Raw genomic sequence first — 70,168 nt, 5'->3', positions numbered from 1 at the left:
CCACAGGGAGAGCGCTGCTCAGCTGACCTGCCAGCGCCAGATGCTGGACTCACGGCGGGCAAGCGCAGTGGCAGCGGTGTGAGCTGAGCCTCTCCCGCCTCCGCGGTAGCGCCACCAGGGCGGCGGCAGCAGGCGCAGCGGGAGCGGCGCGGTGCCCTGCCTGGGCTGAGCTCCTCCCCGGCCGCATGGCGCTTTGTGCAGTGGGATCGGGCTGAAACCAGCAGTCCAACGTTCCCCGAGGGGTCCCGGATTGCAAGAGGGCACAGGCCAGGCTGAGGGACCTCACCAGTGCACGAATCTGTGCACTGGGCCTCTAGTGTGTAAATAATTTTACATTTCTACAATATCATCTGTCTCTCTAAAGTGTAAGCACCAGGAGCACAATTATTGTCTGAGATAAAGAGGGAGGGAGGGAGGGAGGGAGGGAGGGAGGGAGGAAGGGAGGAACAGGTGAGCCCAGGTGTGAGGATGTTCGGACGGTAGGTCTGGCTCAGAGAGATGGCACAAGGCACTATGGCCACGGGGGGGGGGGGGGGTGGTGGTGGTGTTAATTTTGGGAACAAAGTATATAGAACTTCCAATACCAGAAAAGGGAAGTGTGAAAACCAGAAGCAGAATTCAGGTTGGACCCTAAAACCTCTTCCTCTCCCTGGAGGCAATGCTTCTAGAAAGGCCAGTGAGGGCCTGGGCCTGGGGTCCTCTGAGCTGCCCTCCGACCACACTCCTAGGCCGCGGGCGGGCGGGCGTGGACTCGGATCCGGGGCCAGAGCTAGCGTCACCCGCCCTGGAATGCTGCGGCTCCATGAACTCCCTCCGGATTCGCGCAGTTCCCGTCAGAACATGAAACCAGAGGAAAAACCCAAGGCCCACACTGATCCGCTCAGAACTTAGCAACAGCACAACAAGCCATCGCCAGCCCACTTCTGCAGCCGGTGGTTTCCGCCGGGGAGCTGGGAGCTGGGAGCTGGGAGCTGGGAGCGGGGAGCTGGGAGCTGGGAGCTGGGAGCTGGGAGCTGCTGCCTGGCGGGCCTTCAGGGCCTAAAGCCACCCCACTGGCCGTCAGAAAGAGATGGATGTGGAACCACACGGGTTCCCAAGAATGGCTCGAGTCCCACCCCTCCCCTGTGCTCCCTGCGGGGAGCCCGAGAAAGAACCACTGATGGGCATCCCCAAGCTCGGCCCCCTCGAGCCTCCTGGCCCACTCAGCGGGAGCTGGCGGGCACGGGGGACTTCAGAGTTGTAGAAATATTCCAATGATCCCGGCATTTCTCGGTGAGTCACGGCCTCTGGGCTTCTCCGCCATCACATCTGGACGGCAGGAGCCTGGCCTGCTGCTGCCCCAGCTCCTCCGTCCCGCCTCCCTCCTCCCAGGCCAGCCTCACACTCGCTGGGCCAGCGGGATCCTAGCAAGATGTGGAAGAGTTCAGAAACTCACACTGCAAACCCTGGCCCCCTCCTGTTGAACCCCAGCTGCCTCGTTTGCTCCTGAACTCTCACTTCTTCTCGAAATAAGACAGGTGTCCCGCTGTGTGAGCACAGCCACGGTAGGTAGTGGTGACAGTCCTGGCACACAGTAGGTGTTCAGGAGGCAGTGGCTCTCCTGATGTGGTTGCCTCCCCGTCTGCTCCCTATGAGGCAGGCTGTCTGAGGTCTGAGGACAGGAAGGCCAGGTGGGGCTTGAGGCCACTTGTCCAGGAAAGAGGCCAGGACGGTGAGTCTTGTTGGGAGCAGAGAGAGGACAGCCACTGGTCCCCCAGTGGTGTCCCTTTCTGGGGGTACAGGGGGGAGGGCCATCACCAGGCTGGGCCCCTCCAAGGGGTGCTGAGGACAAGAACCCCGGCCAACAGGGGCTGTGAGGAAAGTCGCCCTGATTTCCCTGATGCAGTCAGTTGGGGAAATTGAGGCAGGGGTTTCTCCAGGGATGGGGGGCTCTGGGCTCACCACGGTGCCCCCCTCTCTCTCTGCAGCAGCCCGGTAGGACCTGGCCTGGAAGACTGGTTTCCCAGCTGCAGGGGCAGGAGGTTAGGGCAGATGTGCGGGGGCTGGCAGGGTCTGGGGACGCGGCAACCCCCAGTATGGTCTGCTGACCGCGGACTCTGACTTAGTGACTGTCAGAGCAGCTCACTGAGGACCCACCCTGTTCTCCAAGTGGGGGTCCCTCGGGAACCCCAAGTGCCCAGGATGGAGTCCCCGCACCACCATCGTGTGGCCCAGCAGGTCGTCTCTTTCCTGGGTCTCAGCGCGTCATCACCTGTGAGCTGTGCGGAGCGAGTGGCCCAGGTGGCAGGTTCCTGGTACCCCCCCCGCCCACGGTGAATCCCGGGCGCTCCTGCCACCCCCTCCCCCCTGGGGTCATTCTTAAGCAGTTCTCCAAGTGGGGTCCCCACACCACCAGCCGCAGCATCACTGGGGAGCCAGTTAGAGATGAACATTCCCATCCCCACACACCCCAGGCCTAGAACCAGGGGCTCCGGGGTGGGGCCCGGTGGTCCCTGCTTAACAAGCCTTCTGGGGGTGCCCACTCACTCACGTCTGGGCGTCATTCTCTTAGGGCATCAACCTGCCTGTTTCACTTTCCTGCGCTACACCCTTCCGTGGCTCCCCATGGCCTCTGGGTAAAGTCCAAGGGCTCTACTGTGTTCGTAGCCCGCCCCAGGTGGCCCCGAGTGTCCGGAGGGGCCCAGCCTGTTTCCCCGGTGGGATGACTCGGGCCTGGGGCCTGTGTGCCTGGCCCCCAGCAGCTGGCGGACTGGGAAGAGGGCAGGAGAAACGATGCCACGCGTTGACTACGTGAGTGGCTCCCAGTGGCAGCCTGGGGTTCACACCCTGGCCCTCGCTCTGCTACTGTAAACTGGGCAAGTCGCTTTCCTGTTTAGAGCCTCAGTGTCCTCATCTGTCAAATGGGTCCAATAACACTGTCTGCTGAGTTACCGCGAGGGTTAAACACAGTCACCCGTGCAAACGCTCAGCCTGCCGCCTGGCAATCGCCTTCAAGCAAGCGTCTCCGTTCCTGACCCCAAACTCTTGGGGCTGGAGGTTTCAGGATTCTGAAAGGTTTTCAAAAGGAATGACACCGTTTATCACACGACAGTTCCCACAGGGGGTCTTCCAGAAGCAAGCACACTGATGCTTCTCATCGAAGGGTATACCTATGCCAAGTCCGTACAGACAATAGACTGTTCACAGATAGTTTCCCATTAGTCCAGGCCATGCGAAGGCTCTTGGACTTTTCCAGAAGGTAATGGGGAGCCATCGAAGGCTCTAGACAGGAAAGTCACACGGTCAGGTTGATGCCCGAAGAAAGTGGTGCCCACCTGTGAGCGGGCGTCAGCGTCCCCAGGAGGCTGGGGAAACACAGACCACCAGGCTCCTCACAGGCGGCTTGGCCTCAGGCAGGGCGTGGTCACGCCCCCATTTTACAGAACAGTTTACAGAACACGGGGGCTCAGGGCGATGAAAGCACCTGCCCAGGACCTCACAGCCAAGTGCTGGGGCTGGGACTTGCCAAGTGAGTCTTGGGATCCAATTTATAAAACACCTTTTGGTCCTCAGAAATGAACTGCGCTCCTGCTGGGCCAGAGAGAGGCCGGGACAGAAAGAGAGAACATCAGCTTCGGATCCAAGCCCGTCCACCACTTTTTGGTTATTTCACTCTGGCCAAGTGGCCTTGCCTCCCCGAGCCTCAGTTTCCCCATCTGCAAATTGGGATTAGCAGCCTTTCATTGGCAGCGGTGGAGGAGGGAGCGCTGAGACAAGGGTGCTGGGTCCTGGGGAGGTGCAGCCTGCCTGGTTCCGGCTCAGCAAGCGCCAGAATTCCCCAGGCCCCACCCCCGGCCCACACACCGACCTGCCTGGGCCTGGGCCTGGGCCTGGGCCTGGGCACAGGAGGGGCCCTCCAGCCTGTGTTGCCCAAACACGGCGGAGGCCTGTGGGTGCCTCTCCATGGTGACAGCACCCTGAGCGGGACGGGGTGAGGGAGTGCCGGTGCCAGGCACCCACAGGTGCTGTCCCTGGGACACAACAGGAAGCAGGCCGCTCACCCGGGCTGGCACGGCCAATGCCACCCACAGGGCGAGCTGGCCTCCGCACACCAGCCTTCCCAGGGCCCAGCACATGGGTGCCCACTGAGCCCAGGCCTGGGTGCTCCCCAGCTTACGCCTTCCACGCCAACCCAGGCGCTGTCTGTCTGTCTCTCTACCTCTTTCTCTCAAAATGTTTCTTTCAAAGTAACATTCGCTGAGCAGCACAGCAGACTGAGCCCACAGGGTCCAAAGCCAGAGGCCTGGGTTCGAATCCCGCTCGGCCAATGGCCGGCTGTGTGAGCGCGGGCAGGTTACTCGGTTCTCTGCGCCTTCGTTTCCTGTCTGCAGAGAAGGGGACCCCTCTGCTCTTCTAGGGGCTCAGATCAAATCCTCAGGGACATCCTTGACTCTGCTCTTCCCCTCACCCCATCATCCGACTCCAGGAAACCCAGTCGGCTCCCCCTTCAAATACATCAGGCCCAGTGGTTCCCAGCGTGGGGCCACGGCCCACAGGGGGGCAATTCGAGAGTGAGTTAACAGTGAATATTGCGCATTTCTTATGGCTCTAGGGGCCTCATTTACAGAATATAAACATATATTGTGACATATTTATGCGTTTTCTACTATATGTTTTAAAACTTTATTTGCTATTTTTTCACATCAATTCATGTTGTTATTATTATTTTTAACAATTTCTTAGCGATTTCTTCCTCGGTACTTCAACTGTCCTTTCATTCTTTTATTTTTCTCTTTCATGGATGCCACGTTCTTTGGAAGCTTGTTTAGACCAAGTGAATGGCCCTTTAGGCTCCCTCCATGCGAATAGCAGCTCACTCTTTGAACAATAAGAATTCCATGTCACAGGGGGGCATCCAGGTTTTAGAGATACTTAGGTGGGGCGTGGCCAAGGAAAGGTTGGGAGACCCTGCTCTAAATCCTCCCTCTGGCTCTACCCCATTGCTCATTGCCATCCTCTCCTTCCTTCCTTCCATCCTTCCTTCCTTCCTCCCCCCTCCCTCCCTCCCCCTTTTCCTCTCCCCTTCTTCTCCTTCCTCTGCTTAACGCTTTGAGAGTATATTGTAGATATTATGACTCTTTGCCCCTAAATATTCAGTACCCACCCCACATAATCATAATCTGCATTTGACGTGACATGATTACCTTATGTACAGTTCATAGGATCATCTTACATACCGTATCGCTACAGTACAGCTTACTTGTGGAATATCTGCATTCTGTAAGACGTTGCCAATTGTTCCGATATCACCCTTGAGACCATTTCTCTTCCCACCTGGAATCCAGCCTAGTATTGGGCCTGGGTCCAGTTGTCCTGTGTTTATTCTCTCCTTCAATCTGGACAGTACGTTCCTCAGCCCTCTGTCTCCCACGACCCCGACCTTTCTGTGGAACACGGGCCCATCGTTTTGTAGGCCAATCCTCATCCTCCGGCGGGTCTGCCAGGCCGGTTGCTCACGATCAGAGCCAGGTCCTGGATTCTTGGCTGGGATGGCCCCGTGTGAGTCCTCAGCGCATCACAGCAGGAGACACGTGACCTCAGACGGTCCCGAAGTGATCTCTCGGCTGAGCTGGTGTCAGCCAGATCTCTCTGCTGTGAAGGGGGACCGGTGGGTAGCCGGGAGGCTGACACTGTGAGACTGTGTGTAAATCCTGCCCACCCCCAGCAAGCCTTCCCACTGGTGATTCTTACCCAAATCAATGTGCAGGCTGTGGAGCCAAAGGGTTCTCTAACTCCATCATCCCTGGAGGGTGACTCCCCGCATCCACTGGTGACAAATGAATCAGTGTTCACTATGACGGTTGTCAACGGGTTTTATAAATTCCTCGCTTCCCCGTCATCTTCCTGGCATTCTTCTGTAAGGAAGCGCTTTCTCTCCCTCATCATTTCTTCTCTTCCTTTCTCCCTCCTTTCTTTCTTTTTTAAAGAAACTATATTTATATTGATTTCAGAGAGGAAGGGAAAAGAGAAACATCAATGATGAGAGAGAATGAGAGAATCATTGATCAGCTGCCCCCCCGCATGCCACACACTGGGGATCAAGCCTGCAATCCCAGCGTGTGCCCTGACCGGAACTATGACCTGGTTCATAGTTTGACACTCAACCACTGAGCCACGCCAGCTGGGCCTTTTCTTTTAAAAAATATGTTTTTTAAATCGATTTCAGAGAGAGAGAGAGAGAAAGAAAGAGAGAGAGAAAGAGAGAGAGAAAGAGAGAGAGAAGCAATGATGTGAGAGTGTGAGAGAGACACATCTATCTGTTGCCTCCTGTACATGCCCTGACCAGGGATTGAACCTGTGACCTTTCAGCTTATGGGACGATGCTCCAACCCACTGAGCCGCCCGGCCAGGGCTAGTGATATCCATTTTTATGACAACCTTCTGTTGATGGGAAGTGATCGGGTTTTCCATTCAGGATGCGGACGCAACATTTCCTTTTAAGACTCACTGAGTTCCGTGAGCCAGTGGAAAAGACAAGTGTTCTGCGGATTTAGCAAAACTCGTCAAAGCACCACGGTGTGAGGTGTGAGGTGTGGGCCCTCCCCTCCAGGCTTCCTTGATGCCCCAGCTTTTCAATAAAATGATGTAAACACTGCATCCTGTCTCCCTCCCTCTGCCCTCCTCCCGCCAACAGCAAGGACCTGCGAGGTGCTGTGCCTGGCACTGCAGCTCCCGGGTGAGTATTCGCGAAGCCTTCCTCCTGGAATTCACGTCGAGTGGGTCTAGTCAGGGAGGCAGACCAGTAACCAGGTAATTACTACCTGTGGTAATTGCTCTGACGGTGGAGCTCGGCTTAGCATGTAATTGGAGCAGAGGGGAGTGGGGCGGCCTCCCACAGCAGCGGGGGTGCCGGTGGGCGGGGCTCGTACTGTTTCCAAGGCCAGAGCTGCATCTTGAAGACCCTGTCGGAACTGCTGGGGTGAAGAAGAAGATGGGGAAGGTGTTCCCAAGAGTGTCCAGTCTCGTCGCTGTGGCATCTTTGCCGTGAACAGCTCTGATGCAAGCATTTTTGCTGCAAACATTTTTGCCATGTAACTGACAGTAATGCAATTGTGCCAAAAATAAAGATAAAGTTACATAAAATAAAAGAGGGCCATTAAAAAGGCCATAACAAAATCAAAAAGATTTTACTGCAAAATGCAAACGATATGAATACATTTGAAAATGTGTGTGGATTTATGGTAACACTGTGCAAAGAACTGGTTTCATTTTGTGGATTATACCTGAGCACTTGTCTTCTACGGGAAATGTGCGTTCAACTCTGTGCCCTCAAAGAGACTCTTGGCCTCTATTTCTCCTCCCAATTGGGTTTCAAAACCAGAAACCAGCTGTCGGGCAAATCATCGTGACCTGGAAGAAACACTGACGACTTCAAGGCCATCCCTCCCACCCCACCTCCTCCTCACTGTGCACACCATCCTGAGGGCGGAGATTTTTTAATTATTTTTGTTTTGTTAATTCTCACCCAAGGATATTTTTGCATTGATTTTTTAAAATTTTTTTAGAGAGAGTGGGAAAGAGAGAGAAAAACAGAGAGAAACATCCATGTGAGAGAAACACATCGATTGGTTGCCTCCTGCACGCGCCCCGACTAGGGCCCAGGCCAAGAAGGAGCCTGAAACCAAAGTACGTGCCCTTGACCTGGAATCGAACCTGGGACCTTTGGTCTGCAGGCCGACGCTCTATCCACTGAGCCAAACCACCTAGGGCAAGATTTTATAGATAATATAAAAATGGGGGTAGCGGTGAGAACTTGGTCCATGGAGAAATGAAACCAAACTTACACCAGCTTGAATACATCCTGTCTGCCATTGACGGATTCCCATCAATGGAGAAATGAAACCAACCAACCAGCCAACAGCCAACCAGTTACTGTATCTTCTTTTTGGAAAATATTGTCTTATGGCCAATTAGTTACGCGGCAAAAATGTGTGCGGCAAAACTCCCTACAGCGAAGACGCTACAGCGAAAGCACCTAGGACCGTTCCCGGCAGAGGGCACACGAAGCAAAGTCGGGGTCCCCCGGCTGGTCCCCTCGCCCCGCCCTGCATGCTCTGGCACGATGGTGCTGGGAGCCTCAGCTTCTCCATCTGCACTATGGGCAGAACCCCGCCCGCTCCAGGGACCTGGGGAAGCTCGGCCCTGGCCACAGCGAGTCCTTCCTGCCGTGTACAGGGCCGGGTCCACGCATGGGGCTCGCACCCAGTTTCTCAGACGCCCAGAGCGCCTGGCTGAGTCAGAGCCTCGACCCGCTTCACTGCCCCTCCTCCCCCTCCAGCCCCCACCTGCTCCTGCCCCTTCCAGAAGATACTCTAGGTCACGCCTTGGGGTGCTTGTACTTCTGTGTCTGGCTGATCCATCTTGCTGCATTTGAAGATTCCCTGTGTGAGTACAGACCACATTCCACTGTGTGCATGGGCCGCATTCTCTGCGTCCAGCCATCTGTCTGGGAGCGTTTAGGTTGTTTCCGCATTTGGCTCCTTGTGAATAGCATGAGCATCAAACTAAAAGGTTCCCGCACAGCAAAGGGACCAATGAACAGAGTGAAAAGACAGCCTAGAGGAGGGGGAAATGTTGGCAAACCATGTATCTGCTAAGAGCTGTATCTCCAAAATATACAAAGAGCTCCCACAACTCATTGGCAAGAAAATGAATAACCCGATTTAAAAACGGGCTGAAGATTTGCCACGTCAGAGACATTTCTCTGGAGAAGACACACAGACGGCCATCAGGTATATGAAAAGATGCCCAACATCACCAATGACCAGGGAAATGCACATCTAACCTTACACCCATGAGGATGGCGGTTACAAAACAAACAGACGATGAGTGTCATGAGGGGAAAGCTGGACCCCTGGGGCACCGTTGGTGGGGATGCGACATGAGGCAGCCACGGCGGAAAACAGTGTGGAGGCTCCTCAAGAAATAAAAAGTGCAACTCCCATATGATCCAGCAGTTCCACTTCTGGGGGTTATCCAAGAGAATTGCAACCAAGCTTTCTTTCCAAGTGGCCAGTTTTCTCCTTCTCCAGGTGTCCATTGGCCAGCAGTCACCGGCATTCCCCCAGTCCCACTGCGGCTGGGCCAGACACATCGTTGGGTGCTCGGGAAGTGTCTGCTGATGGGATTCACGGGCCTGGAAACTCAGGGGCACCTTGACTTCTAAGTCTGGTTTCTCACCTGCCCGGGAAAGGTTTCATGGAGGAGCCCTCACATGGGCGCTACAAGGGGCCTCTGCCGCCACCTACTGGGCATATGGGGAAAGGGCTCTTACAGTCACCCAAGGAATCCCTCCTGTTGTCTGGACATCCATATATAAAAAAGCCTAATATGCAAATTGTCCCCTCGGGCGTTTGACCAGGAGATCAGGGGTTCGATTGCTTGCTATGACGTGCACTGACCACCAGGGGGTAGCGCAGAATGAAGGAAGGCCCTGGCTGGCAGCTGGAAGGCCCCAATTGGCCCTGATCGCCGGCCAGGCCTAGGGACCCTACCCGTGCACAAATTTCGTGCACCAGGCCTCTAGTTGATAAATAAATGCCAACAACAACAGCAATAACAACAGCCAGGAGTTGTTACATGATTACTCTACGTCAGACGGGGAGAGTGGGAGGGCAGAATAGAGAGCCAAGGAAGGGCTTTTGGGAACTCCTGGTGCTGTCCCAGGAAGGCTCGCTCACAGTGACTTTCAGGCACCGTGCTGTCCCGTGGCCTTGCTCCGAGCCCTCCTCAGGACATCCTCCAAGCTACCTGGGTGTGCACGCCCTCCGCCAACATCACAGCGGGGAAACCGAGGCGCACAGGGGTAGAAAACCTAGACCGCGGCCTTCAGGGTGTTGTGGAGCTGACGAGACTCCAGCCCTTGAGCCTGGTGCTCAGGGGCCCAGGCGATCGACCTGGACAAGGGAAGGCAGATCTGCACACCGGTCTCTATAGTCCATGTTCTGGAGGCCTGAGGTCAGGTGGGCGGAGTGGGAGGGACAGATTTCTGGGTGTGTGCTCCGGAATGATGGCCTTGCCGTGGTCAAGGGCCCTCTCTGCCACGTCAGGCTGTGTCTCCAATGGGAAGCACATCGCTGGTGTCAGAAAGTCAGCGCCCTCTTCCTGGCTCTGCCACTGTCTAGCTCTGTGATCTTGGGCAACTTCCTCCAGTTCCCCGGGTCTCAGTTTATCCTTCTGTGAAATGGGACCATTCACAGTCCCTACCTCTTTAGACGCCCCTGGGAATCCGGTGAGAACACACACATAAAAGCCCTGAGTGCCTGGGGACGTGAGGTCGGTGGCACCACAGACCCCGGCGGACTCATACCGGCCGTGCCTCAAGGCGTCTTCACGGCTGCGAAGCAGGTACAGGTGTGGTGGCTCCGCGGAGTCTGGGAAACAGTCACTGGGCCAGGAGTGCCTGAGTCACAGCCGGTGCTGGGAAACCGCCCCCTGCCACCTCCAGCAAGGCCGCGTGCCTCTGTGCTGGCTCCGGGGCCTCCCCGACCCCCCCCCACCCCCCGCCCCACCCGGGGCCCCCCGCCAGGCAGGTTAAGGAAAGGAGCCCACCGCAGCCGGGCAGGCTCAGTCCTGTCACATGTACCTGAGGAATGAAGGAGCTGGGAGATGTGGGACGGGGGCGTGGAAGGGGAGGCGACCTGCCCAGGGTCACACGGCCGTGTTGGGGTCGGACCTGATGCGCCCCCTGCCGTGTCCAGCAGAGAACGCTGGGCCGCCTGCTCCACCGGGGCTGGTTCTGCCCCAGCTCAGGCCTGGGATCAAAGGCTGAGCAGCAGGAAACCCTTCCCATCCCGACTTCCCTGAACTAGGACACGCTTTGACGTCAGCACGTCCACATTCCTGCCCTCGAGCCCCAGGGCGGGGGCACCGACTTCCTCCCTCCAACGCTGGCATCGCAAACAGGAAGCTGGTCATGCGGGTGGGTCCGGGCCAGGCCTGGGACAGGGGGTGGGAGTCCAATCCCGGCGTCAGTTCCCCGCCGGCGCCTGCCTGGCTCTGGCCCCCGCGGAGGGCCGGGGGTCCTGTTTCCTGGCCCCCCGGGGCCACACTGTCCCGAAGGCACCAGCGCAGGGCCCTCAGGCACGGCACCCCTTTGGGTCGTCGCCGACTGCGCACGCGGCCACGAGGGTCGGCTCACTGGTTAAGAGCAATGGCCGGCATGACTGAGCACTCGCTCCAGCTCTACCCGGGTCTCTCATTCGATTCATTTTTTTTTTTTTAAATATATTTTATTGATTTTTTACAGAGAGGAAGGGAGAGAGAGATAGAGAGTCAGAAAAATCGATGGGAGAGAAACATCGATCAGCTGCCTCCTACACATTCCCCACTGGGAATATGCCCGCAACCCAGGTACATGCCCTTGACCGGAATCGAACCTGGGACCCTTCAGTCCGCAGGCCAACGCTCTATCCACTGAGCCAAACCGGTTTCAGCCTCATTCGATTCTTAGGCGCAATCGTCTTACCTTCCTGTGACAGATGAGGCAGCCGAGGCAGGTTAAATCCTCGTGGGCAGGGACCTGGGCCCCGAGGGTCTGGCCCAGAGCTGGTCCTTGGAGGCCCTCCCCACGCCGCCCCCGGGGCAAGGCCTGGTCCCCACCTCAGCCCCTGCTCCTGCTAACCTGGCCATGTCTCTCCCCGCTCAGGCCTCCCAAAGACAAAAATCCACGCGCTTTATCTCCTGCCGCCCCACTCCCCAGCCAACCGTCCCGTTCTGAGAGCACCGGGCCATTTCTGATTCCAGAAACCAACCTCGTTTTCTCATTCTGACCACCTCCCATACAGAGGACTCCAAGGTCCGCAGAGCCCAGGGGGGCAGTCGGAGCTCACCCGGGGTCTGGCTGCCCGAAGCCCCTGTGCCTGAGGCTCCCCAATGTGATGGCAGCTTCCTGGGCCCAGCCTGGGAGAGGCAGGGCCTGGGCACCTGCATGGCCAGCCATCGCCCCGGTGAGACTGAGCACCTCTGCTCCCCAAGCCTCTGCTGCCCCCAGGCCTGTGTTTGGGGGCCCAGTTGTCATAGAAGCGATCGGACTTCCACCCTTTGGGCTTGTCCAGCGGGTGGGCCCTGCCTTCCCCGGGCTCATGTCAGCCAGGGGCCATCTCTCCGTGGAGCAGCCGGGATCCTCGCTCCTCTCCCGCGGGGCCCCGAAGTGGGCGCTCCTTGCTCCCCTCCTCCCCGTCCTCACCTTCCCGAGGGCAGGTGCTCCCCACACCGGAGGAAGGGCTGGTGCAGATGCGTTGTCATACTGGATGGTGCTTGAGAATGTCTTCATTTATTTATTTATATATTTATTTAACATTTTCATTGATTTTAGAGAGAGGGGAGGGAGAGGGAAACACTGATATGAGAAACATCGATAGGCTACCTCCCCCACACACCCTGACCAGGGATCGAACCCACAACCTGGGTATGTGCTCTGACCAGGAATTGAACCTGTCACCTCCTGGTGTATGGGGGTGACGTTCCAACCACTGAACCACACGGGCCAGGGCGAGGATGCCCTGGGGCTGTGAGACACCGATGGCCAGGTTCACCCTCGGATCTCGGATTTGGAGGGTTGGGTGGAACCTCAGGGCATGCATCTCTTTCTTTTTTTCATTTTTCTTTTTCTTTGTGCGTGTGTGTGTGTGTGTGTGTGTGTGTGTGTGTGTGAAGCCATTTTCTATCCCTATAATTCCTTCAACTAAAAGCACAAATTCTCCAAATTCTTAAACGGGGACCTTTACGTTAGTAATACTGTATACCTTTAGCAATAACTGACCATGAGCTGTATTGAGGATATATTTCTGGGCCTTTTCTAGACTTTTCAGCATGGCTTCTTTCTCCAGATCTTCTTTCTCCAGCCATACCCATCAGCCATGCCACTGATGGTACAACGCAGTCATTTCTGGGTCAGTCAGGGTGAACCTCCACATAGGACTCTTCCGTTTAGTGTCAAGGTCTCGCCAGGTGTGGACACTGAAGGCTCTCAGAGGCCTATACCCTCACCAGCAACCCCTGAGTATCACTAAGATCGACAGTGTGGGAAGATGCCTGGTCCCGGGGCGCCTGCCTGTGGTTGGGGGGGCATGAATTTCTAACGAGTGCTCTGGCCGTGCTGCTGCTGCCCTGAGGAACACACTTTGAGAACCCCTGGTGGGGCAGAGGCCGGATGTGGGGCAGAGGGGGACACCAGGTCGGGGGGGCGAGGGGGTCACCAGCTCTACCAGGTACAGCTTCTCGTCCATCAAACAGGTGGACAACAAGACCCGCCTCCCAGGGTCGTGGTGAGGGTTGAAGGGCACGTGAGAATAAGGGGCCGGTAATTGTTTTTCTTTCCCGCTCTGAAGTCTCTCTCCGGGTTGTTTTCTTCCACGCACGTTTCTGAGTAAATACATGTAGTTTCTCCCCGAGGTTCCCGGGCTCCGGTTCCCACGGAGGAGGGAGGGTTTTGCCATCACGGGGAGCTCTGTGGGGGAGGCACGGCTGGTTCAACAACCCCATTTAACAGATGGGGACACTGAGGCGGAGTGTCCTCCGGTCACACAGCTGGGAAACCGCACGGGAGAGGGCCAACCCGGGGTTCAGTCCCTAGGGGCCTACAGAGCTTGTCAGGGAGCTCACCGGGCTCACCCCTGAATGGGGAGGCCCCAGGCGCCGGTGGGAACCTCAGACCTGAGTCCTCTGGGTGATTTCTCAGGTCACAGCGCCCTCTGGTGGTCAGCGTACAAGGCGGGGAAGGAACGGAGCCTGGCTCCAGGCCTGATGGCTCCCCTGGGCCAGGGGCTTGTCCATTCCCGGAGCCATCCATCCATTTCACACACATTCCCGCAGCGGAGTGCCCACCGGGGACTAAGACACACACGATGGCTGCTCTGGCCGCACGTGCTGTCTCCCGGAAGGAGGAAAGATGCACAGACAGCCGTATCAGGAATGTGTGTGTGTCAGGGGGGAATTCAGGGTGCATGAGAGTGTGCGCCTGAGGGACCGGCCTGTGGCCGCATCAGCAAGGGTTCCTGAGCTGAGAGCCTCCTTAGGCGTTAACGAGGGCCGGCGGGTGCCGGGAGCCGGTCCATCCTTGCTGTTTCAAGCAACCTGGCATATATGGCATACTGTTCTTAATATGTTTGCTCACCTTCTTGGCACTATGTGTTTTAACCAAGGTCACCTCTCTGAGAAAGGTTGTTTCCCCAGGTAGGGATTTTCCCCTGAAGTTAGGGAGGGAATAAAATCCCTTAACTAAGTGCCAGGAGGGTAATTAATCACTTTAACTACGAACAATCATGCTTAAGCTACATAATCTTTACTCCCTGGAATGGAGATAAGAAACGCCCTAACCTTTGGAATAGAGATTGATAGGATTGGAATCAACTGGTATAAATACAGATGTAACAAGACAACAGGTCACAGAACCTAGACACAGAACCTAGACACAGAACCTAGAGACAGAAGAACTTCGCTGGAGAGAACACGGCAAAAGATCCTGGACAGAAACTGGCCACAGAACCTAGAGACAGAACCTGGCTACAGAACCTGGATAGAACATGGCAAGAGAACCTGACTAGAGCCTGGTGACTGAACCTGGCTGGAGAACCTGGACAGAACCTAGAGACAGAACCTAGCAAGAGAACATGGACACAGAACCTGGCTGGAGATCCTAACCAGAACTTTGCTGGAGATCCTGACCAGAACCTGGCTAGAGATCCTGGCTAGGCTGCTGATCAACTGAACGCTGTCTCCATGTCATTCCTTCTTCGCCGACTCCGTCCACACCTTTGGGGACCCCTGGACCTGCTGGGGTTGGACCCCAGCATCTGGCGCCCGAACAGGGACCACTAGGTAAGCGCCCCGCACTCGGGACGGATAGGACTCCACCGTAGGAAGAGGGTGGATAGTCTTCGCTGACTCCGTCCACACCTTTGGGAACCCCTGGAACAGGATTCCCCTAGGTAAGCCCCCCCCTTGAGAACCCCCACACTCATGGGGGGGTGGTTCCGGGCAGAGGACACAGCAGGTGCCGAGGCCCTGAGTGGGGAGTTAGCCTGCTGCGTGTGCAGGCCGGAGCTGAGCCGCATGGGAGGGGTGGGGGCAGAGTGGTGGGAGAAAGGCTGGGGGGCTGGGGGGCTGGGGTGGGGGCAGGAGAGATTTTGCAGGGTCTTCTGAGTGGGGGTGAGGAGGCTTCCGATCTCCTTGATGCATAAAGATGGTGTCACAGCTGAGAGTGTGGGCTCTGGCCTCAGGCTGCCTGGGTTTGAACCCTGTCTCTGCCTTTTTCCAGCTGGGCGACCTCGGGCAAGTTGCTTAAGCGCTCTGTGCCTCAGTATTTGGGATGGTAACAGGTAGTCGCGTCTGTCCGAAGGACTCCCGTGAGGGAGGAATCAGTGAGCCTGCACAGTGCTGCTCTGGAACGGTGCGGGCTCTCGGGGTGCCCTGGGGGTGCCGGCAGATATTATTCTTGTCGTCTTGTTACTGGAGGGGAGCAGAGACAGGGTCAGAACCCCACCGGCAGGAGGGCGGCCTCTCAGCGGGTGGCCTGATGGGGCATGGAAGCAGGGAGGTCAGAGGGGGGGGCTGCAGCCTCCGGAAGGCAGGGGACGGCTACATGGACCAGGGCGCTGGACCAGGACACATTCTGGATAAAATTAAGGAGACAAAGTCAATGGGGCTTGGTTAATGGACTGGATATGAGGGTGAGGGATAGAGAGGCCCCAACATGACCCCACCAGCCAAGACCCAGGGCTTCCCAACTGGATAGAGCACGAGATAGGGCCCAGGGGGCTGTTCCTGGATTGATTGATGGATTAATTGACAGAGGGGGAGGGTGCTTCAATAACCGCCCACACAGGTGACCCAGACTCCCTTCCTCTCCTGGGCCACCCTCTGGGCTCTGTGCCCTGCAGCCTCGTCTCCTGGTCGGCTCCTCCCGGCCACGCCCAGGAGGGCACACTGCCCCTGGACCACGTGCGGGAGAGGGTGCAGAGGTGGGCAGGGCGGCCTGGCTCTGAGCGGTTGGGGCAGGGCGGCTGGGCAGGACCCCGGGGTGCAGTTCCTGGGCCCACCAGCACCTGGCTCAGGGTCCTTTCCTCGGAGCTCCCGCTCAGCCTAAAGCCTCCACGTGCATTCTCCCTGCTTCTCTTCTTTATTTTTAATTTTTAATATGTCTATGGATTTCAGAGAGGAAGGGAGAGGGCGAGAGAGACAGGAACATCAGTGATAAGAGAGAATCATTGATCAGCTGCCTCCTGCACGCCCCCCACTGGGGATTGAGCCTGCAACCCAGGCCTGTGCCCGGTGACCTCCTGGCTCATAGGTCGACGCTCAACCACTGAGCCACACCAGCCGGGCCCCGTTTAAGTCACTTTAATCAGGAACCCGTGCCCACTACTCTTTGAAGTCTCTTGTCGAGCTTCCAGGACCTCCTGGTCTCCTAGCGCCTGTTTCTTGCCGCCTGGCCGGCTCAGCAGCAGCCTCCCAGGAGACTTCTCCGTCCTGGTGACACACAGGCTCCGCCGCGGGCCCGGCCGCCTGCCTCTGTCTGGCCTCGGGCCCCAGGGATCGGAGCTCCGTGCTCTCCTTTCACACCATCCCGTGGCTCTAGACCAGCGGTTGGCAAACTGCGGCTTGGCAAACCGCGGCTCGCGAGCCACATGCGGCTCTTTGGCCCCTTGCGTGTGGCTCTTCCACAAAATACCACGTGTGGGCGCGCACATACAGTGCGATTGAAACTTCGTGGCCCATGCGCAGAAGTTGGTATTTTGTGGCAGAGCCACACTCAAGGGGCCAAAGAGCCGCATGTGGCTCTCAAGCCGCGGTTTGCCGAGCACTGCTCTAGCCCTCCCTCTGCTGTGACCGCCCTGCCTGTGCCTATGTCAAGGCTGTGTTCCTGGCTCCCGCCGCCAGGCAGCCCCCCCTCTGAGTGTCTCCCAGACGCCTCCACAGGACGCGTCCCAAACAGAAGGCGCAGGCTGTCCCTGAAAACTGCCCCTCGTCGCAAGTCTGCGGCCCGCTCCCCAGCGGCTCCAGCTGGAGGGTGAGGGCCATCCTCCATTCCTCCCCCCCCCCCCCCCCCCCCGTCCGACCCACCAGCACATTCTGTTGCCCCAGCCTGGAACACACCCCCGCTCTGTGCACCGGGCCTATGGCCCACACCCCGATGGCAGACACCCCCCCCACCCCCCCGCCCCGGACCATTGTGGTGCCCAGCGCATCTCTCCGCTCAGGCTCTCCCCTCCCCCGGGGGCATCGTCCACAGCAGTGGTTCTCAACCTGGGCTGCACATAGAATCACCTGGGGATCTTTTGAAAATCCTGATTTCTGGGCCTCCTCCTCCAGAAGTTCTGTTTCTTTGTTATGGGGTGAGGCCACAACATGAGTCACAGAGAAACAGAATTTCCGGAGGAGGAGGCCCGGAAATCAGGATTTTAAAAAGATCCCCAGGTGATTCTATGTGCAGCCCAGGTTGAGAACCTCTGGTCCACAGCCTTCTTCAGAGAGTGACTGAGCACATACCACGCGCAGGTGCTGGCTTTAGAACGTGACAAAGTGCACCCCTGCCTGCCTCCACTCACCGTCTGTTAGGGCGAGGGGCGGGGGGGGGGGGGGTGAGAGCAAACGGACAACGCGTGGTCAGTGCCATGGAGAAGCGAGCGGCTGCTGAGACAGGCCACGGCTGTGCGACATGGTCATGAGGAGTGTTTCCAAGCGACTGACGTTCAAGACCCACCTTTGAGGTGGGCAGGGCCTGACTCGCCCGAGCAAGGAGGTTGGGCCGGACGAGAGAACTCTGAATGACTGGGGCAGAGGAACGGTCTAATCTGGTTCCGGTTTGAAGAAAATCCTCCGGCTGCTGGATTGGGTGGGGTGGGGTCAAGGGGAGGTGGACAGCACGGATTGGCCAAGCCACGCGCAGCTCTCAGCCAAGAGGATGAGCTCAGCCTCCTGCCCCACAGGAGCCGGGTGGGGTGTGCTGGGAGGGGTGGGGGGAGAGGGTGAGGAGGGGTGGGGTGTGTGTGGGGTGGGGTGTGTGGGGACGGGTGGGGCGGGGAGGGTGGCTCCCCTGAGGGAAGTCAAGGTGCTGCAGGAAAAGGAAGGCTGGAAAGAAGGAAAACGAGCTCCCCCCCCCCCACCCCGCCCCCCCGTCAGGGGCCACAGTGGAATGTATCAGAGGGAAAGCCTGGGCGAAGAAGAGCATGAGAAAGTGAAGGACCTTCCAGGCCTGGGATGTGTGGGGGCTCAGTGAGTGATTATTTATTTATTTACTTTTTTATTGTTTTTAAAATACTAGAGGCCCGGTGCACAAAATTCATGTTGGGGATGGGGGTTCCCTCAGTCGAACCTGTACCCTCTCGCAATCCGGGGCCCCTCGGGGAATGTCTGACTGCCAGTTTAGGCCCAATCCCTGCAGGAACGGGCCTAAACCGACAGTCGGACATCCCTCTCGCAATCCGGGACTGCTGGCTCCTAACTGCTCGCCTGCCTGCCTGATTGCCCCTAACCACCTCTGCCTTGGCCCCCTGCTGTGGCGGCTTCATCAGGAAGTATGTCCAGAATGACGTTTGAAAGGTTGTTCAGCTGTCTGGACATTATGCTTTTATTAATATAGATATGTTTATTGATTTAAGAGAGGAAAGGGGGGGGGAGAGAGAGAGAGAGAGAGAGAGAGAGATATCAATGATGAGAGAGAATCATTGATCAGCTGCCTTCTGCACACTCCCTACTGGGGATCGAGCCCGCAGCCTGGGCATGTGCCTGACGCCGACGTCAGTGAGCGTTTATTGAATGAAGAGCTGTCTCAGGCCTAGTACGAAGGCTGTGAGCGTCAGAGCGAGAGGGCTCTCTTCCCTTCTGCGGACCCAGGAGGCGTGCGGAAGAGGCAGGAACTACCTGTCACGGTTCCTCTTGGATGTCAGGCTCACAACGCCACGGTCCCTGTCGTCCAGTCCAAGAAAAGCCCCCTGGGATCAAGACCGTGGTCCAGGGAACCAGGTGTCAGGGTCGCCCGATTCCTTCCCATGTATTTCTCAGTCACCAGGAAGAGGGCGGCCTCCTGTCTCCCCCGCCCCCTGACCCCCCCACTCCTGGGCTCTGAGCTCTTTTCCAAATCCCACCACGTCCTCCCCCAGCGCAGCCTGCAGGTCTCGGGGCTCCTCCCACTGCAGCAGGTGGGAGGCAAGGAAGGCCAAGAGTCCACCCATGGGCCCGGCCTGAAGCCAGTTCCTGCAGAAATGGTGCTCTCTTAGCTGCCTCCCTCCACCCTCCTCCCTGACCCTGCAGTTGCTGGGTTACCTGCAGGCTACCTGTGGGCATCTGCAAAGGGGGAGGGGGTGGGCACTGTCCTATCTCTATGCACGTGAGTTCTCCTGGGGCCTCATGTATGCGGAATTGCACAGATGTGTCTCCTGTGACAGGCTCTGCCACTTAGCACGGTCTCCAGGGCTCTGTCCATTGCATTTCCCCTGCCTGTTTTATGCCAGTGTGCCGACACAGGGCCCCATGTGTGGGTTAAACCAAGCCGGTCAGCCCGGCCAGTGTGCTCAGTGGCTGAGCGTCGACCCATCAACCAAGAGTCAGGGCGCATGCCCGTGTTGGGGGCTCGATCCCTATTAGGAGGTGTGCAGGAGGCAGCCAATCGGTGATGTTTCGCTCTCACCCATGTTTCTATCTCTCTATCCCTCTCCCTTCCTCTCTCTCTAAAAATCAATAAAAACATATTTTTAAAAAGCTGAGCTGGTCAGATGGGGGCCAAGTTGGGGCCCAGGTACCATCCTCCTGGCATTCCCGGGTCCTGGTCCCGGTCCTCCCCCCGCAGCCCAGCCCCACTGTCGCCCAAGACGGCCCCCTCCAGCTCACCCAGACCACCAGGCCATTTGCGGAGCTGCCTTCCCAGGTCACCTGGGGGCATCGAGGATCTGCTGGGGGCGGTCAGCACCTGGACCTTGCCTGTCTGTCCAGCTGCTTCTTTCTGCTCAGGCCTTTGCGGCCTCTCATGGCAACCGGTAGAGGGCGATAGCGCTCCACCTTCTAGAAAGAAACAGCCAGTCCCTCCCAAGGTGGAGCCCAGAAAGCCCCCTTCTCTGGCCCTCAGGTCTGCCCTGCTCACTGCTCATGGGCTCACTGCTCATCGCATGGCTGTGCTGCCCCCAGGCCCGTGTCCAGGCCGCCCTGCTGCCCAGGCCCCTTGCCCACGTGTGTGCAGCCTGCGCCAGCTGTGGCGTGGGGGGACCCCTTGGAGGAAGAGGCTGGTTAGAGCTGAAGGAACCGTCTCTGGGCACCTTTGCCCCCACCCTGGGCCGCTCCCTCGTGCAGGGCGTGCTCCGTGGGACCCGCTGCTGCCCACCCTCCAGGCCCAGCTCCTGTGGGACCCCTTCAGGGAAGCCTCCCCCGACCGGGTGCAGATCCAGAGAGGCCGGAAGGAGGGGTGGCCCTGGGGTGGGTCTAGACAGCCCCGGACCCCTGTAGGGGGGGAGGCAGAGGTGAAGGGGAGCGGGGATGGCTCAGAACAGTGGAGGGGCTCATTGTCACAGGTGGGAGGTGACCCCAGGGAAGGCAGGGGCAGGTCTGCTGGCACCGGAGAAGGGGATGGAGGGGGGAGTGGGGGCGGGGGGAGGCCAGTGCCACTCACTATCCTGGTGGCAATGAGTCTTCTCCTAGCGCCGGCCTCCAGGCCTCCATCCCACTGTGGTGGGCGGACCTCCCTGGGGAGCGAGGTGGTCCTGGGCTACGGGGTGGCCGGGCAGTGGGGTGGACTGGGCTGTGGGATGGCCGGGCTGCGGGATGGCCGGGCTGCGGGGTGGCCGGGCTGCAGGGTAGCCGGGCTGCGGGGTGGCCGGGCTGCAGGGTAGCCGGGCTGCGGGGTGGCCGGGCTGCAGGGTAGCCGGGCTGCGGGGTGGCCGGGCTGCGGGGATGGCCGGGCTACGGGGTGGCCGGGCTGCGGGGTAGCCGGGCTGTGGGATGGACTGGGCTGTGGGATGGACTGGGCTGCGGGATGGCCGGGCTGCGGGATGGCCGGGCTGCGGGGTGGCCGGGCTGCGGGATGGCCGGGCTGCGGGATGGCCGGGCTGCGGGGTGGCCGTGCTGTGGGATGGACTGGGCTGTGGGATGGACTGGGCTGCGGGATGGCCGGGCTGCGGGGTGGCCGGGCTGCGGGGTGGCCGGGCTGCGGGATGGACTGGGCAGTGGGATGGCCGGGCTGCGGGGTGGCCTTTCTGTGGGCAGTTCTCAGCTGCGCTGCGAAGGCCGGGCCCTTCCCACGCCCTCCTGGAATGCGGGGCTGCTCCTGGGAGTTGAGCAGACGTGCGGCTTTCCCTCTGGAGCCCGAGGTCAGCCGGCCTCCCGGGCCCGGCCGGCATTCCTGACGGGGCGCCAACACAAGCAGGGGCGAGGGGCCGGCGAGCTCAGAGGCCCCGATCCCGCCATCGCATCGCTCCTGCCCTCATTCCTCTCGGGAAGAGGGTGTCTGATGCCAGAAGTTCCCCGCTAGTGGGCGTGGGAGGGCTCCAAGGCGGGGCCCAGAACCCCAGGCTCAGCTGCAGGGAGACGCTGAGCTGGGCACCTGCAGATGCTGCTGCAGAGAGTTTTCTTCTTTGCAAACCAGCGCGTGCGGCCTCGGCATCAGCTGCAGACGCGCTCTCAGGGGGTCGGGAGGGTTAGGCCCGGGGTTTTTGGTTATGGCTTGTTTTTAATTTAATTTATTGGGTTTAAAATTTTTTTTATTGATTTCAGAGAGGAAGGGAGAGGGAGGGGGAGATAGAAACATCAATGAGGAGAGAGAATCATTGATCGGCTGTCTCCTGCACGCCCCCTACTGGGGATGGAGCCCACAACCTGGGCATGTGCCCTGCCCGGGAATCAAACCATGACCTCCTGCTTCAGAGGTTGATGCTGGACCACTGAGCCACGCCGGCCAGGCAATTTATCTTTATTGTTGAAAGTATAACAGATGCCCCCGTTCCTCCTCCCCGCATTGATCCTCTCCACCCCAATCCCGCCCCCCCACTCCCCACACAAGGGTTTTAAAGGTGAGAGTGGCCCCCTGACCAAAAGGATGGGTAGCTAGGGAAACAAGAGCATCAACTGACATCATTCATTTTCTGGTGGGTGGGGGCCACTGGACTTCCGAGGGTCGGCTGGCTCAGTGGTCAGCAAGTGGGGTCATGAGATGAGAACAGTGGGTAGTTCCTACTGACGCACGCTCAACAGGCAGTCACAGGATGTGGCCAACAGCTGGAGTCATAACACGGTCAGCAAAGCGGGGGGTGGGGGTGCGGGGCAGGCCCGCAAGGCAGGGGCCGATGCCTCAGTTTCTCTCGGAGTCTGCAAGATAAACTAGTGAAGGGACTTCTGTAGTGAAAAGGAAAACGCGGAGAATGCAGTTGGTCCGGTGGAGAGCTGAGTGGGAACTGCCAACGGCCCGGCCACGCGAGCAGGGCCAGAGCCCCAACTGCAGAAGAGTCCAGATACTCGCTCACAAATTATGCCACTAGATGCTCACGGCTAACGGTGACGGGGCTGACTCGCCGAGGCAGTACAGGGCCCGACGGAGGCCCGGGGGGCTGTGGGGGTCAGAGGGGCAGCCCTGAGCCCAGCCAGGATGGGGGCGGATGCAGCAGGTTCTCCAATCCCGGCAAAGACAGTGACCATCACCACTGAGCACCTCCTGGTGCCTGCCAGTCCCTGACACTGTACACCCCGACATAGTCCACGAGGGGGCTGACACCCTCCACCTCAGAGATGCAGAACCCGGGGCTCAGAGAGGGTCAGTCCCTTGCCCAAGCCCTCACAGCAGCAGCTGGACTCCATCACGTTGAAAACACCTGCTCAGAGCTGAGCTGAGGTGCAAGGGCCCAGCCTCCAAAGGACCTACAGGCCCCCCCTAGAGGCAGGGAAGTGAGGTGCAGGGGCGGGGCGTCTCCCTGTTGCATAACTCCAGGGGGCCGGCCACACAAAGTCTAGGCCCCTTGGTGAGGCCAAATGTGCCTCTTGCTGGGGACAGGGTGTGGACATGCGGCCTCAGCAGGCTGGGGGGACCCTTCAGGGAGCCAAAGCCTTCCCCAGGCAGGCGGAGAGGCAGGACGGGCGAGGGTAGGGCTCTGGATTCCGAGAGGAAGGGTTAGCCCTGGCAGTCCTGGCCAGGAGGGGAGGGGCCGGGGAAGGGGACCAGCCTGCCCCAGGCACTCTGTTGATGCAGCTGCCCCCAGGCTTCTGGAAGCTTCCCCGGGTGCATTTAACAGCCAAGGTTGGGGCTCTGTTCCCACAGTGGATGCCTGGAATATTCATGTTTTCCGTATCCCTGTGTGGGAGCCAAAACCAGCTCCCGAGAGCCAGGAGAGACGAGCCTGAGGGAGAGGCAGGTTCCCCTCCCTGGAATGGAGTCACGGCCCTGGTGTAAGCCAAGGACACGACTTGACGACTTTCCTCTGTTGTCCCTTTAGGTGCTGAGCCTGGCTCCCTCCCCTCCCCATTGTTCTCCTCTCTCTCTCCTGCTCTTCCTTCTGACAATTCACCTGCAGACCAGCCATGATGCTGAGGAAAGAGGCAGACCTGGTGCAGATCCTGGCTCTGCCGCTCGCGAGCTGTGCGATTCAGGACAGGTCTGTCCTCTCTGAGCCTCTCTTCCCGTCTCTGTAAAACGTGACAGTGATACCCACCCGACGGGCTGCGGGGTCAGTGAGCCCCAGGTGCCTATGTTCCAGCCCATTTGCCCTGGAAAACCACCGAGTCTAGGTCCTGGGAAATAATCACAAAGAGAGCAGAAATGCTTTTGTCTTTGAGAGGCCATGGAGAGTGGATAAGGTTACTGGATGTCTCGGAGTCTTGGTTCCCTGTCCCATAAAATTAAAGTAACAGTGCGACCTACCTCAAAGAGCTAGGGGAACTCACTGAATTTATGAGGATTCAATGATATGAGGGATGCCTTAGCACATAGTAAGTGCTCATTACATGGTATGTTGTTGTTATAGACTAGAGGCTCAGTGCACAAAATTCGTGCAAGGCGGGGGCGGGGAGGAGGGGGGTATCCTTCAGCCCAGCCTGCACCCTCTTGCAATCCGGGACCGCTGGCTCCTAACCACTTGCCTGCCTGTCTGCCTGATGCCCCTAACTGCTTGCCTGCCTGCCTAATCTCCCCTAACCCTTCTGCCTGCCTGCCTGATCACCCTTAACCACCTCTGCCTTGGCCCCCTGCCACCACAGCTTCATCAGGAAGGATGTCCAGAATGATGTCCGGAAGGTCGTTTGGCTATCCAGTCTAATTAGCATATTACGCTTTAATTATTATAGATGATACACTAGAGGCCCGGTGCATGGATTTGTGCACCAGCGGGGTCCCTCGGCCTGCCTTGTGGGGATTGGGCCAAAACCAGATCTCTGACATCCCCTGAGGGGTCACGGATTGCTAGAGGGCGGTTCTCGGGTGATGCACCCTGGAATTGGGCTCCCTCCTCTCTGGTTCCAGGTGCATCACCTGAGAACTGCAGCTGCCAAGTCACTGCAGCTCAGAAACTCCTGCGTTAAGTGTCTGCTCCTGGTGGCCAGTGCATGTCATAGCTACCGGCCAGTGGGCAGGTCTCTTAGACTTTTATATATATAGATTTTTATTTCAGAGAGGAAGGGAGAGGGAGAGAGAGATCGAAACACACCACACACAATGATGAGAGAGAATCATTGACGAGCTGCCTCCTGCATGGCCCCACTAGGGATCGAGCCTGCAATCCGGGCGTGTGCCCTGACTGGTAATCAAACCATGACCTCCTGGTTCACAGGTTGACGCTCAACCACTGAGCCACGCTGGTTGGGCTGTTTTGTTTTTGTGTGTTTTTAAATCAAGTGTGGGCATGTGACAGAGACTGGTTCAGGGACTAGGTTGTTGATCCAAGGGGTCAAAGGAAAGACAGCCCAGGGACTTTTCCTCAAACTGTTTAAAGGGGTCACTAAGCTGTCATAAGTGAGGAGCCACTGGAGGCTATCTTGGTTCCCACAGAGGGAGAACCTGCCCGAGAGCAATGTCAACCCAGAAGAGAGCAGAACTGAGAGACAGGAATACACGCCTGATGACATCACACAAACACCTGGATCCAGCCATTCCTGAAGCCAGAACTGACATGTTCAGCTGTGTGAATTGTTTCGTAAGTTAGGTTTTCCTTGTGTTGGGTTTCAATCTCTTATAATCAAAAAAGCCTAGATTAATAATTCCCCCTCCCCAACACCTTTATGATAATACTAGTTATTAGTTTGAAGTCTTGATGATTAGGTAGCACCTATGAAAATGTCCCCCGGCCCAGAAGAAGTGGCTATCACAGGAAGGACACCTTGGAGTGGAGAATGGAGCCTGAGGCCTGGGAAGACTGCCTCTAACCGAGACGCAGGGGGAGGGTGCAAAATGCCTCTGGAAGAGTTTGCCTTTTCCGGAGCAGGCACCCCTGTGCTCCAGTCCGACTTCTGCCTTGGAGGGGCCCTGCTTTCCGCGCCTGCAAAACGAGGAGACAAGCTCATGGTGAAGCTTCGTTCAGAGAATGTGTGAAAGTCAGGGCTGCTTCTGCTTGATCGATGCCGGTTCATTTCTCTTCCCCCACGGCTCCCGGAAGAGCGTCACCCAGCCAGGCTGTTCCGCAGCCGGAGGAACAGCGGGGCAGCCCCTTCACCCTCGGCCTCTCCCAGGAACCTGACCCTGAAGCCTGGCCTGCAGGAGGAAACCAAATGGGTGGCGTTGGCCTGGCCTCCGCCAGAAACTCGCAGGCCCTTATCTCCCCCGTGACTAAATTTGGGCCTCAAACTCCATCAGCCTGGGAATTCCTGACGAATTCCAGCAAGGGCCAGAGAGTCTCCTGGCTTTTTGCAGAGCAGGGAGAACGTTTTTCAAGTAACAGTTTAATTTAAAAGTAATCACTGGTCGTTACAGAAAATTTGGAAAACTCGGGAACAGATCACCAGCAACACCTTCGCCCAGCCCCGGGGCCCAGAGAGGTTTTGCTGCTTTTCTGCTGGTCATTCCAGGGTATGGTCAGGTTAGTGGACTGTTGGTTGTTTTCTCTTTTTCTTTTTTAAAAATATTTTTTTATTGATTTCAGAGAGGGAGAGAGAGTGGGAGAGAGAGAAACATCAATGATGAGAATCACTGGTTGACTGCCTCCTGCACGCCCCACACGGGGGATCAAGCCTGCAACCATGACCTCTTGGTTCATAGGTCAATGCTCAACCATTGAGCAACACTGGCTGGGCTCTTTTCATTTCTTTTTACATCCATGAGATGGGAGTGTTTGTAGCTTCATGTCTTGGTTTTCCCAGCATATTTTCACAAGAGGATGTTCCTGTTATGAACGCTTTGCTTAGCGCAGACATGTGCCTAGCAAACGACCAGCAGGATCTCAGGGATGCTCACACCCATCCCTAAGTCAGAGTCTTACTCTCCTTGCATTGCAGATGAGGAAACTGAGGCACAAAGCGCTTAAGTGCCTGGCGCGTGAGGTGCTGAGACCCAGCTATGAACCGGGTCTGTGCCTGTGCAATGGTTCACCCACCCTCCCTGAGGGAGCTGCCGCTGCTGCCTGCCCAGCACTCCTCCTTTGCTCCCGTTTCTCCCAGGGACTGAGACATCCACCGCTCAGTGCCCTGGGGGCAGCTGTTGGATGGAGGTGGGCGTTATCCTGTCTGACCAATCGGAGCCCCCCATCTCCCTGGCCTCCGTGATTGGGTCAGGATACTGCCCGTGATCCAGGTTTCCAGGTTGGTGTGAGTGGGGATTGCTGACAGGCTGGCTGTGTGCGAGAACCCACCCGGGAACCCCGCTCAACAGGGGGCAGCGGAGAGAGGGGGAGGCCAGGTCCTGCTGCAGCATTTCCGATTCTGGGTCCAGTTGTCCTAAAGGGTTCTTGGGTTCTGCTACCGGACTTCCCATTACCTGGGCTTTTTAATCCCCTGAAGCCATTGCGAGTTGGGTTCCTGTCACTTGTGACCGAGAGTTCTGGTCGTTGGGCATTAGGGTTGCTATAGTTTCTTTTTTGTCATTATAAACTAGAGGCCCAGTGCATGAAATACATGCACTCAGGGAGGTCCCTCAGCCCAGCCTGTGCCCTATTGCAGTCCAGGAGCCCTTGGGGGATCAGGCACTGCCGTGGAGGCTTGTGGTTGATTGGTGCTCCCATTGTGGGAGCGCACGGACCACCAGGGGCAGCGCCTGCATTGAGTGTCTGCCCCCTGGTGGTCAGTGTGCATCATAGTGACCGGTCGTTCTGCCGTTCGGTCGATTTGCATATTCGCCTTTTATTATATAGGATAATGCTGCCATGAACACCTTTACATTTAGAGCTTAATCTCTGATTGGAATGATTTCCTTGCAATATTCTGCAGGAGGTACTTGGTCAAAGGACCAACCATTGTCAGGGGCCTAGAGACATTTTGCAAGTCGTTTCCTCAAGGCGGGCAACGATTCGTGCCCACACCTCCACTCCCCAGAGGTGCACACCCCTGGGATTTACAAACTGAGTCTGGAGAGCTTTCTTTTTTAACAAGCCAGAGTTGTATTTGTTTTTTGTTTTGTGTGGGGGTTTTTTAAACAGAAAACTTATGTTAATATAAAACAGATAAAAACAGACAAAAAAATCGAAACACACCACACACAAAAGCACAACACACAGGACAGTGCAAACCCTTCCCACCCACTTGCCCCAAGTTTTACAACCTTTCTTACAGTTCCCCAAAGATTAGACTGCATTGGAGAGGTCACAGTATTGAACCAGGAAAATGAGAGCAAGAGACAGTTTGTAAAGGTCTGTACACAGGTAGTGGGGGCGGGGCGGGGGGCACCTCACTCCACCCCGAAACACAACACGGGCCTGCAGTGACCGTGAGGTGTCCGGACACTGTGATGTCTGCCAGCCCCTGCCCACTGGGGAGAGTTGCTTTAGAAAAAGATAAAAAGTGCACAGACACTCTCATAAGGCACAGACAGATTGTCGTACAAGTCATTTCATGAGGGACCTGGGAGAGACGGTGAGACAGAGACCAAGCAATGCCAGGAGGCCCTGTGTCCCCGGCCACTGTCCCCCGAGACACGGGGCAGAGACGGGGTCCAGAGGGAGGTCACTGCCCCCTCAACAGGAACTGACCAGGGTTCTCCAGGGCCCTGGGGACCGATGTCCAGGAACCAGTCCCCAGTAGCAGATGGCCTCCTCCCCATGTCTCCTGGCAGGACCTGAGGGTGGTCACCCACTGGTGGGGACTTTGGGGTTCAGCCCGAGGCCTTTGGCAGCGACGGGGCTGCACGGCGCCTGGCACTTCCCACGCAGTGGGGGCTTTGCGAAGCCCGCAGGAGGCTCTGGTCCAGAAGCAGCGGCCAGGCACTCACCGAGGTAGACCCCGAGGCCACAGTGGCCAGCGAGGCCCATGAAACCTGCCCCCATCGTCTCATCACTCTCTTACGGCCTCTGCCTCCGACCTCAGACCCAGGGCCGTCCTCCCAGCACCCCACACCTGGCAGGCACTCAGCAGGTGTGTGAGGAGGGACTTTGCGGGCGTGGACATGTTCTATCAACCCCCGAAACTCAGAACCTGGTTCTCATTGCTCTGCAAACCTCTCGTACCTACCACGTGCGAGCACAGACCCTGGCACAGAGGGATCAAATCAAACCTCGGAAATGTCCCCAACCCTGTGTCCAAACACAGGCCACGCCGACCAGAAGGCCCGGTCCTGGGGCTGGACTAGGAGAGGGAGCTTGTTTTGACTTGGAAATGGGCCTATTTCTCTAGCGATTCCAAAGGACAGGCACAAGCCCACAGCACAGGGGCATCCTCGGGTCTCCAACCCACACCTGGGGGCCCAGGAAGGGGGTAGAAGGCCTTCCCCTCCCCAAAGCTGCCTCCAGGGGTGCCCGAGGGAAGAGGCGGAGGCCCTGGGGTGGACCCAAGCTCTCACCAGCTCAGCTTAGCAGAGAGGCGGCAGTGGGCAGAGGAGCCTAAAAGGGCTGTGGGGGCACAGGGGCCACAGCCCAGGATGGGGCCTCCTCCAGGCACAGTGGCCAGACCCCCCGGGGGCGGTCACATGAGTTTAAAGGAACGAAGCTCGGGCCAAGCAGCGGAGCAGGGGCCTCAGCACCACACTCTCCGGGTGTGGGTCCCGGCCCTGCTCCTTCCGCTGCGGCTCCACCTCGCTCACTCCCGGGGCCTCGGTTCTCTCACCGGCCGAGTGGGGACAATCCCTTATCTCATCAATTCCAAGTAGCAGGGCCCCCACCCTCCATTTCAGCATCTCTGACTGGGATGAGCTGTCCAGCTGTGGCACCTGGCAGCTCACACTGGCAGCGGTTTTCCCCTAGTAACGCGGCGTTTTACAGCCGGTGCTGTCTTAGGCACGACTCGGCCTGGCGATAAGACCTGCCCCTCGGGATGAACGTGGGGGCCCCTCCCTGGCCCAGTGCCGAGGACAAGAGACGAAAGAGGGCCCCTGTCTCCCTCCTGCCCGTCTGGAGACAAAACCCGAGGGCAAGGCCAGCGGCTCCTGGGGGCACTGAAGAAACCAGCGTAGAGCGTCAGGAAATGTCTGGATTTTAGAAAATAAACACCCTCTTCGTTCCTCTTGGATGCAGGAGGCTATTTATAGCAACCGCGAGCGCATCAGACAAGCCCCGGCTCCTTTCGTCCCAGGAGCAAGGCCTGGTCCACCCTGGGCCAGGCCCTCGGTCACTGCTCTCCTGGTGGCGTCTGTACCTGACCCGCCTGGCACCCAGGGGGCAGACAGGGGGCTCCTCAGGCCGCCGAGACCACCTGAGCTGTGCCTGTGGCTCAGGCCATCAGGAGGCTGGGGGAGGGGAGAGGGGCGAGTCCTCTCACAGAGCGCTGTGCCCTCGCCCAGCACCTGGAGGACGGAAGGCTCCCATCGACCAACTTCAGCGAGGCACCGAGCACTGCCTGGATTCTCAAGCTCTTACCTTGGCAAACACTGGGGTTCCAGCAGCCACCACCCCTCCCAGAGCTTCTGCAAAATTAAAATGTGGGCATGTTTCCCAAATTCTAGGAAAAAGGACCAATCAGGGGTTCTTGCAGGGGCAAGAGGAGCGCTTCTGCAGTTGAGATCAGAAAACTGGGCCACTTCCAGACAGAGGGGAGGCGGCTGAGACGGGCAGCAGCCCCAGGGCACCACCGGGCGGTTTCCTATGCCGAGGGCATGCATGGCCCCGCTGCGCTCCGAGCCGGCCCCGGCCCCGGCCAACACCTGCTATATGAATACCTGAGTCTGAGTGTTCTCCCTGCCGCCCTCACAGATGAACAGGTTAGGGGTTGTAATAAAAGTGACACCTGCTCTTGGCAAGGCGTCTCAGGCCTTTCAGCTACGAGGCTCCCTCTTGGTTGCACTGGGGACTGAGAAACAGAGAGGCCCAGGGGGGGTGCCTAAAGGCACGGCACCAGACAGGGCAGCTGGGGGGGCAGCCCTGGGGGCAAGAAGGGAGGAGGGCGAGGGCAGGGCCGGGGTCCCAGGAAATGCCCAAATAGCCCCGGGAAGGGGGACAGTCCCAACGTCAGCATCCTCAGTTTCTACCCCAATTTCCCCAACATTCTAAGGGTCAGTGAACATCCCAGTGATCAGCGGGGGGGGGGGGGGGGGGGGGCGAGAATCAGAACTACGAGGTCGCAAAGCCCTGGTTCCCTCCTACTTTGCCAGCAGGTTGTCCCAGTGATGCCCACAGGCACGGGTGGAGAAGCGTGACCAGCTGTCTGTGCCCCACAGTGGCCTTCCCAGCTCCAGGCGAGTCCCTGCCTCTAGGCTCTCTCCCTCCCCAGGAAAAGATAACCCGCTGTCTGGTACACAGTGGGGCCGCACGGACCCAAAGCAGCCAGGGGCAGGGGCAGGGGCAGTGTGCTTATGATCAGGCTGCCTGGGGCGAAGGGGGGAAAGGGCTTCGGGGCGGCCTGCCCAGAGCCCTCACATGGCTGCAGCGCCCAGCACAGCGCCTCTTCAGGGCGGGTTAGCAACCAGAGAGGCAAACTGTTCTCTGTTCTCCGCCCACCTGACCCCCAAGGAGTTGCTGCTCGGGGCTGTAAACAGCGAGCTATTTTTTCCTGCTCTGCTCCTAGGGCGTCTGCGGCCCCTTTTCCATACCATCCGAGGAGTCTGTTCAGGTGCAGGCTTCACACATTCAAAACCAGCGGATGTCACAGCCCCAGAAGCCAGCCACTTCTAGCCTTGCTAGTGTCTGGGCTCCAGGTCGCACATTCCTTAGTCCCCTGGAGCCAAGATCCCTGTATAAATACCGATGCGTTCTCTCTCATTCTCTCACACATGCCCTCTCCCTGCTCAGTCCCCACCCCCACCCCCCCACGCACGCACACACCTCAACCCACCCCCAGCAAAAAGCATTGCACAGAGGACGCCGTTTCCCAGCCGAGAGGTCACCAGAGCGATGGGCGGTCTGCCAGGCAGTTCCTGAGCTTGCTTTTGGGTCGGCCTTTGGGGGCGAAGCACTCTTGAGCCAGAAGCAACCCTCGCCTGGGCTCAGACCCCCAGGACCTCGTCTCCATGACTGTCACGCCTCGCCCACCACGGAGAGTGACAGACGAGATGGCCACTGCCCTTGGGCTCCCTGGTGGCCATGGTGGTTGCCCGGCCCAGAGGGGCTTCAGAAAGGTGACCTTGTTCTGGCCAAGGCCCATCGGCGGGCCAGGCTACGGCCTGTAGATCTTAATGACGTCTTTGATGGGCCGCCGGCAGATGGGGCAGCAGGCCCGAGCCTGCCTCTTGAGCCGCAGGCCGCAGCTGGTGCACAGGCACATGTGTCCACACGTGTAGATGACCGTGTCCACTTCGCCATCGAAGCACACCGTGCACTCGCCGTTCTTGCTGCCTGCCGGTTCCGGTGGGGGAAACACGGGGGACACCGGGGGGCTCAGCGGGGAGCTGGGGGCTGTCACTGCAGAGAGGAAGGCCAGGCCAGACCTAAGTAATGTGGTTCTCAGGTGGGTTCCGTTGGGGCAACCCCAAGAAGGCAAAGTCTCTCTGGGGGAACCCATGGGAGAACAGCTTTGGGAGATACCGACTTGGGCTTTTTGTCTGGGTTTTGCCCCTTTCCTGCCCCCAAGCATCAGGCACCACCATCCCCCTTTGGGGAGCCACATCTAGATGCTTCTCTTCCCGCCAGCTGAATGCACAGCCGAGGAAGGAGAGGATGCGGGGGTCGGGGGGAGGTGACCACCCTGCTTAGCCCTGGGAAGGAGCCAGGCCAGTCCTTGCCCCTGCCCCCGCCCCAGGTCTGCATTTCCTTACCCAGGGAGGACTCGGAGGCCGAGGAGGACTGGTTGACACTGAAGGCCATATCGGAATCGCTATCGTCCTGGGAGCCGCTGAGGGACCCCGACGGAGACGGGATCACAGGGCTGGACTGCAGGGTGCCTGCGACCAAAGAGACTCCATCAGGAGGGCGCTGCCCTGCTAGTCCCTGGCTCACCGCTGCCTTGCACCTTAGCCTCCCGCTCTGTCTGATGGGAGGGCAAGAGCTGCCTCACAGGGTTCCGATGGAGTTGTCCGTGCGAGGTGGACATCTGCTATGTGCCTGCCCCGCCATCGTTCCCGCTTACTTCTGGGAAGCAGCACTGGGGTTTCATTGCACACGATCCAGGCCCGTAAGAACGTCTCCCCTTGGCCTCAGTGGCAGTTTAGGGAAGGCCGCATAACCCACAAAGGCCAGTGAGGCCTGCCCTAGAGCTCACTCCAGCTACGGGGAAGAAAGGCTCACTGGCAGGCTAGCCTGGCACTGCAGGCCCGGCCCACGGGAAGCCAGCACAGAGAAAGTGCACTCCGAGATGGAAAGAGGGAGTCCTACTGACGTCCTTTCAACATCTTGACCAAGCAACAGTCGCCGTTGTTACGATCACTACTTCCTAAGCATGCGGGAGGCGACAGGCACCTGCTGAAAGCATGCGCATCTCATCCTTTCACCCTCACAACCCCAGGATGCAGGGGACCCCTGCCCTTCCACACAGAAGGAAGCTGAGGCTCTGACTGCCCCACCTCTTCATGGCTGAGCAGCCATCAGACTGCGGCAGCCACTGATTCTCTCTGTGCTTCAGTTTTCTTCTCTGTAGATGGGATCATGAAACGGGTTTCCTACCATTGGCAGGAGAATAGAAGTGAACCAGGTGACAGAGGACATGGTCATCGTGTCTGTTAGCGTTGGGACTCGACTTCCTGAACCATGAGAAGGGAGCTGTGCTCTGTGAACCTTCCCCACACCCCCTCTGCCCCGCAACCACCACGCCCTGCAGCTCTGCACTCCCACGTCTGCGCCCGGTCCTCTGCCCCGCCCCATCCTGGAGCCCAGGGCCTGGCCCAGTTGGTGGGTGCTCCGTGTCTGGGGCATAAATGAAGGCAAGAATCATCTCAAAACAGGGTGGTTCAAGCCTGCATTCCATTTTCTTGGACGGTGGTGCTCTCACTTCCTCTTTTCAGTGTAACTGTACATACTGTTTCTCCTACACTTACTGTGCATCGGCTATGTCAATCATGTAACCATAGCAATGGAAATAACGAGTGCACTGAGCATTGACCGACTGCATGAAGCCGGCCACACCCTGACCGCGCGGGTGCTTAGGTCGGTGCAGACAAAATGTGGTCCAGGGACCTGCAGCCTGGGCATCCCTGGGGCACTTGCTGGAAAGACTTCCTCTCCGGGCCCAGCGCTACCGCCTGGAAACTCTAGGTCAGTGGTTCTCAACCTTCTGGCCCTTTAAATACAGTTCCTCATGTTGTGTCCCAACCATACAATTATTTTCATTGCTACTTCATAACTGTAATGCTGCTACTGTTATGCATCATCATGTAAATATCTGATATGCAGGATGGTCTTAGGCGACCCCTGTGAAAGGGTCGTTTGGCCGCCAAAGGGGTTGCGACCCACAGGTTGAGAACCGCTGCTCTAGGTGGAGTTGCGTGGTGCGATGCACGCTCACGTTTGGGGGGGTCTTTAGTGGTGTCTCCAGCTCCAGCTCCAGCTCCCACCCGCGCCACGCCCTCTGGGTCCCGGCGGGCCCCGCGCACGCGCAGTTGCGGACTCACCGAGCAGGCGCAGCTGGCCGGCGGCGCCGCCGCGCACGACGAAGAAGGTCCAGAGCGCCTGCGTGGTGTCCACGCACAGCAGGCGGCCGCGCGGGCGCCCGTTGACGCCCAGGTGCACGTCGCCGCCGGGCCGCAGCGTGAAGCTGAGCGCGTCGCCGCCGCTCGGCACCGGCCCGGCGCGCGCCACCACCCAGTACTCCTTGCGGTCGAGCAGCGCGTCGGGGTCGGCGGGCAGCTCCGCGGGCCGGAGGCCGCCCGGGTCGCACGAGGTGATGCCGAAGGCCAGCGCGCCGGGCGCCGGCAGCCCCGGGCGGCCCACCTCCACGAAGAGGCTCTCGCCGGGCCGCAGCGGGCGCTCGGAGAAGACGAGCGTGCGGCCGGCGTCGGGCCGCGGCGCGCAGGCCACCTTGCGGTCGGCGGACAGGCTCACGTCGGGCCCGCGCGTCGCGTGGAAGCGCAGGTCGGCCTCGAGCAGCGCCGGCGAGGACGCGGGCCGCGGGCGGTCGCGGGGCCCGCACGGGATGGCGGCGGCGTCGGCGGGCGGCGGGCCGGGGGCGCGGCCCAGCCCCAGGTGGCCCAGCTTGGCCACCACCTGGTTGTTCTCCAGCTCGTTGTTGTTGAAGTTGGCGGCGTCGAGGCTGCCGGGCGGCGCGCAGGCGCTGAAGCGGGCCTGGCTGAGCCGCGCGGGCGGCAGCGTGTCCGCGAAGGTGCTCTCTGCGGGCGGAGGGAGGGAATGGTGAGGGCGCGGCCCGGCCCTGCCCATCAGCCCGCCTCCTTCCTCCCCGCAGCCCTCCCCGCGCCCCCGGGGGCCCCAGCCTCTCCCCACCCCCCCTTCTTTTCCTGGTTCATGTGTCGGTTGGTTTAGGAATCGCGGATGGCCCGCCGGCCGGAGCGGCTCAGGGGTTGAGCTTCCACCTATGAGCCAGGAGGTCGCGGTTTCGGGCTCCATCCCCAGTAGGGGGCGTGCAGGAGGCAGCCGGTCAATGATTCTCATCACTGATGTTTCTCCCTCCCCCTTCCTCTCTGAAATCAATAAAAACGTATTTTAAACATCATCATCACAGATGCACAGGATTGGGTTAAGCATAACCCTTCGTTTCCGTGACATCTTACCTTGGGGACAGGCAGGTAAGACCCTCGCCGCCTTCTGTGCGCCGTCCTCCCTTCCCTCCTCCCTTCTCTCCACCCCTTCGCCCTTTATTTCTCCTCCGTTCTTCCCTCCTCTCTCCCTCCTGCCCCCGTTTTCTCGCTCCCTTCTTCTTTCTCTTCCTCCTTTCTCCCTTCCTCCTCCCTTCCCTCTGAGGTTTTCATACTCGTGAAGCTGGAAAGGGCATTTGGAAACCCTTTATTTTCTGCCTCCCCAACCAGACCATAAGCTGCGAGGGAAAGAGGGGCCCTTTCTGCTCTTTACGTGTGGCCTTCGTCTGTGACAGGTGCTGCTTTAAGCTCCTTTCAGGAGGGGCTCCTGCAGTCCTCCCACACCTGTGAGGCTGGTCTGTTATTATCTGTTATTACTCGCCATTTAGCGGAGAAGGAAGTTGAGGCACAGAGGGGTTCAAGAGTGTGACCACGGTCACAGGGTCACTAAACGGCAAAGCAGGACGAGAACCCAGGACGAGAGTCCAGGCCTCCAACACGTGCCGGCTGGGCCAAGGCAGCAGGAGCATAGAGCCTGGTGGCACCGAACACCGAATGCAGAAGGTTTCAATAAGAGATGGAGCCGTTCCACCCGGCCGGTGTGGCTCAGGGGTTGAGCACTGACCTATGAACCAGGGGGTCACAGTCCAATTCCCCATCAAGGCACGTTGTGGGTTGTGGACTTGATCCCCAGTAGGGGGCGTCCCATCAGTGATTCTCATCACTGATGTTTCTGTCTCTCCCTCTCACTTCCTCTCTTGAAATCATAAAAAAAATTTTTTTTAAAGAGATGGACTCATTCTAAAAACAAGAAACTAAGGAGGAGTTTTTTTAAAGACAATCGTGAAAATATTTTTGAATAATTTTTAGTGATATGAAAATATGTTTTGATACGACATATTACAGTTAAGTAAAAAAGCAAAATAAAGGTATTTATCATCCAGGCAACAGGTCTTTATACTTTGGTAGATGAATAGTTGACTGTCTCCCCAGCTAGAATGTGAGTTCCTGGAGGGCAGGGTCTGTGCCAGTCTGCTCACCACCGTGTCCCCAGGGCTGAGCAGAGTACTGAGCAAGTAGCCCCCATCATTATGTGGTTTATTGGATGGATGGATGCATGAATGAGGTCTCTAGCATAGACTGTTAATAACAAAGAAATTGAAAAGAAAAAGTCATTAGCATATTTTGAAGGTTTTTTAAGGGACAGAAATATTAACCATAATTAAAGCAAGAAAAAGTGTTTCTCAAACTTTAAAACCAGGTCCCTCTGGCTAAGATTTTGTTAAATATTACCATATAGAATTATAGTTTATGTCATGGAATAAAATTTTTCTTCCTCTTCAGTTTTCCTAATATAAAATTAAGTCATAATCTTGAACATGCTTTTTCAAAAAGCCTGCCCGAGCCCCTGGGGAGAGTCTGATATGTTACCCTGCAATCCTACTGCTCTGTACAGGGCAGGTTTGGCAAGCTGGCAACCCCAGTTCCGACCCTGGCTCACAGCCCTGTTTTGGTTGGCCTCCTGGTGTGCACCCCCCCCCCCCTTTTAACTCCTTTTGAAAAACTAACCTATACAAACAGTATAATGAGTGCTGATGATCCAGATTGAACAGTTCATGGCCAATCTTGTTTCACTGACACCTCCACCAACTCTCCCTCCTACATTATTGAAGCAAATGCTAGACATGCCATTTCATCTGAAAAAACTTCAGCATTTCTCTCAAGATAAGGGCAGCAAACTTTCCCCATGAGTTCTCACCACCAGGATTTCAGCACTGGCCGCTGCCTCCTCTGATAGAGCCAGCGCCACCCGTCTGCCTGCCTGCCTCCCCCGTGGACCTTGAGCCTCTTACCAGTGGGCTGAATGCTCACTGCATAGACACTGGAGGATTAGGGCTTAAAGTATAATCTGAGTGAGTGGATGGATGTATGAATAAGCAGATGAGTAAGTGAATGAATACATGTGTGAGTGCATGAATAAAGGAGTGAGCAACAATGGATGAAAGAATCAGTGAGTGAATGAGCAAACTGAATGAAGGAGTAGGCAAACCTGGGCCAGGCCGTGGACTCTGGACCAACCCTGCTTCAGTTCAAGTCCTTTACCCCCCCCCCCCCCCCAATGCCTGTTTTCCCAAATGTAGAACAGGGATATGAGTTGTCATGATCAATGATTCAGAAGTGAGCCCTCTGCGTCGCGGGAAGTAAACACACAGCGGGCGCACGGAGACCGTCGCCCGGCCCCTCGCAGCGGGGCGGCGGCCGGACCTACCGAGGAGCTGGACCTCGTCGGTGATGCCGTACACGTCGATGAGCGCCCAGAGCGGGCCGCCCACGGCCACGCCGCAGTGGAAGAGCACGGGCTCGCCGTCGTTGACGCTGTAGAACACGCGGCCGTGGCGGTCCACCCAGTAGGCCAGCACCGTGTCGCGCAGCGCCAGGTTCTCGGGCAGCGCCTTGGCCCAGTAGCCGGGCCGCGTGACCAGGTCCGGGCAGGCGTACTTGGGGATGTCCTGCGGGCTCATGAGCGACGGGTCGTGCACCGTGAAGCCGAAGCGCAGCGCGCCGCTCCAGCCCGGGCGCACGGCCACCAGGCGCAGCCGCACCTGCTCGTACAGCCGGATGGGCCGCTGCGTGAACGTGACCCCGTTGCAGAAGCTGTTGCGCCGCGTGGCCCGGCGCGAGTGGCCGTCCAGCCGCACGTTCTTGCCCTTGGCCTGCGCGTGGAAACGCGGGGCTTCTCCCAGGACCGGGCGCCGCTCGGGGCCAGGCCCACAGCACGGCCGGGTGGACAGGAGGCGTGCGGGAGGGCTCGAGTCTGCGGGAAGAGACAGGCAGGAGGGTTAGGGCCCCTCAGAACTGTGCCGCCCCAATTCATCTTTTAATAAAAATCCCATCTTAATTAAACCAGTACTTGGTGAACTTAAGAAGGTTCCAGCCACCCCAATCAGCCCAGCACTCCCACGGCAGTCACTATACCCACTTCACAGATGAGCAAAATGAGACCGTGTGTGTGTGTGTGTGTGTGTGTGTGTGTGTGTGTGTGTGTTGGGGGAGAAGCACTGTTCAGAGCTGTTTCACCCCCAGATGGACCAATACCAATGAGCTCATCAGCCAGCAGCCAGGCTGGGGTCAACCCACTTCTCCATCCCCATCAAATCCTCCCAGGTCCTCCAGGGGCCACTCCGGCTGCAGTCTGTCCAAAGGCCACAGGGGCCTTGGATTCTTGGGGAGAAGTGTGTGAAGGGGGGCGCGGGGGCGGGGGGGGGTGTCAAAGACTGCTTTTCTCTGCAATTTTTGTTCAAAAGCAAAGCAGAAACAGCAACAGAAAGACTGAGGTCCGGGGATCCTGTGACAAGAGGATGAAAGGCAATAGAGTCCAGTCTGGAGCCAGGCGCCGGCCCTTCCTGGCTGGGATGGGTGGGAGAGCTGGTCACTTCTCTAGCCCGTTTCCTCGCCTGTGAAATGGGACATTGCTTAACTCGCACAGCTGCTGAAAGAGCTGTGGCTGCAGTTTCTAGAATAGGGCCTGGCGCGAAGTATGTGCTTAATAGGCAACTAATAATATCCTGATACTGAGGTTCCAAGGAGACCGAGGCTACAATTCTGTGCCTGCCCCTTCCCTTTACCACAGAAAATGAAGACATCCTTTATAAGCAAGGTGACTTTTCTAGGACATGCACCTTTCAGGATGCATTTCTTAGGGAACTTTGCCCCAAAGGACTTGGAGAATATTAGGATGGTCTTATTTTTTAAAATATGTTTTTATTGATTTCAGAAAGGAAAGGAGAGGGGGAGAGAGAGAGAGATAGAAACATCAATGATAAGAGAATCATTGATGGGTTGCCTCCTGCATGCTCCCTATTAGGGATCAAGCCCACAACCCGGGCATGTGCCCTGACCGAGAATCAACCATGACCTCCTGGTTCATAGACTGATGCTCAACCACTGAGCCACACCGGCTGGGCCAGGATGGTCTCTTTGAAAGGATCTGGTTGCTGGCCATGAACCCAGGTGGCCTGGGGGCTGAGGCGAAAGCGTCATCCTTCCCACCTCCTCCTCCTCCATCCCAGGGGCAGTTCCTGGGGGCCCCGCAGCCTGGGGGTGGCAGGGTGGGTGATACTGCATGAGTCTGTGCTGTTGCTCACAGCGTTCCTGGCAGGTGCTCATTAATCGCAGGCACTCCCTGACACACGATGGTCTACTGGTGGGAGAAGAATGGCACCCCAGGGCATGGCAGGCCGCTGCAGGGACCACGCCCAGCCACGGGGTTCACTGTGCTCTGGGCACATCAGGGGGTTCAATTACTACTGAGGCTACTGGGAGGGAGGGCAGGAGAACATGTAGAGGGAGAGGCGATGAGGAGGCAGGCCCGCCATGGCCGACCCTCCGCGGGCCCAAGGGGAAGGCCCCAGGCACCGAGGGAGGAAACCATGGGGGGGAAGACCTCTCGCCGAACAGAAGCCACTGACCCATAGAAGACACAACACAAGGCATGAAGCCAAGGTCCCACATAAGAAAAGGAACTTCAGGAACAAGAGCCATTCCTCCATTTGTCAAACATTACGGGGCACCTAGTATGTGCCAGGCACCATGCCAGGCACTGGAAACACAGCAGCCACCTAGGCAGATGAGGGGCCACTCAGGGCTGCTGACATTCCAGACTCCCTTAGGCCTGGGTGACGACGGGGCCCTGAGGCCCCAGACTCAACCAGGACGGGTCAGAAGGTGATACCCACGGAGCCAGGTCCTGAGGGAGGGGAGGGGATATTCCAGGCTGAGGGGACACTAGGGGCAGAGCGGGGGGAGCCAGACTTTGTGGGGAGTGTAAGTACTACGGTTGGTGTGGCAGAGAGTGTCTGAGGTTGGGCAGCCCCTGCTTCATAGGGGCGAGGGGTGAGGTTGCCATCGACATCGCAGGGACCAGACACGAAGGCCCTAAATGCCAGCCCGAGAGGCTCAGATTGCACAGCATGGGGGACAGGGAGCCAGGAAGGGCTTCCAGCCAGGCAGCCAGCATTGCCCGCCAGGGAGGGGCCCCCGGCCGCGAGGACCGGGACACAGAGCCAGGCTGCGGCCAGCTCTGAACCACAAGGGTAAGCAAGGGCCCACGGGAGAGCTAGTTCATTCGGACAGAAATCAGCGGGCGGGGAAATGCCACCGGTGAAAACCACCAGGAGAGGCAGCCCAAGGTCTCCGCGCCCGCGCACGCATGCTACGGCCCCGTCCGCCCGAGCCACCAGCTCCTGGACGCCGCCTCCTCCCGCGTCCCACAGGCCCATTCTCTCCAAGGTCCCGGAGCCGGCAAACTCTCCAGGAAACATTAAATACGACCACAGATCAAAGCCCTTCGGAGCCCCAGAGACCACAAGCCACCCTTATTTGATTAGTTTGAGCTCCCCTGGCATCACTGTTGCTTTTCCAACCTTATCTCTTAATCGGAGAGTTTCCATACCAAAGGACTTGGGGATTCTAAGCAGATGTTCCTTCAGAGCGGCCTCCTGATGGAAGTGGATGCTGGGCTGGGGGAAACTCTGCTTTGTTACTATAAGGGGAAGAGGCCTGCAAAGCCAACTGTATGTTCGGGTGCACTGCAGCCAGTCACCAGCGAAGTTTACATATTTGTTTAATCTTGATGATATGATCCAACTTCCTTCAGGGAGTGAGGGATAAACACTCTTTTTTCCCCTCTCTGCGGCCAGAGCCCTGATGTGCGTTAAAGGAAACAGAGGGAACACGTTTCTAAGAAGATGTGTTATTTACACAAGTTGAAAATGCTTAACATAAAAGAGCAGGCAACCTCCAAATTGTACACCCACACCTGCTTTTAGCTCGGCCCAGGGAGAGTGGCATCCGAGTTGGGAGATGTCCGCGGAAAACCCGGACGTCAGCCTTTAAATCACTGCAGGAGACGCTGCAGCCACACTACGGAAAGCTCGGGAAGGACAAAAACTGCCTCGGTCTCCCCACTTGCACGGCCTACCCCGCATTGCATTTTCACGTCCCCGAGAGAGCACAGAGAGAGCCCGGCGGGAGTCCTGGCACATAGTAGATGCTCACTAAATGTTTTTATTTTCTAACTCTCAGCTTGAGAGGCAGTTCTAACACAGGCTTGGAGACAGACAGACCCGGTTTAATTCCGGTTTTGTCATATCTTAGCTGTGTCATCTTGAGGTACATGCTTAATGTCTCTGGGTCCCCCCAACCAGACCTAGAAAACAGGTAAGAGTCATCGGCACGCTGCAAGATTGCTGAGAAAAAAGGAGGCCACCTCGTCAGATACTCAGTATGTGGCACATAGTAGGTGTTCACTAAACACTCGGTCTCTTTTTAAAACCACCTTATTAAAGGTTTTTTTTCCCCCCGGGTCAGAATGCCTACTGTGGGCCTGGGGAATACGTCCTGAACGGTTTCTCCCAGGGAGGGCCAGCAACCTTGGCCAGGAAAGGCCTCTTGCAAACGCTGGGGTTGCTTTCCCTTGATGTCCAAGGACACAGGCCTATTTTTAAGCCATCCCAGCAGCGTCCCAAATGTGCACTGGGCCACCTCCTGAACGGATCCCACTCCTCACCCCAGCCCAGCCCAGCCGGGCCTTCCTTTGCTCCAAAAAGAGCCGGGAAATGGCGTTTACCGCCAGAGCGGGGCAGGCAGGAAGCCACAGCTCCTGCTCCTCTGGCCGCCGAGATGACAGCTTCCAGCGCATTGGCATTCGAGCAGATGGCATTCGACTGAAATTTTCAGCAGATTCTGCTCCACGGGGCGAGAGCTGCCAGGGAGCCCAGTCTGTTCTGCACCCTCCCCGCACCCAGCCGTGGACAGAGCCCTGATCACCCAGGCGCGGGCCTCGTGTGCTGGGTGCGGTCTTCAGGACAACCCTTCAGGGTGGGTTACCCCCTTCATTTTCCAGATGAAGAAACTAATGCTCTGAGAGCAGCAACACTGGGCAGGCGCGCCCTCCTCCCAGGCGGCCCCGTGGGGGCCCCGTCACAGGCCTTGAAAGCTGTGCAGGCCTCTTTCCCTGAAACGTACCCACAATCCACGCACCATTTAACATGGGGCCTCCGGGACCGGCCTGACATCCCGCCTCAGCCTGTGGAGCGCAGGAGAGAAGGCTGTGATCCAAGCGACATGTGCCCAAGTCTGCAATGCCAACCAACAGCGCGGGCGGTAGGAAGCCACATGGTGCGTGCGTGCGCCTGTGTGTGCATATGTGTGTGTGTGCGTGTGCGTGCATATGTGTGCGTGTGCGTGTGTGGTGGCATGTGCATTGGAGAGAAAAGGCAAGGCTGGTCCTGGGCAGGGCTCCCCACCGCCCGAAGCAGGGCAAGGATGTGGGTCCCCGTCGGGCCGAGCGCGCCTCTCCCATTGGCGGGCTTGAACGTGGGCTAGAACCAGAATAACCCGCGCTCCTCACCCTGCCAAGTGGGGCAGGGGCATGTGCCCAGGGGCCGCCGCCAGCTTAATGGCACTTTGTTCTCTGCCTCAGAGGCCTGGTCAGCCAGCACCCCGAGTGGAAAGCGGCCAGCCCGCGCTGGGAACTGCCGCCCGCTCCCCTCCCCTCCCTTTTGCAAACAAAACCCTCAGTGCGGTCACCTCAGTGCAGCCAGTGACACTCCTGGCGGCTGCGGGGAGGCCGGGCGGGAGGCCAGAGGTCACCCGGCGCTGCTGCTGGGAGAAGCCGGCTCCTTCCAGGCCAGGCCGGCAGCCTTTCCGCTCAAGTGGGCTGGATGCACGAGTTCCCAGGGCGTGAGGTCATCCCACACCCCCTCAAAGAGTGCTCAGTGGCACCGGGATTCCCAAGCCTGTCGGACCCCCTGCTGGGCCCCTCCTGATAACCCGGCCCAGGAAACTCCAACCTCAGAGGCGCCAGCTCCCAGGATAGGGGTGGCGGTGGGGGGCACCAGGGATGCGGGGGAGGGGGCTGGGAACATGCCCTCATTCTTTCCCGAGTACATCACTTCCTCCTTCAGCTGACATTTAGGAAACATCCACTCCGTACTAGGGCCTGTGCTAGCTGCAGGGACACGGGTCCCGCCGAGCCACACGCAGTCCCCATCCCCCACCGCCAGGGACAGCACAGACACAGGCCGCACGGGGTGGCCAGCACGAAGGACAGGGGCCCAGGGGACACTTCGCAGAGAAGCTACTCTGCGGAGAGAAGTGACTGGACGATGACAAAAGATGGGGAAGCGTGTTCGGGCAGAGGGCACACCACAAAGGCCTGGAGGTGAGGACAAGCTGAGGGCGGCTGGGGAACGGCAAGGACTTCAGGGCAGAAGGGAAAGGGGAGCGTGGACAGGGAGTCAGGGGTCGCATCACAAAAGATCTTAGAGGCAAGGCAAAAGAGGCGAGGGGCCTCAAGAAGGCTCTGAGGGCCACTGACGTGTTTGGAGCAGGAGAGGAACCCCGAGAACCCACCTGTCTGAAGAATGAGATTTAAACCCCACATCTTCCCATAGAAACTGTTTCTTCCTTCTCCCCTATCAAAACGACCCAGCACAGTGGGAGACACGCGCTCCAGGTTTAAAGGGCTGGCCCCACCCTGCCCTCAGCACCGGCTTCTCCTCTGGGCAGCCCGGGGCAGCTGCCTGCGGAGTCTGCCAGCTTTCTCCTTCTCTTTGCCTTGAGGGCAGCCACTCCCCGGCCTGGGTGGTGCCCAGAAGCCTGGCTGCTCACTGACCTCGGCCCCCGGGGAGCACCTGCAGGCCCTGTGCAGACTCTGGAACAATAGAGCCACACCCCTGCTTTCCAGGGTCAGAGGCAGCTGGTGCAGAGAAAGCTCCCTGCACACCCCTGCTCTCACTCCGGGAGCCCAGGAAATCTTCTGCAGGCCCCACCGCTGGGCAGCGTCTGCCGGCCCCAGGGGCGGGAGCCCACCTCTGTGGCCCTGGCAGTGTGTGCCAGGGGCTCGCCCGCAGCCATTCACTGTCGCCACTCCTGCCAGGACGCTTCCAGATGAGGAGCCCAAGGCCCCCGAGAGGCGGATGTCCTGCCAGAGGCCCCCAGCCCGCGGAGCCAGTGCCTGTGTCAATCTAGTTCAGTCGGATCGCTAAGGCTGCATCCTTCCTCTTTCATGCCTCCCTGCCCCCCAAGGTCCCTCACTCACCCCCCGACCCACAAAGAAAAAAGCAAGGCTATGTACAAGTAGCCTAAGCCACCTTCTGGTGAAGGGGGTGAGCCGGGCCCTGCCTTGGTCTCAGGGAGGGGCAGGGGTGGGCATGGAGATCATCAGTCAGCTTGTTCTGAGCTGCTCAAAGGCCTTGGGTTGGTGGAGCTTGGGATGAACAATAAGCGAGGCATCTAAAAAAGGAGAGCGGTGACCGATTAGGAGGGGCCGGGGAATGGAGCCCCGGGGTGGGGGGCCGACATCCCTGAGGTCTGAAACAGGAATCGTGGTGGGGCAGGGTCTGAGAGGCAGACCTCCCAGGGGGCAATGCGGAGACTGAAACCGGCCCTCCATCCACAGGCCGCCTGGGACCCTCCTGAAGACCCACTGCTGGTGAGGCAGGGAGGCTCAGAGAGGTTGGGAGAGCTGCCCAGGGCCACACAGCCAAGAAGCGGTGGAGTTGGCATTTGAACCCAGACCAGCCTGGCTCCCAGGGCTAGGAAGAAGGGCCTGCGGGTGCTCTGGGCAGAGTGTAGAAGTCGTCCCTGCAGGGAAGACTGGGAGCACAGGGCCTGGCACACAGTCAGTCCTCAACGAATGTCCGTTCCTTCCCTGCCACGTGTGGCTCTGAGGCCCACGGAGGAGTGACTCTGAAGGGTGCCTCTTCCACCCGCTTCCTTCTCTGAAGACCCAGCTTTCTCTTTGCTCTCCCCTCCTCCATCGCGCTGGCCTTCCTCCAGATGCCTGAGGGCTCCTGGGAGCATGTGGGTGTGGACTGATGAGGCGTGCAGGAAGTCTGCGCGGGCCCCTTCCCCAAGAAGTCAAGGATATGTGTTGGAAATGCAAATGCTGAAGCCCCGAGAAGAATCTCCATCCACACATCCTAAGCGCGGATGATCTGAGAGTAGTGGCTCACTGGCATTTCTCTATGGCCCTGTGGACCCATTGCACAGACGAGGACATTACGCCCAGACGGGGAGAGTCTGGTCCAAGATCACGTGCAGGTCAACAGCTGGGTCAGGATTCAACTCAGATCTGAATCCAATGCCCGTGGGAGCTGCTGACCATCACAGGCACCCCTCGGACCTCCTGCGGGGTCAGGTCCAGATCGCCGCAAGAAAGCAGAGCGCAATAAACCGAGGTGCGCCTGGACGCAGAACTGCTTCCCTAGGCAACCAGAGGGCACTTTGGACATCCATCCCAGGCCCTGGAGAGGTGCCACAGACACAGCAAGAAGACACTGTCTGATCGGTTCCTTCCCCCCATCAATTCCAGGAGCACCGCTGTCTTGCCTTCAGTGGCCACTTCCGGACTGTGTTGGGCTCCGGCTTCTCACAGAGTCTCCTATCTATTCCTCACCACAGCCCCGTGAGGGAGGGGCTATCATTACGCCCATCCTCAGGACGAGGAGATGGAGGCTCAGAGAGGGGGAGTGACTTGCCCAGGGTCACACAGCTTCGCTAGACTGAGGTTTGAAGTTGAGACTGCCTCCAAAACCAGTGCTCTTTTTCTAACCACGTCTCTTGGCGTTCCAGCCACAGAGCACATCTGTAATCGTGTGACCCTGCAGAGCCCCCAGCCGCCGAATGGGAGGTGGGGTGTGGCGATTCCGAGCGCTCACTGGTCCTGGGGAAAGAACCCCTGGTGACCTGCGTGCAGGGATGAAGGTCTGTGCCACCTTCAGAGGCAGGGAAAGGCCGCCGTCCCACCTCCTGCCCTTGAATCTCCCGAACCCGTGAAGGCACGGAAGCTCTCCTCTGGTTAGTGGAAAGTTACCCAGTCGACCAGGCGTTGGAGACTCAGGGTATGCGTGTGCCCACCCATCTCATAAATCCATCATCCTTGGGGGGAAGGGAAGAAAACATGTGCCCGAGGGATATAATTATGTTATAAACAATGTGTAGTGTTGAGGATGTAAACAAAACACGCTTGTTAATAGCGATGGGCGTTCTGCCAGTTCCGAGTGCCAGCCACCCCCACCCCACCACTTCCCCCCAATGGCTTACTCATTAAAGAACTTTCCCCGGTCGCCCAGAGGTGAGGCTGAGCTGCCTGAGTCTGGTTAGAAGGATGAAGAGAGAAGGGGTGAGGGTGAGCCGGGAGTGACGTCCAAGGGTGGCTGTCCTAACCCCACTCAGAAATACCTGTCGCCGCGTCTGCAAAAATGCCGAGGATGGGAAACGGGGGAGGGAACAGACCTGGGCAGGGCACGTGACTTCATCTTTCTGTGCCTCCATTTCTTGATCTATAAAATGGGGCTAAAATCTCCCAACATGCGGAACTGGCGGGAGGATTGTAGAAGTGAGAGATGGTGAAGGGCCCTGCAGGCGTTCAGCAGGCGAGCACCGGACAGCACTCCCCATCAGACCTCAGGGTCAAAGGCGCCTTAACGGACCATCATGCCAGACCCATCTGGTGCTCGAGTTGCCTCTGCAATGTCCATGTCCAGCCCCAGCTAAATACCGATGCCCCTCCAGCAGCGGGCGCTTCCTCCCCGCCCCTCTTCACTCCCAGGCAGCTTCCACAGTTAGAAAGCTCTTCCTTTAAGCTGAAATGTGCCTCCGTGTGAGGCCCACACACGGGTCACGTCTGCATTTGGTCCCCATCCTGCCTGCTTGCTGGCCTCACGGTCTGCAGACAGCTCTCAGGCCGCAGGTCCGCAGGCCGTGCTGCTGTGGATCCGTGGCTCCCTGTGGGGTGACATGGCCCTCGCTTTGCTGTCCAGAGAGACTTCAGGACATCGGCTGTCCCCCGATCTGCTCTGAAAGGCAGTTGGAGGTCTACACATCAGACATTGGGGGATATCAGCTGGGGTCCCCACCGGGAACCACAAGCCACTGGAGCCTGCCCCCTGCCATGCCGAGAGGCAGGTGTGAGAGAAACAAGTAAGAAAGCAGGTGAGCGACTACAACAAGCCTGCCAGGGTTTCTAAACGCTTACAGACCCCTGCTCACTACTAGGGGGCTTCCAGCTCGAGCCCCCACCCCAACCTGGCAGTTACCCATCCCACACCAACACCCCCTCCTTCTAGCCTGACTCCCCGAGCTGTGCGCCCCTGGGAAGTGACTGTCCCTCTCTGTGCCTCTCGCTGCTCTCTCAACCGTTACACGGGACTAATAACAGTAGCCGTCTCTCAGGGCTCGTCCTGGGGTTCCATGCAGGCACCTGCCTGGAACAGTGCCTGGCACAGACTGGCTGTGTGATACCGCTTAGCGGCTGTTACTGTTCTTCTGTGTGTGTCTCCCTGGGGAGCGCAGGGCTCAGAGGACCCGGGGCTCGTTGGCCCAGGGAATCCAGTCCTAACAGGTGGCCCGTGTGGACATTACTGCCTGTCGGACGCTGTGCATGCCCGGGAGGTCACATCACCGCCCCTTTCTGCAGAAAAGGGGATCGAAGCTTGGAGGGGTCAGGCTATCTGGCTAATGAAGAGGCAGGGCCGAGACCCGATGATGGGGCGGGGGGCTCAGCCTGTGCTCCTACCAGCCCTCCTGATGGGGACAGCACGCTCCTCCTTGCAGAACAGCCTGCGTGCGGGCGTGCAGGGTGACAGGGGTCTCCCCGGTGGGCGCCCTTGCTCACGGATTGGTGGGTGCCGCCTGGAGCTCTGGGTGGGCGATGCACCGGGACACCTGGCAGTGGCGAGTGTGGGTGGCTGACCGCAGGGCAGTTTTTACCGGGCGACGCGTCAGAAGCCCGAGCCCCAGTTGGGCAGGAAGAAGGGGTTCACCCTTCCTCCAGGGCAGGCTTCCCAGAGGCCACCCCCCTTCTGAGCTGCAGATTAAGGGTGAGGCCTGAGGCGACAGACCAGTTCCGGGGACAGCTTCATCCTGGCTCTGTGGACAGCTGTCATTCACCTTCCCGGGACGGCCAAGGTGAGGGCCTGTGGGAAGGACTGGAGGGGCGCAGGGCTCAGGAGGAGGGCGAGGGGCAGTGCCCCCTGGTGACGGAGGCGAAGGGGCTTTGGAGCCGGGCAGGCCTGCGGTCAGATTCTGCTCTGCCACCTCCTGGCCGCCTGACCCGTGAGCTCAGTTTCCTCATCTGTGAAATGGGAGACTCCCGTGGAGGGCTGGCCCTGCTGCTGTAAATGGGACGGAGCAGGTAAAGGTTTGGCGTGGGGCAAGCAGGCGGAAGCCCTGACAACTCTGCCCCACGGCCCAGGTGAGCAGCCAGGCCTGTCCCCGTTCCCTCTCTGCTTTCAACGCTAGCACACGCCTGGCCCCGGGGCTTGTTTCCAGCCAGCACAGAGCACCACCAAGCACAGAAAGCCCCTGGGTCCGAAGGAGGGCAGAGCTGCCTCTTGTCCGCGGGGAAGATGGCACAGTGTGTCCTGAGCGGTCCTTGTAGCCGCCCCACGCAAATGCTCCGTCCCTGCTGGAGAACACGTCTCATCCCCCAGCCAGGGAGGGAGGCAGCTGGAAACCTAAGCCTCCCGACTGCGCTGGCCTGGCCTCTGACTCCACATGCTACCACCACTTGCACTGGGACCCCGCGAATGCCACAGCTCCCCACCTGTGGCCTGCTCTCCGTCCCCTCAGGCCTTTGCACATCTAACCCCTCTCCCTTGCACAGCCTTTCTTGGTCCCTCCTCTTGGCTAACTCCTCTGCTCTCTGGGCTCAGCTGGACAGCACCTCCTCCAGGAAGCCTTCCTGCGTCCTCTAAACTCTCACCCAATCTGGGCTCACCCTCCCCAGCTGCTGCTGTAACTGCCTGTCCTCGAGTTCTCTCCCACTAGACCTTGAGTCCCCAAACCCAGGCTGTGACCCCAGGCCCAGCACAGCCCAGCCTGAAGGCTGGTGGACAAATAAAAACTGGAAAATTGGACCTGCCAGGAAGATTCTCCTCATCAGAGATCAGGTGTTCTGGAAAGAGCTCCAGGACCCATGGGACTGCCGTCAGCGCACATGAGAGGGTGCCTCCCAGGCCAGCCCTGGGTTTGCGGTTCATGGTCACCTGGGTTTTCAAGGCAGGAGATGAGGGCTCCCGTCAGCCAGCCCCGCCGGGCACCCCAGGGCAGGTCCAAGGCCCCTCCTTACCATGGGGACAGCAAACGCCCTGGGCATGTGCTAAAGACTGCCTGCTCCACTCCAGTTCACTCTCACCCCCACCAACCACGGGAGCCACCCACCCTCCCCATTTCACAGCGAGGAAACTGAGGCAGAGAGGGAAGTACCTTGGCCAAAGTCCCTCCACTGACAAACGGCTGGGCTGAGATATGAACCCAGGCAGCCTGATCCATGTTCCAGACCAGGACACCAGACGTCCGGCTGCGGCTGACCAATGAGTGGGCTTATCATGACCCTTAGACACGGCGACCCGTGGAGAGAAATGCATTTCACACTGTGACACACACACACACGTGCTCGCACACACACACACGCATGTACACGCACACCTGAAACAAAAGTTTATGAAGCAGAAGCACTCTTACTGCATAAATGCACTCAGTATTTTATCTTCATTCTATTCAACATCATTTCAGATTGTTTTTAAGCTGGTTGCGCGTGACTCACGGTAGATGGCTCACTTGGTCTGGTGGCCAGGCCTTGTTTGGGGCAGTGGACACGAGCCCCTCCCTCTCTTAGGCACCTGTGCCCTGTGCCCTCCAGTAGCCTGATCAAAGCTGCCCCGGGGTCGCCTAAGACCATCCTGCAGATCAGATATTTACATTATGATGCATAACAGTAGCAACATGACAGTTATGAAGTAGCAACGAAAATAATTGTATGGTTGGGGATCACCACCACATGAGGAACTGTATTTAAAGGGCCAGAAGGTTGAGAACCACTGTCCTAGAACATTCTATTCCTCTTCCGCCAGCGGCTGACCATCCCATTCACTGCTGAACCTCCAGTGCCTGGCACGTGACAGGTGCCCATAGGTGTCAGGAAAATGAATGAAGGTGCACACAGGAAAGGCAGGGTCACCCCAGCCTGGGGTGGGGATCAGGGTGACCTTAGGGTGACAAAGCCACAGGAAGACCTAAAGGCAGACCGAAGGAGATGACGCTTGAGGGTGGAGGCCGACATCTAGAACTTTCCTTCAGACGTCACCTCCTCCAGGCAGCCTTCCCGACTTTCACCGCCCCAGAGCTCCCTCCTCTCCTGCCAGGGGAGAGAGTGAAGGGAGCAGAGGTGGGAGCAGGACGAAGGTAGAAACGGAGGTGGGCCTAGTTCCTTCTGGTTCCAGCTTCTCCCTGGGCACCTCCTCCACTTGTCCTGCACACCGGACAGAACCACTCCCTCTTCCTCACTTGCACTGCTGGGCCAGCCACGCCACCCTCCAGCCCCACCCAGCCCCAGCATCCTCAATGGGCCGTCACCAAGGGGCCTTGCCGCATCAGGCCCCGGCTATGCGTCCACAGCCTGTGGGTTTCAGGGCTGCCGGCGGGACCACTGTCACTCAGAGGCTCAGCTCGGGCCTCTTGCTGCACCGGGTGGGAGGGAGGCGGATGGGCCGGAGAAGGCAGGCGGGCCTGGCCTAACTACGCGTGACTGGGTGACGGCGGGAGAGAGGCGCGGGGAGCGGAGAACGTCACCGTTGGGTCACCCATACAGCCATTGCGATGGCTGTGGAGAGAGTGACAAAGGCCTCTGTCTTTCCAAGAAAGTCCAGATCCAGGGAAAGGAGTGGCTGCCAGGCCCTCAGAGCATCACCGCCCACTGCCAGGGAGCAGAGCTGACCCACGAGGGCCCAGCACCCACGCTCTCCTTTTCCAGCAGCTCTGCGGGCCAGGGATGGCATCCGAGGGCCCCGGGAGGAGCAGGGCCGGCCCGCTCTGGCCAGCGTTTGCAGACTGCCCGGCTGGATGAGGAAGACTGGCTCCCCTCTTACTCCAGGGAGAGAGCCTTTGTCCGGTGCCTCTCCGAGCCTTCATTTGCCTCCCTGTAAAATGGGGATAGCTAGAGCCCCTCAGAGGGGTTCGGAGGATTTAAAATAGGCAACCAGAGCTTGGCAAGGTCAACACTTCTCTCCCGCCAAAGCTCCAGGATGCCGGCAACTGAACTAACACCAAAAAGGTGGTTGACTTGCTCAATGGACAGACTGAATGATTAACCAGCCCAACGGACAGTTTAAGTTCAGCCTCTTCTCCAGAGCCTCGCGCTGAGGGAGGGGTGAAATGTGAGAAGACAGGGAAGAGCTCCTCCTCCTCGACCCTCCCCTCTCCTCCCCCCAGGAATCCTGCCCCCCCTCCCTGCCTGCCCCCCCCCCACGTGTTTACACTTTCCCCCCTTACAAAATCCAGAAGAAGGCTGATGGAGTCCGGAGAAAAGGCCCACGTGGTTATTAGCAATAAGACAGACCTGGGTCTTCTAAGCTCAGCTTTGCCACTGCCTAACTGTGTGAGCTGGGGCAAGTGCCTTAACCTCTCTGTGCCTCAGTCTCTTCATCTGTAAAATGGAGCCAGGCCCCTGACCGTGCAGGATTGCAACCAGAAAGGAATGGGTCGTGCACACAGCAGGAGTTTAGCAAACTGAGTTCCCACGCTGGGCCGGGCCCACTCCTGCTCATCGGAATTGCCGATGCTCTCTGCCAGGGACGGCCCCACAATCGATCATAAAGCACATTCCTTCCTTTGCTGTTTCGTTTCCTCATTGTACACAACGGCAAGCCGGGTGCCCATAAGTGTTATCTAAGCCATGGATGGGGAGGCACCACATGTGGGAGGAAGAATGCAGGACTTTGAAGCTAAATAAACCTGGATTTCAATCCTCGTCTGTCAACTGGATGAGCCGTGTGAGCTGTGGCTTCCTTACCTGTAAGGTGGAGACGATAACCCCTGCCTTGCAGGGCCGTCGCACGAAGTAAATGCATTCATTCATTCAACAAAGGTTTCCTGGGCATCCACTGTATACTAGCCACTGGTCCAGGTGCTGACCATAGGGCAGTGAACAAATAGACAAAACCCTCCCTCTTTAGACAATAAACAGCCGACTACACACACAGCCGGCACGTGGTGACCCAGGTTAAGGAGAAATGCGAAGAGGGTGGAGGGAGGGGGGAGTGCTGGGGACAGGGCCCCTGATGGAAGCAAGGGGGGGGGGCGCGGGGGGGGGCGCTGGTGGAAGAAGGTTCCAGGCAGAGGGTTCAGCAAGTGCAGGAGCCTTAAGGAGACGCGTGCCTGGCATGTAAATGCAGCCACATATGCAGGAAGCCTGGCACGGAATCCAGGTGCTCGGCAAATGCCAGCTCTCTATTTCAAGACCCGAGGAAGAAACCCCACGCATGTCCTTTTCCTGAGAATGAAGCAAGGATTTCTGCAGGGCAGGACTGAGCAAGTGTTCTTTCAGCCTCAGATGCAGGCGACACAGCTCCGCTGCCGGTTTCTGAGCCCCTGCCAGGCACCAGGCTCTGAGCTGGGCAACCAGAGATACAAGATGATCCAGACCTGGTCTCTGACCTCACACCCCCCACGGCGAGTCATGGAGGTGGGCGACCACCACGCGACGCGGTCAGATGTACCAGCAGAGACCTAAGAAGGGATCTAGGCAGCAGACCAAAGGATGGGATCGGGCGTGGGTGGTCAGGAAAGGCTCCCTGGAGGAGGTGGCAACTAAGCTGGATTTATTTTTTATTTTTTATCTTTTATTGATTTCAGAGAGGAAAGGAGAGGGAGAGAGAGATAGAAACATCAATGAGGAGAGAGAATCATTGATTGGCTGCCTCTTGCACGCCCTCCACTGGGGACTGAGCCTGCAACCTGGGCATGTGTCCTTGACCGGAATCGAGCCCAGGACCCTTCAGTCCACAGGCCGATGCTCTATCCACTGAGCCAAACCAGCGAGGGCTAGGCTGGGTTTTGAAAGTTGGACTAGGCGAGAAAGGATAGTCCAGGGGTGGGGAGCATCACACACTGAAACGGCACAGTGGGTGTGAGGAACAAACCGCAGGCAGGTCGTTGTGGCTCAGGAGTTCCAGTTCTGTCCCCTGCCTCAAACTCAGTGCGAGCTTCAGCCCCAGGGGAGAGTCTGAATTGTCCGCACTTAGCTACTGCAGCGGGTGAGCCGCCTAACCCCCGGCTCCCAGCCCAGCCCAGCCCAGCCCAGCCCAGCGTGGCTCAGGCCAGAGCCAGGCCCAGTGGACTGAGACCACAGAAACCTCCAGCTATATTTAGCTCACCTCGCAGCCTCTGTGCCTTCCCTCACCCCAACCTGACCCACAGGTGGCAGAATGGCTTTTTTACTAGAACAGCACGAACGTTTCTTAGTTAAGAAATCCTGAAAAGGGGCCCGTGCCTCCACGCGGTGTCTTCCTGGCATCTCATTTGCCATCACCCCTGACACCTCTGATTGGGTGGGTGGATTCCCCCCAGGGGGCAACAGCCCTGTCAGTCAGCGGACCTGGGTTCAAGTCCTACATCTGCCACTGACGCACGGGTGACCTCGCCTCTCTGAGGATTTGGAGGTTTGAGTGCAGTGGCCCTAAAGCTGCCCAAAGGTGTAGAAAAGTAGGAGTTGGCTCCTCCTCCATCAGCTGGCCTTGGGAATCCCCGGCTCAGCTCCGGCCACTGCAATCCCCTCCAGGGGAAGGAACAATGATTGCTTGGTAACACCTAGAAGGGAGGGCTCTCTGGGAGTGTGAGAGCAGAGATGGGCGATGGGTCCCTCTCCTCCTAAGCCTCACACTACATTGACCCACAGCTGATTGCCTCCCCACCGAGCTGTGCTTTTGTACTTTGTGTGTGTGTGTGTGCTTTTGTACTTTCAACACACACACACACACACACACACACACACACACACACACACACCCCTCTCACCTTCTGCATAAAGGATGCTACAAATGCCCAGCCGTCAACCAAAATGCTCATTCTAAAGACATGGGGGATGGGAGAAGGGCTGGCCGACAGACTGGGGTCCCCACCCAGACTCTCCCCCTGCTAGTGGTGTGACCTCGGGCGAGTCACTTCCCCTCCGCTGAGCCTCAATTTCACTTGTGAAACTGAAACCCACACCCTTCCAGGGAAGCTTCTTTGCATACCCTCTGTGCAAAGGCGAGGACATGCAAAGTGCCGGGCACGGAGCCTCCGCGCGCGGATCTGTTCCACGGTGACCCGGTATCTAGCAGTGAGACCTCCGCTGCCCCCACTTCCGCCCTCGGAATCCCCTTTCTCTGCCCCCCGCGGTTCTGTGCTGGTTTTAACTACAGGGGAATGCGCTCTGCAGTGGCGACTCCGAGGGGCTAGAGTCCCTAGTTGAACGGACACCAGAGGGGGGCGCAGCCGGGGGTGCGCGTGGGAACCTGGCCAAACCCAGGCAGCTTGTGCCGCGGAGGCGTTGGGCAGCTGTAAGCTGGGGTACCCCTGAGAGCACCCCCTCCCAGTAGCTGCTGTCTCCACACAACGGTTGGGTCTGGCCGTCGGAAGCCCTGGGGAGCCCGGCTCCAGTCCCCACCCCCCACCCCCCACCCCCTGGGCGCCCCAAGCTCCCTCATCAGCGCCCCCAGGCTGGAACAAAGGCGAGGGGGCGCACAGCATCGCCCCAGCGGCCCCTTCGCTCATCTGGCCAAAGCCGGGAGAAAAAGGATGGGGGTCCCCAAGGTAACCAGGACGCGGTACCCGCCTTCCCGGAGCGCAAAGCCACCCGCCAGGCGCACACGGATATGGGGTCCAGGAAGCACTAGACTCCAGCCCGCTGGACGCCGAGGATTCCAAGGCGGGGGTGGCTCCCGGAAGTCCCCCAGCTGGTCCCCCAGGGAGCGGAGCACCCCAGCGCCCGCCTCCCGGGCAGGGCTCCCGGCGTACCTGGCAGGGTCCTGTGCGCCGTGTTGCCCATCGCTGCTTCGGGGCGCGGCGTTGGCAGCGGCGCGCTCAGGGCGCACGAACGCTAATTGCGCGGCGGGCCGGGGACCCGGGCCGAGGGCGGGCCGCGGGGCATCGCGGCTGCACGGGCGAGCCTGCCGGCGGCAGCTGGGGCGACCGCCGGGAGGGAGGCGGCGGCGGGAGGAGAAGGCGGAGCCACCGGCCCGGACCCGCCAGCTCCGCCCTCGCCGCCTGCCGCCTCCAACCGCGCAGGGAGGGAGGGGCCGCGGCCGCCGCATCTTTTGAAAGTTTGCACCGGGTGGCGGGAGCTGAACCGCCGGGACTCCCGCCCTCGCCGTTCCCGCGCGCCCGGGGCAGGAGGACGTGCCAGGCAGCTGGGTGCCCTCTGGGTGCGGGCTTGTCAGCCTGCTGACCTTGCACTCATTCAGTCCAATAGTTTGAGAATCCCTTCTGTGTGCCAGACCCTTTCAGGCGCGGGCCACAGGGGACCACGTCTTAGCCCCCAAGGAGTACATATGCGGGGTTCGGGCGGGGAAAGGACGCACACACAGGCAGAAGGTCACCGCGGACAATGCCGAAAGGGCTTGAGGGGGACAGTCCAGCCCGGTGACTGGGCAGTGGGATCACGTACCTACAATTAGAAGAGACTTCGGCAGAGTCCAAAGGTTGGGAGGAGGGACCCCACATTCATGAATCCACTCACTCATTCAAATATGTTTTTAAAACTATATTTTTATTGATTTGAGAGGAAGGGAGGAGAGAGAAACATCAATGATGAGAGAGAATCACTGATAGGCTGCCTCCTGCACACCATGGATCGAGCCTGCAACCATGACCTCCTGGTTCATAGGAGCCTCACCTGCCCGGCTCTCATTAAAATATTTATTAAGCGCTGGCCGGTTTGGCTCAGTGGATAGAGCTTTGGCCTGTGGACTGAAGGGTCCCAGGTTTGATTCTGGTCAAGGGCACATGCCTGGGTTGTGGGCTCAATCTCCAGTAGGAGGCAGCCTATCAGTGATTCTCTCTTGTCATTGATGTTTCTATCTCTCTCTCTGTCGTTCCTCTCTGAAATCAATTTTTTTTAAAAATTGAGCACATCTTATGTCCCAGGCTCTGTGCTGGGCACTGCAGATCCAAACAAAGCATGCTGAGTGGTGAAGACAGAAACAACCATTAACATCACAATGTAATGATCATAGCCAGAAAGAAGAAACAAAACAAGAGCTATGGGGTGACTTCGGGACTCGGGGAGAACCTGGGGGCGTGTCAGCTCCATCTGATGGACAATAGGAATGGGCATGGGAAGAGCTAGGGAGTGGTCGGCAGAGGGAGTAACACATTCCTCCTTCATTCATTCACCCCACAGGTATTTGTGAGCACCCCTCCTGTCTGTGCAGGAGCCCACACCACACTGGGTGGGGAGGGAGGGAGGCCTGCTAGCTCCTGCCCTCACTGGGCTCCATTTTGCAGATGGGAACACAGGCGACCCAATTCCAAACCAGCCCCCCTTCCCCCTTGGCTCTACTTTCCATGCTCTCGTAGCCCTTACGACCTTATGAAATGCCATTACCCCCACTTCCCAGATAGGCAGTAAGGCTCACGAGTGGAAACGAGGTGCCCAAGACTCCCCCGCTGGGAAGGGGAACGGCCGGCCTGGAGCTGTGTGAGGAAGGGGGTATCCAGAGGAGACTGCCCCTCCCCCACCACCTTCAGCTCGGTTTGTCCGGTGTCCTTTGCCAGGAGTGCCTGAGCCAGCCCAGAAGGTTCTCCTTTAAGACCAGCTCAAAGCCTCCACCTCCAGGAAGCCCTCAGTATTGCCCACCAAGTCCTGACTCATCATACGTCTGATACTTGGGCATATACACAAGTTGCTTTCTCCCCGAGTTCCCAGTGCACCCTCAGGGCAGGTTTTGTAGCAGTCACCCCGCTGTGCTCTCCGCTGGCACATGGGAAACTTCCTGAGGGCAGGACCAGGCTGTTTTCTTTCTTTCTTTTTAATTTATATTTTTATTGACTTTTCAATGAGACTGAATCATTGATCAGCTGCCTCCTGCACACCCCCCACTGGGGATCGAGCCCGCAACCTGGGCATGTGCCCTTGACCGGAATTGAACCGGGGACCCTTTAGTCCGCAGGCTAATGCTTTATCCATGGAGCCCAACCAGCTAGGGCCAGGCTGTTTTCATTTATGAATCCCCAGTGCCCAGCACAAGACTGACATACACAGGGACTCAATACACATTTGAATAAACTGACGCAGAGATGAGTTGCTCTAACTTGGAGAAGCAAGGAAAGGAGGGAGGAAGGTGGGGTGAGGAGAAGAAAGGGGGAGGAAAGAGTTTAAAGGAATGAGTTTCTGTTGAGAGTCGCCTGGGACTCTGGTATGGTCAATAGCGACATGTGCTGGGAGAGACACAGCAACCAAACAGGAGCACTTACACAGAAACAGTCTCTAGAACAAGGTGCAGGCGGCATTGGGAGAGGGGGATCCCTGTCACAGGGGGTGTGCAAATGGAGGCAGGGGCACACTGGGCTCGGGCAGCAGCCTTCAGCGGAACCCCTCCCAGCTTTGACGTCCACCCCCCACCCTTAACCACATCCAGAAGTGCACAGACTGTGCCACCCTTCCTTGGCACCAGGACTCATGCTTGGATTGCAGGGGCCCCTGGGTGGGGCTGACTCTTGATTGTGTAGTGTTGGCACAGTCTCCCATGGCAGTGGGTAGAGGGAAGGGCCCTGGCAGGGCTCCCTGGCACTGCTCCCCGGGGCATGCCATGGCAGGCCCTGCCCCTGCGATACCAGGCGGTCAGGTGCACCTTGGAAAAAGGGTGCACATTGAGCTGAGGGGTATGAGCACCGCTGACACCTGGTGAAAAGACCCTCAGGGCAGGGATTTGCAACCTTTTTCATCTCGTGGCACACACACATTAATTACTAAAATGTGCGGTGCACCAAAAAAAATATATTATCTGCCCAGCTGGCGTGGCTCAGTGGTTGAGTGTTGACCTATGAACCAGGAGGTCGCGGTCAATTCCCGGTCAGGGCACATGCCCAGGCTCAATCCCCAGTAGGGGGTGTGCAGGAGGCAGCCAATCAATAATTCTCTCTAGATGTTTCTATTTCTTTCCCTCTCCCTTCCTCTCTGAAATCAATACAAATATATTACATTTATATATATGATCTTTTTTGCCAATTTGACAAAAAATAGGTACAATTTGATTCATACAGGACAGCTGTTATTGTGTTGGGTATTATCATTCTTTTATGTGATAATCCAAGGGAAGAGGTCAGTGCCCCCGACTAAATAGTCAGGTATTGCATGTTTTAAAAGTTCTTGCGGCGCACGGGGTGCCTGCCGGGACACACCGGTTGAAAATGCTGCACCAGGGAACCCAAAGGCGTTTGCTGTCTCCTCCCTGTAACTCGAGAACCAAGAATCCAGGCTGCAGGCAAACCACAGAGCTCAGTCTTAAAATTGCTACAGGAGGGCTCTTCTTTTCAGCAAACCCTCGATTTCCAAACCCAGCGGGTCTTCACCCGCAAAAGCAATCGTTTTCAGTTCCTGGTCACCAAGTGCCAAGCACGCAGCGGGCACCAGGCTGTCACGGCCTAGCAGCATGCTGATTAACACAGTTCCCATTTTGAAGGCGAAGAAACCGAAGCACAGAGAAGAGGCAGGAACTGCCAAGTTCACAAGGGAAGGCCATTGATGCCCTAATCCCAGGTGTAAAGGTAAGTGTCCTCTCCTTTCTCCCTCCTCCCCGCAACCATTCCTGGCCCCTGCTTGGTCTGCCAGCACTGGTCCCTTAACTGGGTGAAATCTCAGCAGGGCTCTTTAAACTCCCTCCCAGGACCATTGCTGGGGCGTTCACTCTGCCAGGCCCAGGGGACAACGGGATGAGCAGCGTCTCTAGTTGAGCCACCAGCAAGCAGTCCCCATCATACCCCAGCCAGTCGGAGAGACTCAGTCAGTCCCGGGGAGGTGGTGAGAGCTGGGGTCCTGGGCCAGCCAGGGGCCGGTGTCTGGGAGGGAGCTCCCCGCTTCTCCCCCAGGCCCAAGAGCTCCTGCAGATGGACCATCCATGGAAACTCAACACCTGGGAGTGCTTTCTGGTTCAGAGACACTTCCCTTCCATGGCCTCTTTTCATCTTCGTGGGGCCCTCTTTGTCCACGTCACTGATGAAGAAACTCAAGCTCAGAGAGGTGGAGGATTGGCCCGTGGTCACACAGCTGGATGCCGTGGACTCCGGCCTGTCCTCGGGGCCCCACAGCTGGGTCCCCCATCTCTCTAACCCCTCCTCTGCAGGGAGCAATGGCCCCTCAGGCCCAGAGGAAGGAGTCCATGAGAAGAGGCGCAGTGTCTCAGAGAGCCACCAGCATCCTCCATCCGCCTGGGGTGGTTATGATCGAGAGGCCTGGAGGCAGGGTGCTTGGGTTCGAATCCCAGCTTGGGCCCTGGCTGCCTGTGACCTCGGGCTGAGAGGGCTCTGAGGACTGAACGAACCGATAGTCCTGAAGTGTTTATACAAGTGTCTGGCGATGGTTCTCAAGAAACACAGGCCCCATGGAGAGCCATGGCTGCAGGTTCTAACTCCTGCTTTTAAAGGTCTTATAAGCTTCTGTTCACATTCTTTGAGTCTGGAATCCACTTCTAAGAACCTCTCCTGAGGACGTAATCCCAGCTAAGCAGGGACTAAACTAATAAATGCCCAGAGATGTTGGTTACATACCAGGACAGCATCGTAAAGTCACACTCACTCCTACCGCAGGGAAATGCTCAGTAAACGGGTCTCACTCAACAGAGCCTCACCGAGCTCTTGGGCTGCTGCTTCCAAAGACTTCAGAGTAACAGGAGAGAAGGCTTTTGTTTTCATGCTAAGTGAGAAAGGCCAAACAGAGAACTCTAAACTCAGAACGAGGTCAGGCTTATAAAAACAAAACAAGCAGATACAAAATGTGTATAGAAAACAAGACGAAAGAAAATGCATGGGCTATGGCCAATGATGATCTCTGAATAAGAGGAATATGTGTGTCCCCCACCCCCCCACCCCCCTTTTCTATCTATTGGCAGTTTCTAAAGGCTCTATAATGAGCAGGTATGAAACGTTTCTAATGGGAAAGAGCTCAATAAGCTACTTTAAAAAAAAATAGCTTTATCAGGAAGCTGACAGGCTGTCTGATCTGTCCTTAGCATGTGGGCATGGATGGGGCTGCCAATTTTCTAGCAAGGAGTTGAACGCTGTGGGGTGGGAGTATTCACTTTGTTAATATTTATGAGGTCCCAGCTCTGACCAGGTCCTGAGTGTGCAGGGGAAGTGGGTATGGAGGGAGGGCCTAGGCACAGGCACAGCTGGAAGTCCCCTTGGTACCACACTGGCTGGCTGAGGGTCCAAAGGAACATTCTGGGAACATTGCTATCATCATGATTTTGCCACCTCCAAAATGTTGCCTGTACTATCACTCCCTTAAAAAATGGCTTTACCTAAAAACGACTCAGGAAATGGTAAGATGTGATTGAGAGGAATCTAAAACCTCAATGAAAGGATATACCATATTCATGGATTGGAAGATTCAATATTTTCAAGAAATAATTTCTCTGCAAACTGATTTACAGATTCAATGCATACAACCTGAATCAAAACCCTAACGGGTGTGGAAGTATTTCCTCTACTGGATATAAATACTTATTGTAAAGCTCAGTAAGCAGGATTGTGGCATTGCTACAAGGATGGACACATAGACCAATGGGATGCAGGACACAGATGGATACATGTTTTAGGACAAATGTGACACTACCAAGCCAGAGGGGAGGGGAAGGGGGAACAATCTTTTCAATGACTAGTGCTGACCAAGTGAATAGCTATATAGAAAAAGAAAAAAAGGAAGGAAGGAAGGAAGGAAGGAAGGAAGGAAGGAAAGAAGGAAGGAAGAAATTGATCCCTACCTAACAACATTTGCAACATCAGTTTCAGGGGAATTATAGATCTAAATGTTAAAATAGTAAAAATTCTAGGAAGTAACATAAGAGAATATCTCCATGACCTTGGAGTGGTCAAAAGAATCTTTAACAAGACACAGAAAGAGCTGACCATAAAAAGGATTGATAAAATTGACTTCATTTATATTCAACATTCTTTTTTGTCAAAGATATTGATAAGAAAATTAAAAGACAATTTACAGAGTGAAAAAAAATATCAGAAACATAACCAACAAAGAACTTACTTGTTTCCACAACTACAGATCGATAGAAAAAAAGACTAACAACTCAAGATAAAAATGGGCAAAAAAGCAGGCATTTCAAAACAAGAATATTCCAATGGCCAATAAATATACAGAAATGGTACTAAGTCTCATCAATAATAAGGGAAATGAAAATTTAAAGTCACAATGCGATAATCACAGCTCCCCAGCCAGATTGGCTAAACTTTTAAAATTCTACAATACCAAGAATTGGCAAGGATGTGGGTCAGCGGGGACTCTCCCATGGTGCTGCTGGGAGCAAAGAGGGGCACACCTACACTGGACAGCACCCTGGCAGTACCTTTTATAGTGAATCATACGTCTGCCCCCATGGCCCAGCAAAGCCTCCTAGATATAGACCCAAAGAAATGCATACATAGATGAACCTAGAGACCTGCCTGTGAATATTCACAGCAGGCTGATCTGAAACGGCCCCAAGCTGAGAGCAACCCAAATGTCCATCCCTGGTAGAATGAATTGATAAATTGGGATATACCTTTATGATCGAATACCACTCGGTAATGAGAAGGAAGGACGCAGAGCTGCACACGCCCACCCGGTGACTCCCAACACCATGTTCTGTGAAGGGAGCCAGGCACCAGGGGCACGAGATACGGGACTCCATTTGTATGACGTTCAAAGCCGGGCAGGGCTCGGTGGTCAGATCATGCAGCAAAGCAAGGAGTGACCAGCATCACGTGCAGGATGGTGGTCACCTTGGAAGAGCAGGGAGGGGTGCCGGTGGGGAGGAGCCCAGAGCGGGGTTCTGGGGAGCCAGACATGTTCTATTTCTTGACCTGGATGCGCGCTTTTTAATAATCAAGCTGCACATTGTTTTGCTGTGACCTTTAGCCACACACAGTGGGCTTCTCTGTGTGTGTTCCATTTAACAATCAAATGCTGAAAAGAAGAAAGAGCATTCGAGGCTCCAGAGGGAAGGCAATCTGAGAGGCCAGCTCCCGAGGGAGCAGCTGGGGCAGGACAAGCCGGATGGTGTCAGCGAGCACCGGGCACCAAGGCCTATGTCATCCAGGCGTCGGATACGTCTCCTGTCCCAGAATTAGAGGCAGAATTCAGACAGAGGGTGGTGCAGAGAGGTTCACACATGGAAAATAAACCCGTATCGTTTGACGGAAAAGTCGTGCCAACCTGGCTTAGCGGTTGGGTGGACAGTGCTGGCTTCGCCATTCAGCCCGCCTGGTGGAGTCTTTGAGAAAGGGAATGAGCTGACTCTATAGCTCCGAGGTGGTGAGGAGGTTTGGTTTAAAGCACTTGGTCGGTGTAGGGATGGTGGAAATCGCATCCTTTGCAACTGTTTACATTTATGAGCACATTTAGATGCCAACTAAAAATGTGCACTGCTGGGGTCCAGCCCCAGCGGTCCAGGGTCCAGGGTTCAGGTCCCTGTTCGGGCGCCAGTTGCTGAGGTCCAGCCCCAGCGGTCCAGGGGTTCCCAAAGGTGTGGACGGAGTCGGCAAAGAATGAAAGACATGGAGACAGCGTGCAGATGATCAGCATAGCCAGGTTCTCTCTTTATTCTCCTGTTACATCTGTATTTATACCATTTGATCCTATAAGCATGCCTGTATAGTCACATCATGATATGTTTTGGGTCCTCTCTTGACCTCTACAGTTCCTTGTTTCATGTCCATAGTTTCTTATCTGACCTTTGCCAAAAATCCCATCCCCATCTAGTTCTGCTGATTTTAATCCTATCCATTCTATTCCAAAAGTTAGGGCTAGTTTGTTATCTCCATTCCAAGGTCACTACTCTGCTGTTCTGTTAAGCTACAAGGAAGTAACTGAAGGAGATTCTCCTAAGTAAAGATTATGTAGCTTAAGTGTGATTGTTCGTAGTTAAGGTGATTAACTACCCGCCTGGCACTTAGTTAAGGGGTTTTGCTGATTTATTCCCTTCCTTAGTCCTGTTAATCCCTAACTCCAGGGACACATCCCCACCTGGTGGCCCTAGTTAGAACACATAGCGCTAAGAAGGGGAGCAAACATATTAAGAACAGTACGCCAGATCCCTTGAAACATATGCTGTGCAGATGTTTCTTCCCTGCAGCGACTGTGTCAAGCAGCAAGGATGGACCGGCTTCCAGCAGTGCACCATCTGTAGTTTCCAAAATTATTTTAGGGGCTATGTGAGCCCCAAATTTGAAGAGCGCTGTCTTCTCAGGTGTTAGGAGTAGATGGCCAGATGGACAGAGGCAAGGAGGGCCCTGGCATGGAAGAGCCCAGGCGAAGGAAGGCCGGAAGGCTGGGAAGGCCACTGTGCTGGGGAGACGGGGGAGGAGGGAGGTGGGTGTCGCCTGCAGGGAGCCCTGAGCAGGCTCTGGGTCTGCAGGAGGGGAGCAGAAAGAGGCTGGAGGTGGCAGGGAGGAAAGGCCAGGGCTGAGAGCCTCTGAGGATCAGGTGTAAAGAGGTAGCAAGGAAAGGGGACTCCCTGGCCCCTCATTGTGTGTGGCCACAGCTCTCCTTTTAAAAATATACTGTATCTATTTTTTGTTAATCCTCAACTGAGGATATTTTCCATTGATTTTTAGGAAGAGTAGAAGAGAGATGGAAAGACAGAGAGAGACATTGATGTGAGAGAAACACATCGATTGGTTGCCTCTGCACGTGCCCCAACCAGGGCTCAGGCTGGGGAGGAGCCTGCAACCAAGGTACATGCCCTTGACTGAATCGAACCCAGAACCCTTCGTTCTGCAGGCCGACGTTCTATCCGCTGAGCCAAACGGCGAGGGCACCACAGCTCTTGAAAAGACTACCAAGCGGGCCCCATACCTGGCAGCTGCTTCGAAAAGGTCAGGTGCCCACCCATCTGCCACCAGCTCCCAGCCCCCACTATTGCCAGGGTCTCCCAGCATCACTGGCCCTGTCCTCGCTAGGTGGGCGGGGGGGGGGGGGGGAGAGGGGAAGGACGTGGAAGGCTACCACCTACCACTCTGCCTGGGGACAGAGACTGGCCCACCCCAGCCACTCAAAGCTATTCTCTCAGCGAGAGGGGCTCCTGCCCAGCCTGCTGGACTCAGACAGCTAAGGGGCAAAGCCCTCTCTGACCCCCAGGCTTGCCAACTCAGGCCACTCTCTGGCCTCAGGCGTACACTTGAGGACTTGAACCTAGCTGTGAAATGGACCAAGAGCAGCTGCTAAACACGCATAAGTGAGTGAATGAATGAATGAATGAATGAATGAATGAATGAATGAAGGAGCAGCTGACAATGAAAGGGATGCCCAAGCAGACAGGTGGCATGGAGAGTGCTGGCTGGCAGAAGGCACAGGGAAGGTGGCCTTCTCCCCCTGAAGGGCCAGACTCCGCGGGGCTTCCTATAACTCCACCTCCCGGGCTGATGCGCCCATCTGTGAAATGGGCCCATTGTGGATTCTGCTGGCAGTCTGGCTCGGTTCTGGCCTTCGGTCAAGGGCAGGCTCAGAGGGTCCCTGGCCCCACGGGAACCCACCCGAGGGGAGCCGGGATGAAGGGCTCCGCTGAAATGCAGGTCCCAGCCCAGAGGGTGCCTACCTGCAGCCTCCCAACAGTTCTCGCTGTGGGCGGGACTGCCTGTCTCCGAGGGGCAGAAGCAGCCACTTGGACCCGGCGTCCCAGCACGAGCTCGCACGGGGGAGCCAGAGCCAGAACCAAGCCCGGATCTGGACACCAGAGACCCCGGGTGTGCATCCACCCTGGGGCCACAGTCCTTTCCCAGCGAAGCTCCCCTCCGGCCAGGTCTCTGTGAGTCTGCCTGACCCTCAGCCCAAGGTGGGGGTGGGAACGGCGGGGGCAATATTTCAGCACCCGTCACAGGAAAACAGACTGAGGAGCCCCCTATTTTTAGCAACTGAGCTGCGTGTACCTGTTTCCCCCACCCTGGGAGCAAAAGCTCGGGCAAACATCCGCTCACACCTTACGTAAAGCAGCTGCCTCCTGGCACCCCCTGTGCTCAAAAGCTTCACTCCCTGGGTGTTGATTGTCACGTGCACCCGCCATTGACTGTCCGATTCTGTGAGTCGCTGTTTGGAGTGTCAGGATAACGGGAACAGATCGGGGGGCTCAGTGGGTGTGCGGGGGTCCCCGGGTGCAATCCTAGTGGTCTGTGTGAGGGATCTGGGTTCCCCTGGTCCCCCAGGGAAGGGACAGTAATCATCGTAAGGTCTACCAGCTACTGCGCCGGGCTTCCCGGACCCACTCCACTCACAGCAGCCGGAGTCCTCCCTCTGTGGCATGCCCTGGCTGAACCCCTCCCGCGCTGTCCCCTCCAGTGGATAAAAGCCCACTTCCTGACCTGCTCATTAGACCCTCCCTGACCCGGCTTCTGTGACCTCACCACCATCTCCCGCCAGGCTGGCCTGTGTTTGCCACGGTCCTGGCCACACCAGCCTTCTGCTCCTGAAGCACACTGAGCCTCCTCTAGCCCCAGGGCCTTTGCACCTACTGTGCACCATGGGATGTTCTTTCCCCAGGTCCCCGAAGTGGCCCCATCTCCTCACTCGGGTATCAGCTCCCGTGTCATCTCCTAGGGAGGCTTCTGAGATCCTGGCCACCAGACTAGCTGTACTTACCCTTCCTGCCCCTCCTCCCCCAGGCATGGCCCAGGGCCTCGCCGCCCTGTGGAGGCAGCAGGGCACAGTGCTGACAGAGACCATTCTAAACAGCCTCCAGCCCATGGTCCAGGGGCAGGGGACGGCCCGGCTGGTGTGCGCCTGACGGGACCACGCTATGCAGCAACCTCCATACACAAAATCAACAGCTTTGCTACGTTGAGAATTTACCCACATGGACCTTCAGAGTTCCGACGGCAATGTGGAAGGCAACGAAGTTGACAGTCTTTTGAACAAAGTAGAAGAAAGAGTGAAAGAATTGAGTCAGGACAGTGCTGGGCGGGTGAAGCGATCCCACCCATAGTTCAAAGAGGAACCCTTGACCGGTACTGGCCCACGGCTGATGGCGGCCTGGCTGAGTCCGACGTAGGCGCAGTGGTGCCTGGTGAAGATGCACCCAATCAGAACATTAATGTTCCCGCTCAAAGCCATTTGGGAATATTCTCATCCTTAGGGGGATGTTAATGGGCGTGTACCCCAGCTGTCCGGGGCAGGGGCAAAGGCGAGTACACTGGCAAAGTGTGCCAATTCTGGGAGGCGGGGATGGGGGCATTTGATGTGAAATAGTCAACTTGAAACCTAAGCTGGTCACCATGGTAGAGAGTCACCAAATGGTGACGGGTGGATGTAGTACATGCATGCGAAAGGCGTGTGGCGACGTCTGAGACAATCGCACAGGAGCCTGCGGTCAGGGCCCAGTGGAGGACTGCATCCCAGCACCAAAGAGGTGCGCCGAGGAAGCAGAGAGCTGATGATGTGCTGAGTGGATCGACAGCTGCCCCGACCTCCACATCTCTGGGGAAGATCCCCATGGGGTGCCTCAGACTGGCTCCCGGCCTCTCCATAAGGGACCGAAGCAGGATGGGACATCCCTTACACAGGGGACTGGAGTCAATTGGAAGGAGCTCGGTTACTCGATGGAGAACAGCTTGGGCACCTGGATTGTCCTGTGGAATTCTCAAAGGAGAGCGTCCGTGTCCCTTCATCCTTGGCATTGTGGGTATTTCACACTGTGTGGAAGAAAGCTAAACCTTGAAGATCAGTGTCCCCTAATCACGCGTGCTACAAACAGCCCTCCCCACCTTCCCATGCTCTACGTGCCATCAGAGCGAGCCAGGCAACTCATTGTGAATTCCTTCAAGTTTTCTTTAATTATTTTTTAATTTAAAAAAGCAAATGGAAATGTATATTTTGATGAACGAGGATGTTCTTTTTTAAACAAATATTTTTATTGATTTCAGAAAGGAAAGGGGAGAGAGAAACATCAATGACTAGAGGCCTGGTGCACAAAATTCGTGCAAGGAGCTCAGCCCTCACAGCCCCGGCTTTGTCCAGAAGGTCATCGGATGGTCATTCCTCTGTTCGGCCGTCCGGTCTAATTAGCATATTACGCTTTTGTTATTATAGATGAGAAAATCAGTGACCGGCTGCCTCCTGCACGGCCCCCACTGGGGATCGAGCTCGCCACCCCTACATGTGCCCTGATCAGGAATCGAACCCTGACCTCCCGGTTCATAGGTTGATGCTCAACCACTGAGCCACGCCGGCTGGGCAGGAGTTATGTTTGACGGTCAGCTGAAGGGTGATTAGCTAGCACAGCAAAGGCTGCTAAATGCACCGAAGCCCTAGAATGTGATTTGTTACTTTTTTTTTCTGTGTGGGCTGTTTTTGTTTCAGTAGACTTTGAATTTGGCTGTTTGGAGGAGTGAACAGCATTGTTTTATTCTGGAGGGGGAGTTCTGGCTGGTGTTTCTTTCCCCCCAAATGAATTGACTTACATGATTAAAATTTGGTGCTTATCTGAAAGTTAAAAAAAAAACCCAAAACAAATTAGCAATGCTTTGATTCAAATTATAAATGAGAGTGAAAAAAAGAATTTCTGCAAACATTGGTAAGGTGACTCATTTGTTGCCTTTCCCACCAGAAGGTCGGCAACACGAGAGCGGGAATCTCTCCTGCCTTGTTCCCGGCTGCATCGTCAGTGATGTATAGCAGGTGCTCACTAAAGATCTGTTAAGCGAATGACCGATTTCTCACCACAGCCCTTAGCAATGCTGTTGCTATTTTTCCTGTTTCAGATGAAGAAACTTCTTTCAAAGAAGTCAAGTGACTGGCCCAAGGTCAGACAGGCTGTCCGTGGGGATCCTTCCCGGCCCCCAGGAGCCCCACAGAGGGTCTGGTTCTGGGAACCTGGCACTGAGCACAACCCTCTCTCACTCCTCCAGGAATAAACTGGAGGCGTATGCGTGAAAGGCTGAGCAAAGCTCGCCTAATTAACCAGGGCCGGGTGCCAGGCAGAGGGGACAGGCCTTTGATCGCAGCCCACAGGTGACAGGACAGAGTGCCACCCATAAAGACGATTGTGCCATCCAGGTCAGCGGCTCCGACAAGCTGCTCACCTGAGCTTGTTGTTGGAAAGTCAGGTTATCGCGGGGCATGGCTGTGGCCATAAAGTGCCCTGGAATGAAGGGGAGCGGGGAGGAGCCTTTTTAGAAATTTTGAAGCCAACTTCCAAAATCTTTGACAAGCTCAGAGAGAGAGGGGGAGAGAGAGAGGGAGAGAGAGAGGGAGAGAGAGGAGCTCACATTTTCTGGGCTCCTACTGTGTGTCAGTTGCCACACTAGGTGCTTCCCTTACATTCTCCCATCAAAAGCCTCCTGGTGACTGTGGGAGGTGTGTTGCATCAAACCTCAGATGCCGTCGGTAATAAAAGCATTCCGACTTCAACCTCGCTGAAACGTGAACAAACGTGCCTTGTAGAACTGATGACCCCTGGGATGAGCCCGATCTTACAAAGGCCTCAGGCTCAGAGAGGACCGTGCGTTTATTTACCCATGAGGTTATTTAGTCCTTGATCCCTCTCATCTGTGAGTTCAGGCAGATGGCTGCCATAGCCGTCAGGTCACCGCTATATCCCTGGCTTCTAGCATCGGGCCGGCAAGTAATAGGTGCTCAACAAGTAGCTGAATAAACAAAAGCAAGGATGAATGAAGCATAGAAATCCTTCGGGAAGAAGGACCTACTGTGTGTGTGGAGCGGAGTCCAGCAGAGGGACCTGGATGAGTGAGGCGAGGGTGGGGAGAGGCCGACCCTGGCTCCCTGCGTTAGCTCTTTCCACACAGGATACATTCGACCCGCTGCAGCCCCCAGAGGAGGGGACGGCTACCCCACGTCTGAGCCAGGGAGGCCTGGATCCACTTGCTTGGCCCACAACACAACTAGCTGTGTGCCTTGGACAAGCCCCTTGGCTGTCTGGGCCTCCGATCCCGCATCTGGGAGATACTCATAGCCCCCTCTGCGCGGCGGAGGACGGGGTGAGCGATCAGGGGCAGAGCGGAGGCCCTGCACCTGGCACCCAGTGTGCGCCCCACACGTTTACTCCCTTGTCTTTGCAAATAAACGTGCAGTTTAGTTCCTCGGGGAGCGTGGTTCTCAGGGGGTTTTGTCTCTATTAGCTCGTGGGCTTGTAAAACCACATTAACACCATATTTTTAAAAGCTGTGCTCACGGGAGGAGAGAGGGGAGGGAAGACATTGCTTTGTGAAATTGACTCAGTGGGAAACGATGTTTGAGTTAGGGAAATTCTTGTTTGGGGTCCAATCCCACAAACTGCAAAAAAGCATGATGGGAACGGGGGTGGACCAGGGCCAGCTCCTGCAGATCAGGGTACAGATGTCATGGAGCGCCCAAGGCACCTACAGGTCCCCCATGAGCGTCCCCGCTTTGCGTTCACTGTGCCTTCCAGAAGCCCCAGTGAAAAGAAAGCTCTGTGGTCATGATGGGTCCGGGGGAGGGAGGCACGGTGGGGAGACCCCGAGTGTCTGCGTGTGTGTGTGTCTGCGTGTGAGTGTGTGTGTGTCTGTGTGTGTGTGTGGCGTGGGGATGTCGTGTTATACCTGTCAAGTGTAGGGAAGGGGGAGGGGCCGCCACACAAAGAAACAAGCAAGGGTTTGTTTTTCCACCGCTTGGGCGAGACCGTGCGTCAGCGGGCGGATCGGGAGGGGGACGGCTCCAGCTGGAGACGCTCAAATCAGCCCACGGTTCTCTCAGGGACTCATGGGGCCGGCTCGCGGGGAGCTGCCAGGCACCCTGTGCTCCTCCCCGCCCCACGCGGCTCCTCAGGAAGCGCCCACCCCGGCCACGCCGTTCATATCACTAAACAGGGACCCCTCCTCCCTGCTGCAGTGTAAGTGACGTTCCCGTGGCACCTGGGTCTCCTGTAACCCTCACTGCACCCTGAGAGGTGGGGGATAGAGGACACGGAG

The 70,168-nt window shown here is 57.3% G+C and overlaps 1 protein-coding gene across 3 annotated transcripts; it reads right to left on the bottom strand.

Annotated features, from left to right (window-relative positions):
* Window positions 1-31,661: 31,661 nt before the first annotated feature.
* Window positions 31,662-55,070, bottom strand: NEURL1B (neuralized E3 ubiquitin protein ligase 1B; the record flags this gene model as incomplete). Of its 3 annotated transcripts, XM_081091893.1 has the most annotated exons (5): window positions 31,662-31,916; window positions 32,270-32,395; window positions 34,058-34,771; window positions 37,464-38,009; window positions 55,040-55,070. In XM_081091893.1, 5 exons carry the CDS (start codon window positions 55,068-55,070, stop codon window positions 31,672-31,674), a joined length of 1,662 nt encoding a protein of 553 aa, XP_080948019.1. In that variant the 3' UTR covers window positions 31,662-31,671. The 3 variants fall into 3 exon arrangements, with proteins under 3 accessions (XP_080948019.1, XP_080948021.1, XP_080948020.1); XM_081091895.1 differs by lacking the exon at window positions 34,058-34,771; XM_081091894.1 differs by lacking the exon at window positions 37,464-38,009.
* Window positions 55,071-70,168: the final 15,098 nt, after the last annotated feature.

Source organism: Myotis nattereri (genome assembly GCF_964212035.1).
Source record: "Myotis nattereri genome assembly, chromosome: 5".
Classification (NCBI taxonomy): Eukaryota; Metazoa; Chordata; class Mammalia; order Chiroptera; family Vespertilionidae; genus Myotis; species Myotis nattereri.
Note: the sequence above shows the minus strand (reverse complement) of the source record. Positions and strands in the feature narration are given on the sequence as shown.